Source organism: Panicum hallii, chromosome 5 (genome assembly GCF_002211085.1).
Source record: "Panicum hallii strain FIL2 chromosome 5, PHallii_v3.1, whole genome shotgun sequence".
NCBI classification, from domain to species: domain Eukaryota; kingdom Viridiplantae; phylum Streptophyta; class Magnoliopsida; order Poales; family Poaceae; genus Panicum; species Panicum hallii.
In genome coordinates, this window is record NC_038046.1 from 40,109,873 (window position 1) to 40,181,961 (window position 72,089).

General features: G+C 46.6%; 2 protein-coding genes and 1 pseudogene across 3 annotated transcripts; 1 reads left to right on the plus strand and 2 right to left on the minus strand.

Annotated features, from left to right (window-relative positions):
• Window positions 1-7,311: 7,311 nt before the first annotated feature.
• Window positions 7,312-7,851, plus strand: LOC112892650. Its single transcript, XM_025959785.1, has one exon. It carries the CDS (start codon window positions 7,312-7,314, stop codon window positions 7,849-7,851), a length of 540 nt encoding a protein of 179 aa, XP_025815570.1.
• Window positions 7,852-27,031: 19,180 nt separating this feature from the next.
• LOC112895665 (dephospho-CoA kinase) lies at window positions 27,032-29,907 on the minus strand. 2 transcript variants are annotated; one of them, XM_025963646.1, is made up of 4 exons: window positions 29,627-29,907; window positions 29,380-29,509; window positions 28,272-28,417; window positions 27,032-27,772 (listed from the first exon to the last, which is right to left on the minus strand). In XM_025963646.1, the coding sequence occupies exons 2-4, from the start codon at window positions 29,485-29,487 to the stop codon at window positions 27,334-27,336; spliced, it is 693 nt and encodes a 230-aa protein (XP_025819431.1). In that variant the 5' UTR covers window positions 29,488-29,509; window positions 29,627-29,907; the 3' UTR covers window positions 27,032-27,333. The 2 variants fall into 2 exon arrangements, with proteins under 2 accessions (XP_025819431.1, XP_025819430.1); XM_025963645.1 differs by having other exon boundaries at window positions 29,380-29,907.
• Window positions 29,908-45,216: 15,309 nt separating this feature from the next.
• On the minus strand, window positions 45,217-47,743 carry LOC112892651 (annotated as a pseudogene).
• Window positions 47,744-72,089: the final 24,346 nt, after the last annotated feature.

Below are 72,089 nucleotides of genomic sequence, written 5' to 3' on the forward strand. Positions count from 1 at the left end.
AACCTTGCAATGTCCGCCTTCATTCCACTCCACCAATACTTTTGTCTTATATGCACATACATCTTGGTGGATTCTGGGTGGATGGAATATGCCGAGTTGTGGGCCTCATCCATAATAGTCTGTCGGAAGTCTCCTTCCTTAGGTACGCAAATTCTATCTTTGTACCATAAGGTTCCTTTGTCATCCACTCTAAAATCCGGTGCCTTGTTTTCTCCAGTATGCATGCAGATTTTCATCAAGTCCTTATCTGAACCTTGGGCCTTTCTGATCTTATCCTCCAAAGTGGGTTGAACACTCAACTTGCGACTGGAACCATGGGGGGCGATGTGCACATTTTAATCATGCCATTTCTTCTTGTAGGTGGGCATCCTTAGGTCCATAAGGTTTCCGGCTTAAGGCATCTGCTACCACGTTTGCTTTACCAGGATGGTAATGAATTACCACATTATAATCCTTTACTAGTTCTAACCACCTTCTTTGCCTTAAGTTCAAATCTGGCTAGGTGAAGATGTACTTCAAGCTCTTATGGTCTGTGTAGATCTCACACTTATTCCCAATCAGATAGTGTCTCCAAATCTTGAGGGCATGTACTATGGCTGCAAACTCCAAATCATGGGTTGGGTAATTCTGCTCATGAGGCTTGAGTTGTCGGGAAGCATATGCCACTACTTTCCCATCTTGCATAAGGACACATCCGAATCCTTGACGGGATGCATCACAATAAATGACAAAGTCCCGTTGAATATCTGGCAAGGTTAGTACCGGGGCGGTTGTCAGTCTTCTCTTTAACTCCTGGAAGCTTCTCTCACATGACTCGGTCCAGGTGAACTTCTTCTCTTTCTTGAGTAGCTCTGTCATGGGTCGGGCTATCTTGGAGAATCCTTCAATAAATCTCCGGTAATATCCGGCTAAACCGAGAAAGCTCCTGATTTCACTAACATTGGTTGGTTGCTGCCAATTGGAGACTGCTTCGACTTTTTCGGGGTCCACTGCTACTCCTTCCGCGGTCAAGATATGACCAAAAAATGCTACTTTCTCAAGCCAAAATTCACACTTGCTGAATTTGGCATAGAGCTTGTGCGCTCTCAACTTTTCCAAAACCACTCGTAGGTGCTGCTCATGTTCTTCGACACTCTTAGAGTAAATAAGTATGTCGTCAATGAAAACTATGACAAACTTATCTAATTCTTCCATAAACACCTTATTCATGAGGTTCATGAAATAAGCAGGTGCATTGGTGAGTCCAAAGGACATCACCGTAAACTCATATTGCCCATAGCGGGTGACGAAGGCCGTCTTCGGAATATCACTTTCCTTAATCTTGAGCTGATGATATCCTGACCTTAAGTCTATCTTGGAGAAATACTTGGCTCCCTTCAGCTGATGAAAGAGGTCATCAATTCTGGGAAGGGGGTATTTGTTCTTGATGGTGACTTCATTTAGTGCACGGTAATCCATGCACATCCTCATGCTTCCGTCCTTCTTCTTGACGAACAAGACCGGAGCTCCCCATGGTGATGAGCTTGGTCTAATGAAACCACTTTGTTGTAACTCTTCCGGTTGTCTCTTTAGTTCTGCCAATTCAGAGGCTGCCATCCTATAAGGTCTTTTAGCTATAGGGGAGGTTCTATGGACAAGGTCAATGACAAACTCTATATCCCTATCTGGCGGCATTCCCGGGAGTTCTTCCAGGAAAATATCTAGATATTCATTTACTACTGGAACTTCTTCCAAGAATTTAGCTTCCATACTAAAAACCATTGGGTCCGGTCCACTTCCCCGAGTATGGCAGGTTACTTGTACTCCTTCAGGGTTGGTTAGGTGTACCACCTTGTCAGCACAACTTATAAGGCCATTGTGCAGGCTTAGCCAATCCATTCCAAGGATCACATCTATACCTTTAGACTTAAGTACTACTAGGTCTGCTAGGAACTCTACCCCACTTAAAATGATCCTTACCCGAGAATAACCCAATCGGCACTTAATGTCACCTCCAGGCGTTCGGGTTAATAGGGGTGTTTTTAGTAGTACTGTAGGTATATTGTGCTTTTCCATAAAACTTGAGGATACGAATGAATGTGATGCTCCAGAATCAAATAATATTGTTGCCAAAACTGAGCTGACTAGAAACTCACCGAGCACTACGCCCTGAGCGTCCTGAGCTTCTTGCGCGTTGATGTGGTTGATGCGGGCTCGTCCGAAGGATTGCTGGGGTGGCCCCATCTGCTGGTTGTTGTTGCCGGTATTGTTACTGCGGATGGGTACACGATTGGCTCCTGATAGAGCTGGCCTTGGTCCATTCACCGAGTTGGAGAGGGCTGATGCTGCCGGCTTGTTATTGGGCAATTGGCAATGAAGTGGCCTGTCTCACGGCAGTTGAAGCATGCTCTGGCTTGTTGCTGGCAGTAACTTGGCTTGCATTGCTCTGTGCGGCCTTCATGGTGTTCTGGCTCTTGAATTGTCTAAACTGGGTGCTGGGGGCTTGAGAGCCAGTAGCTCGTGACTGGGTCCTATACTGCATAGGGGCTTGGGACCTAGTCACTGGAGGGCCAAAGTGCCTCGGCTTCTGGAAACGGTCCTGCTGGTGAGCCTTGGTTTCCAGGAACTTACGCTTATTGTCTCTCTTTTCCTCTACCATGGCTCTCTCGGTGATGATAGCCATGTTCATCAGTGTGTTGAAGTCTGGGTAGATGCATGGGGAAAGCAGCTTCTTAAGTTCTGCATTTAAACCCTTTCTGAACATATCCTGCTTCTTTTCATCCTTGTCTATTTCCTCCGGTGCATAGCAAGCTAGTTCTATGAACTGGTATGTGTACTCCTCAACGGACTTGTTGCCTTGTTGCAGCTCACGGAACTCATCTGCTTTGCGCTTCATGGTGGCTGCTGGGATGTGATAGCGACGAAACTCATCCACAAATTCCTTCCAAGTGATAGTGGAGGCATCCTGAGCAGCTGCACAGTAGTTCTCCCACCAAGCCAAAGCAGTTCTAGTGAGCTGGTGAGCAGCCAAACGGACCTTGTCACGGTCTCCATGCTCAAATGGTTCGAGTTTTCTCTTGATAATACGCAGCCAGTCATCTGCATCCAAGGGGTTGTAGGATCCTGCAAAGGTGGGTGGCTTGGTCCTCAGAAAAGCTGTCAATTTGTCATTTGTACTCTGCTCACTGGGCCTTGGGTTGGTGATGACATTGGTCAAAGCTTCCAGTAGGATGTTCTGGTTGTTCAACACTTGCACCAGGTCAATGGCCGGTGGGGGTGGGGCCTGACGTGCTCCTACTTGGCTTTCTCCTCCCTGCTGGCTTACTTCCTGATCTTCCTGATCTTCATGGTCGGGGGCTTGTCCTTGCACACCCTGTTGCCTCTCCGCACTTGGAGTGGTATGTGCCTGACTTTGGAAGGTCCTGGTGTTACGCCTGGGGGCCATCTTTGGATTGGGTAAAACCTTTATAAGACTTAGATTTGGAATTAAGTGATGTTTTATTTTTGTATTTTTGAGAAGGCAGACTCCACCTACTGCGGACAATCACACAGACTAACAAGCATCAAGCACAAATAGTTTTATTTATTAAGCTGGAGGTACAACACTTGGGAGGGTACAGCCAAAACACGCACTACACGGTCGGGTACAAAGGGCACAACAGATGGGAGGTTCACAACTCTAAGCTTGGGGCCGGGACGGCTTCATCCCTGGGGGCATCTCTAAGGCATGCTACTCACGGGGCGAGTCGTCTTCCGAGGCGGAGTGCACTTCCAGTGGAATGAGTAGCTCTTCCTCGTCGTCCTCGAGGATCCCATTTTCTCGGGGCTGTTCGACAGCTCCTTCTTCTGTAGCTGCAGCTGACCTTTCGGCACCTTCGGGTGGAGCTTGTGGGGTCCCAAAAGGTCCTCCCCATTCTATGATGGGTGTTCCAATTAGGAATTGGGTCTCCTCGATTGCCGGGACGGGCGTTCCACTACTGGTCCATTCTTGCATGCGCCGATCCTGGATCTGCCTGAGGTTTTCATGAGTGATGGCTTCGCTACTTATAGCAGCCGCGGTCCTTGCTTCGGCTTGAGCCACCCGGATTTGGTGCATCCTCACTGCAAGCTCAGCTTGCTCGGCCCGGTGGGTTTGCTCCCTTAGGAATTGGGCTTGCTCGTCGAAGAGCTTATCCAAGGAGACGAGGTAGGCGACCACATGGTACAAAAGGTCTTCTTGATGGCGGCGCCATTCCAAGTTCCTCATGCGGGTCTGCCAGACTTGCGTCCTGATGGCCGGAGGAAAAAGCCTCATCGGTGTGGGAATGAGGTGTTCCTCGAAGATCCGGCACAGGTAGCGGAGAGCCTTTCTGATGGCCAAGGGATAGGCATCCCGATGTTGAAATCCTGTGGCAGTCACTCGCCACGGCTCGATGTCGGGGTGGCGGGTGCTTCTGGCGATGGAAAGAACCACCCTACAGCGAAGAGTGCCGAGGTGTTCATATTCTCTGCTGTAGTACCTTGGGCGCTCAGTAACACCGAGGCGCTCCAGGGAGTTGATCAAAAGGTGGGGGAAACCAGGCTCTTCTTGGCAAACGCGCTGGGTCCAACCATTCTCGGCCATCTAAAAATAAAGGTAGAGTGAACAAGCCTTGCACACATGGTAGGGTACAAGAAGGATAGATGGTCTTTATTTTTCATTAGGGTCGGGTACATCTCCCAAGGATACATTATTATTAGGGTGATAGCTCTAGCTTAGGTACTGTATTTTTCCCAAGGGGATTCTTCCCCGATCCGGTTAGGTCGCTTCTTTGGCGGAAGACATTGCTCCAATACCTCATCTTCGGTCTGAGTGCCCTTATCCCAATGGGTTTCCTCGGGTTCTCCTTCCAGTAATCCAGCTTCTCTTCTGCGTGCCTTGATACGTTCCCTTTCTTGAGTGTTGCTTCGCCATATGTCTTGGAGAGAGGCTAGGGAACTCTCAGCTTGAGCCTCAGCTTCTATTGCTCTCCTGCATTGTATTTCCAACTCTTGTTCTGCCTTTTCTGCCCTGCGGATTTGGTGCTTCAGTTATTTTGTCTGTTCGATGTAAAGTCGGTCTAGGCCGGTGAGGTAAATGGATAGGTGGGAAACCGTATCTTCTAGTTCTTCTTCTTCCCTTCCCAATCCTCTCATCCGGGCAATCCGTGAGCATCCTCTCCCTCTAGCAGGTGGGAAAAATCCCATAGGAGTTCGCTGAAGATGATGCCTATAGACCACGCGTAGGCGTCGCAGGGCTTTTCGGGCAGCCTTTCGGTAGGTGTCTGGGAACCCAAAGCCAGTGGTGGAGATGAACCAGGGATCCACGTCGGGGTAAAGTATGCTTTTTCCCACGAAGATCATCAGGTCACACCGAAGGGTCCCTCTGAAGTTGTACTCCCGGTAGGTGTACTCCGGTGGGTCCACAACTCCGACGCGTTCTAGGCTGAGTAGCAATAACTTCGGGAGGCCAGGCTCTACGGGGCAGATTCCGTCACTCCATCCATTGTCAGCCATCTGGAATCAGACAAGGGCCAAAGGTAAGTGCCGTGTGGAAAGGTGAGTTAAGTGGAGAAAGATCTAGTGGGAAATAGCTTAGAAAATATCCTCGGTCTTAAGGGTCGCGTCCTACGGCCAACCTACGGCTCTGATACCACCTGAAGCGTCCCCTCAATAGAGGTGACTAAATGTGATACAAATATCAGTCCCAGGAGGCTGATAACATATTTATTACATCAGATGGTTCATTACCGTACAAACCATTGAGGTAGCGGGCATTGAAGCGCCACTATCAAGAGGGATAACATAAGGACTACAAACCAAACCAAAATGCCAACAAAATCTAAGATAATATCAAAGTCTTGCGCCATGGTAAGCTTCCTGTGGAGACCCTGAACCACAGGCAAGGTTGGGTGCAGGACGGCGACCTACTCGACGTCTTCAAGGATGAAGTTCGGTTCCTCCTCTGTAAAAACTAGGCAAGAGTGAGCACATACGTACTCAACAAGTCCAACCACACCCGCGGAGGGGAATAATAAAGATCATGCATGGATATATCAAGGAGGAGTCTAGGGTTCATTTGCGATAAAGCGAGGTTTTACACATGCAAGGGTTCATTTAATAAAAGAATTTTCTCAAGATATTTCTATAGTAATCGAATAATAAGTGGGGTTGATCCTACACAAAGGATCCAAGTTTTAATACTACCGGACTCCTCATCCACAGTAGCTCACTGCACAGCTGCCGGGCACTTTCAAAACAACTCACGCCACAAAACCAATCATCCCAAAATATCTATTGAAGTGACCATGCCGTAACTCGTCCAATACCGTGGACATGGCTATTCGAATAGATTTTACACTCTGCAGAGGTTGTACACTTTACCCACAAGTAGGGTACCGCACTGCGAACACCTTAATGTCGCGGCAGATCCTAACAAAGCCATTACCCACCTTAGTTGAATCTAACTAGCCAACACGGAAGCAACCATGGGGTTAATGACCTATCAACAAAGTCATAAGCGGGACATAACTCACACAGATCGTATCCCTTCTCCATGATCTCCCGTTGCTCACCCGCTCTCCTTTTGGCTAGCAAGACAACTAGTGAGGTTTATGCTAAGCCGTTGCCCACACAACGGTCGAGTGGTTGTACGATAAGTGGGTTAGGCAAGATGACACCTCAGTTCATTCTTACATTGACGAGACGGACATCTCCCAACCATGCTCAACCACAAAGGTACAAGCACACCAGTGGCATTTCACACAGAAAACACCGTCCATCTCATCGGGTTATATCTTTCTTTGATTTTCCCAAAATCCCATTTTATCTTTTAAAACACTCACACCCTTATTTTCGGTAAAGCGCTTTGTGGTCACCGCGACACGATGGTGATGTAACGGGACGGCAGGGTTGGTGCAAAAGGAAAAGGGGCGGGCGGCTCCGCGGAAAAAGAGGAAGAGACTGCGCGATGTCGGAACGGCAAAAAATTGGGAGGTGGGCTTCAGGAGCTCAAGCGGCGGAAAAGGTTTAAAAGATTTTTAAGCGAGTGATTGGTAATGTAATTTAAATAAGATAAAAACGCGGGCGTTACACTAAGCGTGCGCAGAAGCTGACCCTGCGCGAAATCCTCTCTGTCGAGCCCGCCGTACAAAAGCCTCTGAAATACAGTGAGGTCCCAATCTCCTTTCTAGGGATGATCAGTGGACCAGCTTCTCTGAGCAGGGAAAATTCCCACTCATCCTAGATCCTGTCTTGGCGGGCTCATAGTTGACTCGAGTACTCATCAACGATGGGAGCAGCCTCAACCTGCTCTTCGTAAGTACTTTAAAGAAGATGGGGCTGGACATTTCCAAGATGCTCACCCCTAGCAGAGCTCATTTCTACGGCATCGTCTCAGGGAACGTGGCTACACCACTCGGTTCAATGGTCCTGCCAGTCACATTTGGGATGAAAGACAACTACCCCACGGAGTACATAAAGTTCAAGGTGGCCAATTTTGAGTGGTCATACCATGCCATGCTCGGCAGACTAGCATTAGCCAAATTCATGCCCGTGCCTCACTACGTCTACTTAATACTAAAGATGCCAGGCAAGACAGGCATACTCACGTTCCATGGCAACTTGAAGAAGTTATACAACTGCGACCAAGAGGAGATCGAGTACGCCGCGACATCACGCGTGCCAGAACCTTCTGCGGAAGTCTTCACGGCTGCGCAAAAGCTCACTGACTCAGAGATGGAGATCTCCAGCCAGAGGCCCAGCCAGTCGAGGGTAAAACCCAGCCCTAGTGACGTTGGCATCAAGGCCATCCAGCTGCAAGAAGGTGACTTGTCCAAGACTACTTTGATCGGAGGTGGCTTGTGCGACAAATAGGAAAGCGCTCTCGTCAGCTTATGTCACACCCGATTTATAAAGAACATAAATCGAGCAATCATATATGTGCCAGGATCAAGTCACGCATATATACAACAGAATCATCAAGATATGACAACACGTATCTCGAAACAAAAGCGTATAAATTTTAAATGAATATCTTTATTACAACTGAATCAAGAATCAGTTCAAGGAATGCGGAAGCGTAAAAGAAATACATGAAAGGTAGGGCACCACAGGGACGTCAACTGGGAGACAACGCCTAGAAATCGTCGAGTCCGCTGATGTAGTTCTCCACGTCGCCGGGTACTGCGCAGCAGTCGAAGACATCCCAAAGAGAACAGAAGAGTAGAGAAGGCAAGTGTGAGTACACAACTTGTACTCAATAAGTATAACACGAATTATGAGGCTTTAGGGTTAGCTGACTCAACTGCATTAGCTTTTAATCTTGGCAAATTTTATTAAAGCAAATTACTACAAGTGAATGAATTACCACAACCCAAGTTACATAATAATTAATCAAGATTAACCATGAATCTACTGAGAACCAAACCAAACCACAAAGATAAACCCCACTAATCAGACGGAGGATCTGGGCCGCTCATGACTGTGAGCACAGCTGATATATCAGTTTTACACTCTCGAGAGGTTGCACAACTTTACCCACAAGTCGTGAGCTACGCAGCTGATATATCAGTTTTACACTCTCAAGAGGTTGCACAACTTTACCCACAAGTCGTGAGCTATGCTAGTTGTTCATCACACTTCCTTAGGTGAGATGGCTGGCAAGCACACTACGAGACCGTTACAAAGGATCACGTTGGTAAGGTGTAACCGCTAAGGTTTCTGGATCAGCTACGATGGGGCCCACCTCACGGGGGTACAAGCACACAGCACAGACCAAGCCGGAGGAGCAGGGGCCATTGAAGCTTACCACCCCTCTTGCCCACGCAGGTAAGTTACTCCCGAACCAAAATGACCTAATTAGTAAGTCAAGACCGTCCCATTCTAGTCTTGTGGTTGCGCGGTTGTCCCAGGTTATCGCTCTATGAACCGGTCCTTATGGAGAGTGGCCAACCAAGCACTAAGCACCGTGCTAGCCCCCTAAACCATGTTTCTAATAAAACATCTTTTAACGAGACGTGAGCCGCTCAAGCACACAGCACAGAAGGCCACGCTCAGAATTAAGTTGCATATAACCATTAATCCAATTAATTAAAAAGGACCAACATAGGTGAGAGCGCAGCACCTAGCAAAACTAACCACAATGCAACCCAAGGATATATATAAGGATAAAGATGGCTAGGAAATCCTTATAGGCATACAGAATTAAAATGCAGTATGAAATTGTATTTAAAAGTGATAGGATGTTCATGTTATACTTGCCTTCCTCAAAGTTCTCCTGCTGCTGCTCAAACTGCTCAGAAGATGGGGGCTCCTGGTACTCGTCCAAAGGCTCAGCGTCTACTCACGATCGCAATGCCAAAACATGGTCCAGCACATACACAAACATGCAAGCAAGGACAAAAGATAAGAAACAGTACAACATTACATAAAAACAGCACACAAAACTATGCTAGAACTATTCTACACGTTACAACGATCGCGTGAGCGCAAGAATCACCTAAAACAGAGCTAAGACGCGAATTCTAGGGCTAAAACAAGGTCCAGGGGCCTTTCTGTAAGAAAACAGGAAAACCAGGGGGTTCTGCACAAAAACCAGGGGCCTAAACGTAATTAAAGGTTAGATCTGAGGTCTAACCGGGAAAACACAGGGCTTGGATGGCGGGCACGAAAACCAGAAAACTTAGGGGTCTAAAAGAATAAAACAGGACCTATCTGCGAATAGTTTTGAACTAAGGATGTACTGCGGGTTGATTCCCCAAAAGGGCAGGGGCTCTTTAGCAAGAATACCAAGCTGAAGCGGTATCTTCTAATCAGAACCGCTGGATCTCGATCGGGTGGCTCTGATCAAAGGGGATGGGGGTAGGGGCCTAGGCGGCGGCGGTGGCTCGCCGGCGACCGCTCCCGTGGCGGCGCTCGGCCGGAGCTGGGCAATCTCAGGCTCCAGGGGTCAAAACAACCCGGGCTTGGGTCGGGTGTGATCCGCGTGACACGCGCGATCTATCTAGGGCCAAAGCAAGGCACGGGAGGGGCTCTAGCGACGAGCACGACGGCGAGGGGCGGCTCGGGGTGGCGGACTCGCCGGCGAGCGGTGTTCCAGGCGCTACGGCCTGACCACGGTGAGGCTGAGGTGACCGGAGCGGAGGAAGAAAGGAGGCGGCGGTGCTGGAGGTTTTCGGGGCGACGCAGGGCTAGGGTTAGGGGCCTGGGGCTCCGGAGTCCCTTTTTGTAGGAAGGCGGGCTACCTTGGCGTGCGGGCCTGGGAGTGAGTAGTTCGCCGGGGATCTCAGGACCGGTTGAAGCTCGGGGAGGAAGAATAGGAAAGGGGGGAGGAAGGTGCTGACGCGTGGGGCCGTTGAGTCAGAGAGAGAAAGGAGGGAGAGTGCGGCGCTCGGGCGGGGGGCTGGGCTGACCGCTGGCCGAGGCGGCCCACGCGGGAAAGGAGAGAAAGGGGAGAGCTGGGCCGCGTGGAGAGGAGAGGGGAGGGGAAAGAGGGCCGGGCTGGGAGGAGTTTTGGGCTGCCCTTTCCCTTTTCTTTCCTTTTCTTCTTTCCTTTTTCTTTCCTACACTCAAACTATTCAAATAATTCTATTTGAATTCAAATAATTTCGAATTCAAACCCTATAAACTCAACACAAGGAAAACAATGCTCCAGCATGAATGCACAAACAAGTTGATCCTATAATAAATTTTATTTTCCTGTGTTATAAAATTACTTTAAATGCAGGATGAATTAGAGAAAGCCCTGAAAATTTTATTTGAGCCAAGATAAATTCATTAAAAATTTGGAAAAATTACATTAGGGTGTTACAGCTTCCTTAGGGCTAACCGTAACATATTAGCGTGGAAACCAGCGGATATACTAGGTGTGCCCAAGGAGTTGATCGGGCATTGCATAAAAGTCGACCCCAAAGTCACTCCAAATAAGCAACGACTACGACTCTTCACTCCCGACAAGAGAGAAGCCATCAAGAAGGAGCTAGCAAAACTACTCATGGCTGGCTTAATTAAAGAAGTCTACCACGCCGAGTGGTTAGCCAACCCTGTACCAGTCTTGAAAAAGAATAATAATGAATGGAGGATGTGCGTGGATTGCAATGATCTCAACAAACACTGCCCGAAGGATCCCTTCGCGCTCCCACGCATCAACCAAGTTATCGACTATACGGCTGGCTGCGTCTTGCTCTCTTTCCTCGACTGCTACTCGGGTTACCACCAGATCGCTCTCAAGGAAGAAGACCAGATCAAGACATCATTTATCACCCATTTTGGAGCATATGTCTACACAACCATGTCCTTCGGGTTGAAGAATGCAGGAGTTACCTATCAGCGGGCTATCCAATTATGCCTTGCTGATCAGCTATATTGCAACGTTGAAGCCTACGTGGATGACGTGGTCATCAAGACCAGATCCCACGACGAGTTCATCCCTGATCTCGAGGAAACTTTCAACAGCTTACGCAAGTGTCGATGGAAGCTTAACCCAACCAAGTGCATCTTCGGTGTGCCACAAGGAAAACTACTCGGTGACATCGTTAGTCACCGAGGAATTGAAGCAAACTGGGAGAAGATTACTGTAATCACAAATATGGATGCTCCACGGACCATCAAGGATGTCCAGAAGATCACAGGCTATATGGCAGCCCTGAACAGATTTATATCGCGACTTGGAGAACAGGGATTACCCTTCTTCAAATTGCACAAGTGCCATGACAAGTTCTAGTGGACCGAGGAGGCGAAGTAGGTGCTGGAAGATCTCAAGCATCATTTGCAGTCGCCCCCCATCCTAACGGCTCCACAACCAAGCAAGAAATTGATACTCTACATCAACGCAACTACTCATATCGTCAGCACGGCAATCGTGGTGGAACGCTAAGAGGAAGGCCATGCCTTCGGTATGCAGCGGCCAGTTTACTTCATCAGCGAAGTTTTTTCTGAATCCAAGGTTCATTACCCGACAATTCAGAAACTACTCTACGGTATACTCATCACCTCCAGGAAGCTTCGCTACTACTTCGACGCATACAATATCTCGGTGGTCACTGATTTCCCATTGGCGGATATCCTCCACAACTGGGATGCCTCCGTGCGCATCTTCAAGTGGGCAGTGGAATTGTGGGCTCTCACCCTCAACTTCAAGCCCCGGACAGCCATCAAATTGCAGGCACTAGTCGATTTCATGGCGGAATGGTGAGAAAATCAAGTGGAAGCTCCAGCTAACCAGCCAGAGCATTGGGTCATGTACTTCGACGGCTCACTCACACTTGGAGAAGGTGGCGCGGGAGTACTCTTCATCAGTCCATAAGGAGAATAACTCAAGTATGTGTTCCAAATACTATTTGAGGTCTCCAACAACAAAGCTGAGTACGAGGCGTTATTGCACGGGCTACACCTGGCAGTCTCTATGGGCATCAAGTGACTACTTGTCTACGATGACTCCTTGCTGGTGGTCCAACAAGCCAACAAAGAGTGGAACATCAACAAGAACACTATGGATGCTTACATCATGAAAATACGCAAGTTCGAGAACAAGTTCTCGGGGCTGGAAATTCATCATGTGATTCGCAACAATAATGTGGGAGCGGATGTGCTTTCGAACTGTGTTCATCGAGCCAACGTCCCACCGAGAGTTTTCGTTCACAAGTTGCATCACCCATCCATCAAGCTACTAGATCCAAGCACCATTGCTCAGGGTCCTACAGAACCTGACCGAGAGGTCTTGATGATTGAGGCCGACTGGCGGGTGATGTTTCTCCACTATATCAAGGAGCACAAACTACCCCAGGCGTCGACCCAAAAAGCGCTGAGGCCACACGCATCCTAAGGCACAGCAAAGGGTACATTCTAGTCGGGGACAACTTGTACAAGCGTTGATCAGCATCAGGCATACTCATGAAGTTTTTTCGTACGGAGGAAGGCAGTGAAATACTATTGGAGATTCACAAAGACGTGTGCGGGAACCATGCTGCTTCTCGCACACTAGTTGGTAAGGCTTTTAGATCCGATTTCTACTGGCTGACTACTTTGGCAGATGCCCAAGCACTCATTCACCTGTGCACAAACTGCCAGTTGTTCAGCAAACAGCCCCATGTCCCGGCTCACAACCTTATCACCATACCACCTTTATGGCCATTTGCATGCTGGGGCCTGGACATGATAGAGCATTTAACAACTGCGCCAAGTGGTTTTACTCACGTGTTGGTGGCCATCGACAAATTTATGAAGTGGATCGAGTACAAGACAATCACAAAGCTCTCTGCAGATCTGGTGCTTAGCTTCATCTGCGACATCTTACACCGATTCAGCTTTTCCAACACTATCATCATGGACCTGGGATCCAATTTCCACTCATATCAGTTCTGGGATTTTTGTGAACGCAGTGCCATTGAGGTCAAGTAGGTTTTAGTGGCTCACCTGCGGGTCAACAGCTAGGTTCAGCATGCCAACGACTTGATTCTTGATGGCTTGAAGAAAAGACTCTACGACGAGAACAGCACAAAGGACGGCAAGTGGATCAACGAGGTCTTGTCAGCAATCTGGGGGCTTCGCACGCAACCAAGCAAAGCCACAGAACAGTCACCTTTCTTCCCCATATACAGGTCTGAAGCTATATTACCGGCTGACGTCTTGTGGAAATCTTCTCAACTGGAGATGTATGAAGAAGGCAAGGCTGATAACGCAAGACATCTCAAACTTGACTCGGCAGAGGAAATTAGATGCAATGTCTTGCTCCAGTTGGCCCGCTACTTACAAGGAGTCCGTCGTTACCATGACCAGAACGTTCAACAACATTCTTTCAACATTGGAGACATGGTCCTTCGTTGCATCCAGGATGAAACTGGGTTGCACAAGCTTAATTCACGATGGGAGGGACCCTTCCTCATGCACAAGGTTGCAGGACCAGGGTCGTATCGCCTACAGTATCCTGATGGCCAGGATGTCCCAATCTCCTAGAATATCGAGCACCTATGCCGTTTTCACCCTTAGCTAATGTGTATCCCAAGTTGTCAGCTGCGGCGTAGCATGGTCTGCTGGGTGGGCATCGTTCCCACACTTCTAGTACTACTCCGTTTACTAGTTTGCGACTAGTAATACGTGCAGTTTACTGAAGGGACCTCATCCCAATACTTCCAGTACTACTCTCTCTACTGGTTTATGACTGGTACTATATGGAGTTTACTGCATAGGCCTCGCTATCATACTTCCGGTACTACTCCATCTACTGGTTCACAACTGGTACTACAAGGAGTTTACTGCATGGGCATCGCTCCGACACTTCTAGTACTACTCCTTTAACTAGTTTTCGACTAGTACTACGTGCAGTTTACTGAAGGGGCCTTGTCCCAATACTTCCAGTACTACTCTGTCTACTGGTTTACGACTGGTACTATGTGAAGTTTACTGAACGGGCATCGCTCCCACACTTCTAGTACTACTCCGTTTACTAGTTCCTGACTAGTACTACGTGCAGTTTACTGAAGGGGCATCGTTCCCATACTGCCAGTACTACTCCGTTTACTGGGTGGGCATCGCTCTCACACTTGTAGTATTACTCCGTTTACTAGTTCCCGACTAGTACTACATGCAGTTTACTAAAGGGGTCTCACCCCAATACTTCCAGTACTACTCCGTCTACTGGTTTATGACTGGTACTACGTGGAGTTTACTGCATGGGCCTCGCTCCCATACTTCCAGTACTACTCTGTCTATTGGTCCACTACTAGTACTACGTGGAGTTTACTGCATGGGCCTCGCTCCCATACTTCTAGTACTACTCCGTCTACTAGTTCACGACTAGTACTACGTGGAGTATACTGAAGGGCCTCGCTCCCATACTGCCAGCACTACTCCGTTTACTGGTTCACGACTGGTACTACATGCAGTTTACTACAAGGGTACCGTTCCCATACTGCCAGTACTACTCCGTTTACTGATTCATGATTGGTACTACTTGCAGTTTACTGCAAGGGCATCATTCCTTTACTGCCAATACTACTCAATTTACTGGTTCACGACTGGTACTACATGTAGCTTACTACAAGGGCATCATTCCCATACTGCTAGTACTACTCCGTTTACTGGTTCACGACTGGTACTACGTGAAGTCTACTGAAGAGGCCTCGCTCCCATGATACTGCATTTACTAGTTTCCGACTAGTTTTACGTGTTTTCGACTACTTCGACTACTCATCTAACCTACAAAACTAGTCGGAATCGACTCCGACTAGTCGACTTCATCGACTGTTCAAGATCCAGTGGCAAATTGGCCAATGCCTAGACTCGGGGGCTGGCACCACCGACTACTAGGTGTATCTTGTGCTACTCATCTAGCTCCCAGGCTTGGGGGCTGGATACGACACGGCTCTCAGCGAACAGGGCTTGATTTGAGCGGTAACTTAGGGCGCTTTTTGGTGAAGTTACTTTTTTAACCATTTTTTCAGGGAATTCATCTCGAAAAAGCGGTTTTCGAAGATCTAAACCAATTTTCCCATCTTAGCCATGAAATCTTTATCATCATATACTGCATGCCATGATTCTTTGGATCCTTTATTCAGAATTGTCACACCCGATTTATAAAGAACATAAATCGAGCAATCATATATGCGCCAGGATCAAGTCACGCATATATACAACAGATTATCAAGATATCACAACACATGTCACGAATAAAAGCGTATAAATTATAAAAGGAATGTCTTTATTACAACTAAATCAAGAATCAGTTCAATGAATGCGGAAGCGTAAAATAAATACATGAAGAGTAGGGCGCCACAGGGACGTCAACTGGGAGACAACGCCTAGAAATCATCGAGTCCGCCGATGTAGTCCTCCACGTCGCCTGGTACTGAGCAGCAGTCGAAGATATCCCAAAGAGAACAGAAGAGAGGAAGAGGCAAGTGTGAGTACACAACTTGTACTCAACAAGTATAACACGAGTATGAGGCTCTAGGGTTAGCTGACTCCACTGCATTAGTTTTTAATCTTGGCAAATTTTATTAAAACTATTTACTATAAGTGGATGAATTACCATAAACCCATATTGCATAAGAAATTAATCAATATTAATTAAGAACTACTGAGAACCAACCAAACCAAAACCACCCTGGGAAATCTCCCTAATCAAAGGTTGATAACCCCACTAATCAAAAGGAGGATCTGGGCTGCTCATGACTGTGAGCACAGCTGATATATCAGTTTTACACTCTCGAAAGGTTGCACAACTTTACCCACAAGTCGTGAGCTACGCTAGTTGTTCATCACACTTCCTTAGGTGAGATGGCTAGCAAGCACACTACGAGACCGTTACAAATGACCACGTTGGTAAGGTGTAACCGCTAAGAATTCTGGATCAGCGACGATGGGGCCCACCTCCGGGGGTACAAGACACACAGCACAGACCAAGCCGGAGGAGCAGGGACCATTGAAGCTTACCACCCCTCTTGCCCACGCAGGTAAGTTACTCCCGAACCAACACGACCTAATTAGTAAGTCAAGACCGCCCCATTCCAGTCTTGTGGTTGCGCGGTTGTCCCAGGTTGTCGCTCTATGAATCGGTCCTTATGGAGAGTGGCCAACCAAGCACTAAGCACCGTGCTGGCCCCCTAAACCAAGTTTCTAGCAAAACATCTTTTACGGAAACGTTAGCCACTCAAGCACACAGCACAGAGGGCCACGCTCAGGATTAAGTTGCATAAGACCATTAATCAAATTTAATTAAAAAGGACCAAGTTTGTTATAGCGCAGCAACCTAGCACAACTAACCATAATGCAACCCAAAGGATATATATATATAGGATATAAAGTGGCTAGGAAAGTCCTTATAGGCATACAATATTAAAATGCAGTATGAAATTATATTTAAAAGTGGTAGGATGTTCATGTTATACTTGCCTTCCTCAAAGTTCTCCTGCTGCTGCTCAAAAGCTTCAGAAGATGGTGGCTCCTGGTACTCGTCCAAAGGCTCCGCGTCTACTCACGATCATCAAGCATAGTCCACACAAACACACATGCACAAACAATAGCAAACTATAAGAAAACAATACACCAATACAATAGAACAGCATACAAAACTGGCCTAGAACTATTCTACGCGTTACCATGATCGTGTGGACATAAAGAACACCTAAAACGGAGCTAAGACGCGAAAGCTACGCTTGAAACAAGATCCAGGGACCTATCCGCGAGAAAAACTGGACTACAGGGGGGTTCTGGACAAAAACTAGGGACCTAAACGTAAATAAAGGGTAGACACAGGGGCTAACACACGAAAACCCGGGCTTGGATGGCGGACACTAAAACTGGAAAGCTCAGGGGTCTAAACGAGTAAAACAGAACTAAAACATAAATACTTTTGAACTAAAGAGTACTGCGGGTTGGTTTCCCTAAAAGACAGGGGCTCTTTAGCAAGAACGCCAGGCCGAAGCGGTATCCTTGATTCTGGATCGTCAGATCTAATACCAACGGCTCGGATTAGATCCATCTCGCGAAGGGGTACGCGCTCACCACGGCCGCCCGATCTAAATCGAACGGTCCGGACCTATACTTAAACGGATCTAATCCGGATCGCCCATTCTACATCTGACGGCCCTGCCTCTCACTCAACTCGAACCGGTACGCGCGAACTCAGATGCTCGGATCTCGATCACACGGTCCAGATCAACGAGCTCCCAATCTAATCCTAGGCGTTAGCAGCGGATCCGACGGCCCGGGACAAAGGGACGCGGGGTGGCGGCGCTGGGTCGTCGGAGCTCGGCTCCCGTGGCGGCGCTTCGCCGGCGCTGGGCAAACGTGACCGTCCGGGCTCCATCTGAGGTGAGGTCAAGCCCTGGAGGATGCTGGCGGCATGTGTAATCCATCTGGGCAGTTGTGGTGGAGGATTTGGGCACGACTAGGGCAGAACGACGGTGAGGGCGGCTCGGGGCGACGGCGTAACGACGGCGCGCGCGTTCTGGGCGCTACGGGTGGCTAAGGGCTACGACATCCGGTGCAACATGACCAGGGAGAGGGGGTGAAGCTCACCGAGGGGCTGTGGAGGTCGGGGCTGCGGCGGGAGGAGGAAGACGACGACGACCGGCGGCGGAGAGGATCGGGCTCTCGCGGGAAGTGGTGATGCAGGGGCGATCCAAGCGGCTGATCGCCTTGGACCGGCTCAAGGGGGTCCCTGCAGAGGTGTACAAGGAGTCAGCGGCACCGGAGCGGCACCGGCGGCGAGCAATTGCGGCGGCGGATAGACTTACCCGCGAAGGTTCCTTCGGGAAATTCCGTCATCACCGAGGCGTAGAGCTCTAATGCTGAGCTCGAGGGGCTTTAGGACGGCGAGGTGGAGCTCTGGCGGGGAATGTGGTGGTCTGGGGCGAGGAGAAGCGGCCTGACCACGGTGAGGCCGAGGTGACCGGAGCGGGGAAGGAAGGGGCGGCGGCACTGGAGATCTTTGGGCAATGCAGGGCTAGGGCTAGGGTTCAGATGGGTTGGGGCTGCTCTTTGTAGGGCGGCAGAGCCACACTGGCGTGCGGGCCCGGGGAGAGAGGGTCGCCGGCGATCTCGCGGGGGCCGTTGCGACCGGGGAAGAAGAGAGAAAGGGGAAAAGAGCGCTGACGCGCGGGGCCGCGTTGCTAGAGAGAGAAAGGAGGGAGAGCGGGCCGTGGGCGGGGAGAGAGGTGGCGCCGACATGCGGGCCCGGGGTGGCAGCGAGGGAGAGAGGAGAGCGCGCGGGTGGCCGGGCTGAGGGGAAAAGTGGGCCGGGGCGTGGCCCATGCGGAAGGAAGACGGGAGAGGGGGAGAGAAAGCTGGGCCGGGCCAAGGAGGAGGTTTGGGCTGCCTTCTTTTATTCCTTCTCCTTTCCTTTTCTTTTTCTATACTCTAACCATTCAAACAAATCTAGTTGAATTCCAATAAATTTGAATTCAAACCTTATAAACTCAACACAATTAAAACAATGCTCCAGCATGAATGCACAAGCAAGTTGATCCTATCATTAATTTTATTTTCTTGTGTTATAAATTGCTTTAAATGCCACAAAAATTAGAGAAAAACCTGGAAATTTCATTTGAGCCAAAATAAATTCATTAAAATTTAAGGAATTTACCTTAGGGTGTTACAAGAATCTTGCGGATTTAGATGCAAGGCTCGTGGGCTGCAGGGATACGTGTCATCAGCGACTTATTTTTCAAATCTTTTGGAAGATAAGGACAGAAAACTCAAGACTAAATTGACCCTTAGCCTGATTCTACGAGTCAACCTAAGGCTCGGGGGCTATTCTATATGGAGTGCGAGTTCAATTGCACCCTATATAAAAGAAGACTTGATAACTACACGAGGTATGAGAATCTCACAGCCTCGATGTAGCTAAGGAAGTACTTGGAAGACACCTTCAAGATGGAGTTCAAGAGAACTCGAAGATGCCTTCAGAAGTACTTAGAAGCCTGCAGTACTCGACTACGAAAAGCTCGGGATCTTATCAAACCCGAGCCCACGGGATTGCGCACATGGCCTACATCTTATAGGATAAGGGGTAGGATATGGCCCATGCCCTATACCAGTTGTAACTAACAGTAGTAAAACTAGTCGGAACAAAAGGAAACTACCCGAAAAGTACTCGGGTAGGACTCCTTGGCTCGTATCTGACTAGGATTTCCATATAACCCTGTCCCCCCAAACTATTTAAGGGCGGACAGGGATCCCTTGAAACATTAGTTTACCCAATCACCACCTAAGGCAATACAAATCACACAGTACGTAGAGTATTACGCTCTCGGCAGCCCGAATCTGTCTAAACTCTGTGTTCCTTGCACCTTCGAGTTCCTGATCTCGGCGACATCCTACCTACAAACTCACCACCTCGAAGGTATCCCTCAGTGGACGTGGTGGTAAAACACCGACAGGAGGAGAAGGGGGCGCGGTGCGAGGAGGCTAGCAAGGAGGGAGGCACTGGCGGGAGGGCCGCGGCCGCCGGATCCGCGCGGGAAGAGCACCGCGAAGGAGGCCACCGCGGAACGGAGGGACAGCGGGGAGGAGCGACGTGGGGCTGGAGGTCTGCCAGGGAGGAGGGCACGCGGCGGTGGGGAGGAGCTCAAAATTTTAGCAGCCTAACGGCATAGTGAGCGCAAATCAGAAATATTGCTAAGTCCCGAGCGCCGGCTTGTATATATAAGAAGTGATTTGTAGGCGCGGGTGACGCCCCCATCTGCCCCTGGAAATCTTTTTGTAGGGACAGGTGCCGCCACCCGCCCTACAAATGATTTCCAAAGGCGGGTGACACCTCCACCCGCTCCTACAAATAATTTTTAAAATTTTTCTATAAATTCATTTAATTCAAAAAAAGTAACAAAACACATTAAAAAAAGTAAAATTTGTACCCTAAATATATTGTGACCTATCAAATTAGAATAAAATTTGACAACCATATTTCAGCGTATATAATCGTTAAGAGTATGGAAACCATAATGTATGACTCACCCACACCAGTATCTCATACAACTCAAGTCATACTTTAAGATTTGCACACCCTTAAGTATTAAATATACTGAAATATATGCTTTTGCATATTTTTTTCTTATTCTATGGGTCACAAAAATCATAGGGTAAAAATTTCACATTTTTTATGTGTTTTGTTAATTTTTTATGATTTAATTTTTTCAGATTAAATTTAAAATAATTTTTAGGATGATATTTTTAGAAGCGGGTGACGCAATCACCCGTCCCTAAAAATAGGGTTTATTTTCAGGGGCGGGTGATGATGTCACCCGCCCCTACAAATGCATTTTCACAATTGCTACAGTAAATCAAGTTACATTTGATCCACTTCCGGAAAATGGGGTGTCGCTACAAACCGTTTTGTAGCAGTGTAATTTACTGACATGACATCGGTGCAAACTTGCTCTTGTATATTGGAAAAGTGCAAGCACTCTATATGATGATGACGACGACGAAGAACGTGTGGTAATAAATTACTAAAGAGAAATGTTTATTTTTTGGGACACGGAAATAGAGCTCCGGTGCTGTTCACTACTACACATACCCTCTTCACCGCCGGTTGAGAAGTGGCATCACCGCCGGTTCGTGATGGGTTGCCTCATCACCGCCGGCTCTAGAACCGGCGGTGATGCCTTTTTCACAAAACAAAAAATAGAAAAAAAAACACGTCGCGCTGCTGTTCCTTGCCGTGTATCCGCGCCGCTCGCCGTGGCGCAGCCCCGCCGCCGCCGCCGCGGCTCCGAGTTGCTGCCTTGCTCGCTGCGCTGCCATCGCCCCGCTCGCGGCGCCACGACCCCTCGCGCGGGCGTGGCTTCGCCTGGCCGCCGCCCAGCCCCTCGCGCAGTCCCTGGCGCGAGCGTGGCTCTGCCGTGGTCCCTCTCCTCGCACGGGTGCGGCTCCGCCGAGTCACCGCCGTGGCCCCTCACGCAGGCGTCGCTCCGCCGCTCCCCCTCGCGCGGCTTGGCCCGGCCGCCGCCGCAGCCCATTGTGCGGCTCGTCGCACGGGCGCAGCTTCATCCGGCCCTCGCGCGGCCGCGACTCCGCCCGACCCCTCGCGCGGAGGAGGGCAAGGGAAGGGCGACCAAGGCCCTGCTCGCCGCTCGCGTGGTTCAGCTGCCCCACGCCTGCCCGCCCGAGCCGCGCCGCCGAGAGGAGGAGAGGGTGAGGAGAGGAGGGATGGGGTGGCCGAGGGAGGGGGACATGGAGGCGCCCGGGGAGGAGCTGGGGGGGGGGGTGAGGGGAGGGGCGGTGGCTGGGGGGAGGAGGGGTTGTTATTGGAATAATGGGAGGGATAGAAGGATGACGGAGGGGATAAATTTTGGTTGATGGGCATCATCGCCGGATCATGATACGCACTGGCGGTGACGGTGGATATCACTGCCGCTTCGTAATACGACCCCTGATTTCTTTTGAACGCATCACCGCCGGGTTCAAAGGGAGCTGACGGTGATACCTTACCACTGTCAGTTCGGTTTGAACCGGTGGTGATGGGGCGTTTGGAAAGCCATGTTGTTCTAGCTTCCGGGGAAAATCTAACGCTACATATAACATAACATATAGGGAAGGTTGGTTAGGTGGCGGTCTCATCTTCGATCCTATCCGCGTTCGCAAGAACCCAAGTACAATTTCAGTTGTTCCTTTTCTGGGACCAGCAGAAATGGAGCAGTATAATGGAACCGGTTTGGTAACCTTAAACAACTGCCACTGATCCAACTTTGAGCATGACAAAATTTAGCGGAGTTTGTTTTTGTTTATCTGCCTGTCAGCTTGTCGCTTCTGCCGTTGCGAGCGAGTCCGCCACATCGACAATAATAGACGCACGCCGCCCATCATGTTGACTGCGAAGGTCTTTGGTATGGATATCTTTGTGTTTGGCGAGTCGATCACATGTATGTGCTGGAATATCTGGGCTAGGTCCACTTATTTGAATAATAAATTAAAAATTAAAAGGCAAACAAATTAATTCTGAGAAGTTATGAAGTGGTTAATGCCATATGGATAATTGAGGAGAGTAATGCTGGATGTAATTGGTGATTAAAAGGAAGGATTGTTGACTGGTTAATGGTGCGGATTGATGGTCATGATGCAACCAGATTGTTTCCTTCCTCTGCAATCACCTATATAGGAGACAACTTTCTCTCATTCATATACACAATACACAATCCCTTTGTTCTTTTGATGTTGCTGCACACCCATCCTCAACGCAAAGTTCTGCGCGCATGGAGGTTTGCGTGAGCAGACCTCGGGAACCTCCTTGTCTACATGTGATCCTACTTGGGATAGACGGGCCAATGCGACTGCTCGACGAACGAACAAGTACTTCCTGCTTCGTCCAAATAACTGAAGGACTATTTCCTACTACGCCACGACTACTTCCTGCTTCGTCCATAAGGCTGAACGATTACTTCCTACTCCGCCACGACTACTTTCTAATTCGTGAAACTACACTCCGTACAGCTTCCTGCAACAACTAAGTTCGACTACTTCAAGCAAGATCAATCGAGTAGCATATATGCTCCAGTTAGTGACGGCGCATCTAATGCCTCCTGCCAAGGACCACCTCAGGTTACATTCTGAACCTCTTGTGGTTCATATTTTGCTTTGAGTTCTGGTTTAATAAAATAATAAACTTGAACACTAGTGCATAGCATGTTGTCACAAACCACTGAAATTTGTCATGATTAAAATGTTAATTCTCAGAATTAAAATCTACTGTAAAATGCCAATTTCTCTAAGGGGTCGTTTGTATCATCTCATTTTGGAGGAATTGAAATCTACTTAATAAACTAGGCTATTTGCCTTAGAATTTGATATCCCACCACTTTTTAAAGTTTAGATATAAGCCTATCCTAAATTCATAGGATAGGAGATGAGAATTGATTCTATACACTACTAAGCTATGTTTCTATTCCATAACTTATAGCACGTGCTTTGACCCACTCCTCTATAGTAGAAATATAGCACATAAGTATCTTCCTCGTATGATCAACAATAGTATATAAATATATTCCATATATAATCATATTAGCTTACACTGCACCAAAACCGCTTAATTTCGTCGGCCAGATATAATTTCGTCGTCCAAAATCAAGCCGACGAAAATAAATCGTTTATTTCGTCGGCCAACGCAGGCTGACGAAATTAAATCTTGTTTTCGTCGGCCCAACACAGGCCGACGAAATTAGACCTTGTTTTCGTCGGCCCAAAAAAGGCCCACAAAAACGGGTCCATATTTCCGTCGGCCAGGGCCTGACTGACGGAAATACGAGTACCCTAATAGCGTCGTTTGGATCTCGTTCTAGGCCCCCCCACACACACTCTCTTCTCTCCCCCGCGCCCGAGCCCCCCATCCCCCCTCCCCCGCCGCCACCGCCACCAGGCCCACCGCCACCGCCCCCGCTGCGGCCCCGCCGTCACCGCCGCGGCCCCCGCCGCCGCCCCGCGCAGCCGCCTGTGGCCGCCGCCGCTGCCCCGCGCCCCTCTGTCGCTGCCCCGCGCCTCTGCCCTGTGCCCCCGGTATAAGAAATAGTAGCATGTTTTAACACAAAGAATGTAGCATGTTTTAACACAAAGAATTTCTGATGTAAGCATGTTTTAGTTTTAAAATTTAACAAATAGTTCTTGTGCAAGCAGCTGCTCTACTCACTATAAGAAGATGATATGATATGCATGTGCTTCTTTGTGTTGCCTTACTTACAGGGAATTTAGAGTCAATTCTATCCTGATATACATATGTTAACAAGTAGCTATACACTTCCTAATTAGTTAGGAGTCAGGAACAACAAAATGCTTCTTGGAACAATGTTTATCACTGAGGAACTTGATTAGCACTATCTCCTGTTAAAGATGAGAAAAGGGTATATTGTTTTGGAGGTCATATATATTGAAGCTAAGCCTCCCTTTTAATCGATCACAACACATGATGTGGAAATAAAAAGATCATTTTCATTGTTTCTACTGTAATTGTTCAGAGTTAATCATGCTGTGCCGCCCTGTAGGCCCCCGCCGCCGCCCCTGAGGCTCCACGCCGTGCCCCCGCGGCCCGCCACCGCCCCCGAGGCCCCACGCCATGCCTTGTACTCAAGCGGGGGAGGGAAGAAACATGGCGGGTTCAGCATGTTGAATGGCGTTATTGATACAAGTGGTGCTTTGAGTGAGGCAAGGTGTTCCCAGTCCACTCAGAATTCTCGGGGCTACCAACGGGAAAGTGAAAGGGAAAGTCGACTACAGGAGGAGATAAGGCAGCATAGAGAGGCGATGCAGAGATAAGAGGAGTGGGCAAGGCAACAGCACAAGTACATACTAGGTTTTTTCGCTCAGCAACAATAGATTCAGATACTATGCAAGTTTGATATTTTTTCAATTTCTTGTGCACTTTTCATTGCTATAAGATATTTGATATACTATCGGTTTTTAGGAAATGCTAGCGGTTACCCTTGGCTCATAATTTAATTTGCCACCTCTTCCTTCGCCTCCTCCTCCACCGCTGACTTTTGTACCATATGTGCGTCTACCATCTCCACAAGTGGTAATTATATCGTATAACTAGCAATGCTCAAATTTTCTTATATATGCATACTAAATAGATTTAACTTTTTCTATAATCAGGGTTCGACGAGTACTCGTCCTCGAGGAGTTTCTGCCAGCCCGTCCATGCCACCATCAATAGCGCGTAATATTTCTAGAGGTGACTGCGGCAGCGGATATAATATTAGCCCTCCTTAATTTGTGTTTTCGCGTTGTAGGCTCTTGCACTTGCCATGTAGGCCTAGCAGGGGAACGTGTCGAAAGTCTCGGCATTGCGGTACCTTTGGTGGATAACTACCTTTTTCTTTATGTTAGCTGCTGACTGCTGCATCGTTGGCTGGCTCATTGGATATTGAGAATGGGCTTTTGGAGGTTAAACTGGACCATCGACCAATGGAATCGGCTGTATGCCTTGTGTTCGGCATCATGTGGCATCGTTATTGTTCTTTAATTGTACTTATTGGATATATTTGGTGCTTGTGTGATGATGTATTTCATAATTCTGCTTATGGATATGTTAAGTAACTGCTTTATGGATGATTGCGTTTCATAGCTGCTATTATATGCAGCTGTTTTTTTAAGCAGCATCCTAGTATTTTTGTCAGCCAGGTGGAGTATTTTCGTCGGCCATAAAAGCCGACAAAAATACGACAATTATTTTCGTCGGTCAACTGGCCGATGAAAATACTTGTCGTATTTTCGTCGGCCAACTGGGCCGACGAAAATAGGACCATATTTTCGTCGGCCGTATTGGCCGACGAAAATAGCATTATTTTCATCAGCAGCCGACGAAAAAGCGTCTATTTTCGTCTATTTTATTCCGTCGGCCTAATTTCGTCGGTCGGCCGATGAAAATAGCTATTTTCGACGGCTTTAGGCCTATTTTCGTCGGTTTCTAGACGATGAAATTACACTATTTTCCTGTAGTGTTAATAGATTTATATCTAAATTATAATTGTTAGAATGAAATTCAATTCCAAGATTTCAAATAAGACCTAACAGTATGTTGGCTGCATTGCTTGCCAACTGTGCTGTGCACAGGTACGTGGGCAGCTACTTGTTGTACCGTCCTGTTCGGCAGTTGTGATCCCAGTTTGACCCAAACACATGCGATGCAAATGCAATCAACCATCTAACGCCAACAACTGCTTATTAGTTTCCAACGTCGCGATTGGCCATTACCGGAATCCCGGACCGGAACCTGTGTCGGCTAGCTCGCGATCGCTCCTTTTGTTCGCTGTCAAGGTCAGGAACGGCATTGTTTACATACAGTAGCCATGACAAATTAACATAGACAACTGGAGAAGAGTAGGTGTGACCGCCAGAAGCAAATCGATCGGTACATGTGTTAGCTCGCAACTGCAACACAGCGATGCAAAGGCAGCGTATCCAACTGAAACCCCAATGATACAGTCAAGCAGCCGAGGCTCTAGATTATGTGACGACGCCAAGTCTGAATCCCCGTGTCAGGCCCGCCGAGATCAGCGAGAAGATTTCTGGAACTGCCAACCGCCGCGAGCAGGGCTTGATGCCCGTGTGGATGCTGTGGCACCAAACCAGACGACGGGCAGGGGGAGGGTTTCCGCCGCGTCCGGCCGGTGACGGCGACGTTGCAACCACCGGCGGCACATGCATGTGTGCGCGGCCGGTCCGGGACATGCCTCTCCTAGCTTGCCCATGCTTAACGTAAGAAAAAGCACGAGTCCTAGGGTTGAAGGCTCGACAGCGATAGACGCTGATTACGGTCGTGACTGGCGGTACCTTCTGCCAGTTATATCATAGAACCACCTCCTTTTTTTTCTTGTTTCCGAATGTGCCCTTGTTAACGATCTCACCCGCTAGCTTATGTCTATTAATTTTTAACGAAAATTATTCTTCATTTCACGCTCCTCCATATTCAACTTGCTCTCCACGAGGGAACTGGAAAAAAAAACAAATGCGCATGAACAAATTGGCGTCGAAGGCTTCATTTGCCTGACGCACGCAATGTATATCCACACGGATGGGCCGAACTGAGTTCTAATTCTTGGCCCATCCTGCCATCCATAACATATGGTTTGAAGCAATATTTGGCCCAGCAAAACAAACCAAGCAGAGTTCCATGACTCGAACCATTACCCAGTAAAAGCAACTGAGAAAACAGACGGACAGCTGCTTTCTCCACTCAGGCATGCTATATGCCACCGACATCGAGTTGTTTCAACGGTAATACAGTAAATCATATGAAATTTTATTTTATGACCAAGTGTTCCAAATGCAGCCATCCAATTTCCAGTCTTATGAGACCACACAAGCTTATTCGTGCTGGTCTCCAGAAACAACACATCACTGGTTTTAACCTCCTCAAACTTATCAGGATCATAGCAGGTTCTTCTGGGCAAGTAATAACCCCACTGCTGTACACATGACAACAGAGATTAGACCATCTCGAGATCGCAAGCGCTCCTTCCATGTCAAGGGCTCAGAGACTTTCCTCAACACCTCCTGAAACTGTTGTTTGGTGTCATCCAGTGACCCAGAATTGTCGATCACTATGTCTGCTTCCGACTTCTTCCAGTCCAGAGCAAGCTGTGCGTTGATCCTGTTCTGAGCCTGTTCTTCAGAGCAACCATCTCTTGACATGAGCCTCTCGATCTGGGTTTCTGGATTAACCCAGACAACAATGACTGGATTTGTCCATCTATCCATCTTTGTCTCAAACAACAGTGGGATGTCGAGGATGATAACCTTGCATCCCTTCATCCACAGTTTTGCCATCTCCCAGAATATGCCAGAAGAAATATGTGGCGCCAGAAGACTGAAATTGAACAATAAGTTATACATGAAATGGCGCCAATCATGACAGAATATATTTACCAAAAGATACTAGCGCGAAGGAATCATTATGCACTTAAGAACTAGTCATGAGATTATTGAAGAGCAAACAACTGCGAAGACCTGTCTCAAAGTTAATTATGGCACCTTTTTTTGAAACAATAGTTATGACACCTTTCAATGCAGTGAACATTAGTTTCTCCAGCATTCAAGGATTACTCGTGTAAACCTTGTCACATTTTATTGTTATATGAAACAAAGATCAGTATTAATGCAGCACATAGTTGGTATGAATAAAAGCATACAGCAAAACAATGTCATTTTTCATGCCAACCAAAAAGATATTCAAGTACATGATACAGAAATAAGTGATGTTGCTCTTCCTGATAATTATTTTATAGTAATAACTATATAAGCAAATTCATTCATAAATCTGCATTCTTAGAAAAAATGCAAAATATTTAACTTAGTGAAAGCTGTACCGGTTAAGAAGTTGCCGCTTTGATGGGTCAGAAAACACAATTTGTCCCAAGCGAGCTCTGTCAATTTCTCCATTGTCTAACAAAATTTCATCCCCAAAGGCTTTTACAATCTTCTTCCAACCTCCAGTTCCTTTCTGCACTACATTCTATATATGCATTGCTACGAAATTAGTACAACAAATATTTGTCACCTCTCACAGGCTTATGCTCACGGCATCAAGTGAAAAAATAGAACTCTAAAAGTACTATTAATATCTAACAGACATGCTTTGCAGTGCAAGTTATGTATCTAAGCCATGCTTGCCAACAACTACCGTTGTTGTTTGCGAGTACAATTGTTGCTAGACCACATATCAAAATGACAGAAAAATATTGCTCCATGCATTATGGTGGCACTGATTCTGTTCTAGTTGCCAATTTGTTATCCAAACTATTATTATTCATTGATTAAAGGAACAATTGTATGATTTTACAACCTCCAACCAACACAAGACTACGTTTGAGAGGTTGCCAATCCCTGTTATCATGTTATTATTGGTACAAGATCTGTTCCAAACAGTTCTCATTGGAAGAAGAGAATGATAAGATCTGCAAATAAGTTCAGGAATCTTTTTTATTCTGAGTCTGAAGTGAATGTACATATCTGTAACGAGTGAGATGAATGCCACAGCTCTATGTGAAAATTAACAGGATTCTCTCTTGGAACATAAGTACATAGGGGAGATAGCCGGTGGACTCCAATTATCAACACTAACTTATCTCCCCCCATACAGACCAGGCTCTACCTCCTCTTGATTTGGCCAAAAGTATAATTGGCACGACCATATGTGACTTTTTGAACAAAAGCATGCAAAGGCTGAAATTTTGGAGTCCAGTTATTCATACTAAATGCGCAAGGACCTGGTTGTCCCTCTTGGTTCTAGCCAAAAGCACTGCTGAGCGTAATTGACAAGAGTCTAAGCTTTACAGTGAGACCTAAAGTGTACCAAATTTACTAAGATCATACAAAAGCTGGCAGCTTAAATATACAAACTTTGAGGGTAAAACTAAGTAGGCTTTGCATGGAAGCGTCAGATAAGTCAAGGACTGGGCAGCTCGCTTAGCCTACCCGAGCAACGACGTCGGCGTCGACGACAGGGACTCCGGCGTCCTTGAAGAGGTTGGACACGGTGCTCTTCCCTGACGCGATCCCGCCCGTTAACCCCACCAGCTTCATCTCCTCGGTTTCCCCCCTCTCGCTTCAAACGAAAACAGCGTACAGTGTGGCGGAACCAGCATTCAAACCTGGGGTAGTCCTGGCTAACTTTTTGGCTGAAACCACTGAATGAGATGAGAGATGAATACGGCGAACCGACCGGCTCCCTGGCCGCAGCGAATTTTGGCCGAAACCCTAGCTCCCTGGCGGCTGCTTGGCACTCCGAGGCGAGGCCGCGAGGGAGAGCAAGGAGCAGGGCAGCAGCGGCCGGCGCGAGTGGAGGAGGTGCAGCCGTCCAGCAGGAAGGGGCAGCGGAGGTGCGGAGGCCGGAGAGCGGTCGTGGTGCGGCGGCGCCGGCCGCTGGGTGCGGGCGGCGGCGCTTCAGTGCCTGTGAAGAAGGAGGCGCGATGGACAGGTCGCGAACTCGCGATGCGCCTCTCTGTCAGGTCAAGGGGAGCAGATGTATTTTGGGCTATTGGTGGGCTATTTACTCATTTCTTGAGTTTGGGCCATACTATTAATTTTTTTAGCCCAAATCCAGGGACTACCCACTGGATCCGCCTACAGTACATCGTCAGTAGCCCGATCTCTTACTTCCAGGAACAATCTTAAGGATTACGCGCGAGTGCGATGGATTTAGTCGCAGAAGCATTTTTGGGCTGGAGGCTCACTTGCTTCTTTGCGCTGTTGCGAGGTGCAATATGTGTCTGGCCCATTTATTTTGCTTCGAACCTGCTGCTATTAGATAGCTGCTTGTGCGCGTCCTCAGGCTTCGTGAGACTCGTGAGCGCTGTAGTGCCTGTACATGCTAGTTCTTGTATATTTCTGGTTTGCCTTTTTCTCTTTCTAATGTTCCTTTTATTTTGTTTCTTTTTCTTTTTTCTAAAGTAAATTTTATTCTTACTTACTTTTTCTTGCACTCCTGGTTGCTTCTATATTAAAATTTACTGTCACATCCAGTTTTTAAAAGAAAACTGAATGCAACTATATACATATGCTAAGATGTATACGTTAGAATCAAGTTTCATACATATAGCGATGTTATAATGGAATAATAAGTAACAATGTCATGAAAAAAATTTATAAAGACTAAAAACTAGATGTTACGTACGTCTAGAACTTAGCAACATCTTCAGAGAGAGATTACAGCTTCTTCTGGAAACGAAAGCTCCATACTTCACAGACAATCGACCGGGAGTTACCTACGTCTAAACTCAGCAACATCTTCAACAAACTTCACAACAACTTTCTCTTCTGAGCAACAGTTTTAGTAAGGGTGAGTACACTTATGGTTGGTACTCAACAACTATATCAAGAAATAGATGACATGCAAGATTTAAACAAGGATAAAAGCTGGCTGAATAAAGGGTAAGCATTTTAAATGAATAATTAAATGTTAATAACTTATTTACTAAGCCGTGAATGAATATTGCCCACATTTATGAAATAAAGGGATAATTGAGTATAAATAAGCTTAAAAACAACAAATAATTGAATTAGATACAAATTCCATTTAATTAACTCATGTGAGGGCCCGAGCCACTCTCGACCGTGAGTACGACTGATATATCAGTTTTACGATCTGCAGAGGTGGCACACTTTACCCACAAGTCGTGTCTCCCTTGATGCCTGGGTTTGCAAGACCCTTAAACACTTCCGAGGTGAGTGGCAGAGATTCACTGCGAAACCTTTCTAAAAACTCCCTAACAAGTCAGGAGCCCACTAAGATTTCAGCAGCTGCATGAGTGAATCTTTTCCAAGGTGTGATAAAAAATCAAAATAAAGAGTACACCTTTGGCAGGCAGCAAACCTCTCATCACAGCCCCCTTCGCCTCCACTAAGCTACTAACAAGCTAGAGACATCAATTACTTAGCTAAGACCAGAGCCATATAGTCCTTGTGGCTGCACTGTTTTCCGGATGGTCACTCCATAATTTTAAATTAATCATTAACATCCATTCATCTCAGTGGTTCCAAAAGATTTGAAATATGTATCAAGTATAGCTTTTATAAATCACCCGTAACCATATTTAGCAACTAAGCAAGCTACCCATCATTTAAATTCAGTAACCCAGCTTCAAGGATATGGATAAACAATATGGATAATTACCTGTCAAATTAATGAAAGCAAGCGTATAAATAAATTAAGTTTTTTAGGACAAAATATGATCAAAAAATATACTTGCCTTCCTCAGTCTCTTGCTGCTGCTCAGTCTCTTCAAATTCTTGCTCTCGGAAGTTCGCAAACAGCTCATCGTCTACTCGTCACGTTCAAACAATAGCAACACAAGTACATACAAGCAAGTAAATAGAAACAAATTAAAACATTACACCAATCATTGAGAAACAGAGACGAAAGGCTTAGAAACTAATTCTACGCGTTACAACAATCAAAACGGTACCAAGAATGTTTAAAACAGATTTAAAACGCTAAAGATATGCTAAAAGCGCAGAACAGAAAGAAACCGAGGGCAAAAACATAATTTTATAAAAAATACGAGGGCTAACATGCTAAAAACTCAATTATGGATGACGGGTTCTATTTCTAAGAAGCGCAGGGTGTTTTATGCAAGAAAAGGGACTAAGTTTGAAACACTTTTGAATAAGATAGGATCGCAGGTTTATTTTCAGAAAAGCTAAGGGGTTTTGTGTAAAAGGGCCATAGCTGCGGAGTCATCTAGGTTTGACCATGGGGGGACCTAATCTACGTAGTCGGATCACGATCCGATGGCCCGGGTGGCTCAGGTGGCACCGGCGGCGGCGGTCCGCCGAAGGGCGCTACGACACCGGCGCGGCGAGGGGATGCGAACACAGGGGCCTGCGGGCGGCTGTTATGCACCAGCGGCGGCCGTCGGCGAGGGGAGGCACAGGGGGCATGGTGGCGTAGAGGGCGAGCAACAGGAAGGCAGGGGCGGCGCTGTGCAGGGGTGCGGGTTCCGCGCGGCCTCACGCGGTTTAGATGATGCAGGGGCACAAGGCTATGGCTCGATTGGGAGTGGCGCTCGGGTGAAAACAGCCCGGCCCACCTGGGCGTCCGTGCCCAACACGAGTGCGGCCAAGGCTCGACTTGGTCGGCCACCGAGCCGGGGGAGACGAGCCTAACAAGCGGGGCCTGCCCGTCGGTGGCATGCGATGGGTTGTGCAGGCCACGGCTCAAGAGCAGCACGTGCTGTGCCGATGGAGTGGCCACAAAGAGAAAGAAAAAGAAAGAAGAGAGAAAAAGAAGAAGAAGAGAGAGAGAGAAAAATAGGTGGAAAAGGAAAAATAAATAACGTTAGAAAAAGAATTTTAATCCCAAAAGTTATGAAAAAAATTTACAATGAATGTTTAGGACACGAGGAGCTCGAACAAAATATTTTAGGGCTTTGTTGGCAATCGATTTCCATAATTTTTACCGCCAACATTTCTGTGTATTTCATGCTTATAAGGCCAAGATCATGCCAAAATTATTTAACCAAATGAGTTCTACAAGTTTTGTTGCATATTTGATCTCAGGAGCTCACTGTGCGAAATTTGGCCGATTTGGGAGAAATCCCAAGCAGGCTAGGCCGGCCGGCTGGGCACTGTATCCTTTTAGGTTCAAACTTGACCTGCACGTTTACAAATACAAGTCCAAAAAATCCTGACCAGCACATCATCAAGCAAAACATCCGACGGTCGAACGGCTCGAGCCATGGATTGATGGGCCCACATGCAGCGTCTATCCTGGTCTTCATGCTCCAAACCGCCTCCCTGAGTAACATACACGTGTTGATCAACAAGGCGGTGCAACGGAGGGCTGAGAGAAGCCAGAGCCAGGCCGGTCGGCCTCTAACCGTCGAGCCTCAAACCGATGCAACCACTAGCGACCTTAGGAGAAGATCAGGAGCGTCCACGAGAAGGGCGGTGACAGGCGGCAACATTCCTAGGCCTAGCCAGCCTAGGAGAAGCCGGCCGGCCTGGCCCTGCAGCGCCACGTTGACTCCCCTTCGTGTGGAAGTTACACAACCGTCGTACCTTCGTGTGGAAGCTAAGCATATGTCCAAGTACTGACCTTGAAGAGCTATAAATAGCTGCCCATACCTCCACTCTCAACACACCATCCTTAGAGGGAAGTTGAGTTCTTGGTTTAGTCACTCTAACTTAGTGTAGAATAGGGAGAGAGTGAGGTGAGAGCTTGGGTGAGAGCCAAGTTAGGAGAGGAGCCGGGTTCCCTCGGTCCTACTCCGACTCTGTAGTCATCTTAGAGGAATAAAGCTTATTCAAGTAAGTTCCTCGTTTATCTTCAGTGTCTCGCCAGTTCTTCTCGTACTTTCAGTAATTTGTTTATTTACTTTTGTTGATCTACGGGATCCCTTCTCTGCGTGGTTAGCAAGTTCTATCCATTTGGGATTTCTTCTAGCCTTAACGTGAGGCGAAAGTCAGTAACTCGATAGTTTAGGCGTGGTGCTTAGACTTGGTTAGTTTCCGTGGGTTGTGTTCCAACCCACGAAATAGTGTGGTAGGCGGCAGGTGGTGACAACCTTATCCTTCCCTCGTAGTCCACCACGTTCGGGTGTTTTCATAATAGTAGTAGCAGGTTGCCGTTGGACTCCCCTCTCACCCCTTTCTAAAGTCCTTCTTGTTCCAGCCGCCAAAGCAGATCAAGCTAGTGGATAGCAAGTTATCTGGGTAACGAGTTGGCTAATTGAAGTTAAGCTCTCTACCCTCTTACCTCTTCTTCCTTGATGGGTCCGGTTGAATAGTTCTAGATCTGATTGCGTTTATCATTCCTTGGATTCGATATCCCAGGTGAACTCTCTGGTGAAAGCTACATCAGTATCCATACACTTGCGCATTAGTTTTTATAGGCTAAGGAGTGCCAATAGGCTTGCGAAAAGTAATCTTGATGCTTCCGAAAAATGGATTTCGCTCTAGAAAATTGAGAATAAAAGTCAACAAAATCTGTAAAATTCTCATAAAGTCTAGAAAAAGATAAATTTATTTGAAAAGATATTCACAACCCAAAATTGAAATTTTGGGATGTGACATTTACCATAGTCATGCTCTAAAATTTTTCTTTTCTAATATTTTTCAAGTATGTTAACGCAAAGTAGTTTCTATTGTTGCAAAATGCATGCTTACCTTCTTCCAAATACATATGGTTTACGACTTACGAGCCACTGTAGTTGATTCTATTTATGAAGGAAAAATAATCCTCACAAACATGGTATATTACTAGTCTGAGCTTCTATCAAGGGTATATATTAGGTTCTGAGGTAGTGTAGACTACATAAGCAGCGACACATCACACACGTCATATTTCCGTTGGTTTAAGTGGCCTCCTTCTTATCAAATCTTTTTCAAATTATTCTAATCTTTGCATACGAGTGTGTAGTGTGTTATACCTGGATGCACGAGACAGTAGCTAGAAGCCGATAAAAAATGACAAATAATTAGATCTCATATATATAATTCTTTCAAAATATATGGATGTACGAGACATTAGAGAGATTACATGAATCGAATAAAATTTACTAGCTACATATTTAAGCGGTAAGAATTCTCGATTCTCCATCCTTGCGTGCCCATGGCTTGTTTTCTTTTCTAATGCTTGCTTCTATAATTCTCATCTTCTGTAGTAGGTCTGTGAAGATGTTTATGTTGATTATATTCTTCCACATCGTCGATACCATCAACTCCAATGATATCTTATTTTTCAGGGACGACAACGTGCTTTGACTTCTTTGCAGGATCAGCTACGTATAGTACATGTGCGACTTGTGAAGCAAGTACCCATAGGTCGTTTTTGTAACCAACACTGCCATAGCCGTCCACCTGAACACCTCTTGGGTGTTTTAACCAACGACACCGAAACACTGGAATTTGTATATTGGAACCATAGTGCACTTCCCTCTATATCATATATGACGCCATAGTATGTGGTACTTTGGCATGTTCTCTCTTCTAAGGCCTTAATGGGAATACCACTATTCTAAGACACGGTATTCTTATCCTTTGCTGCAGTATAAAATAAATATCTATTAATATCATACCCTTGCCATGATGTGACCTGGCTAGATGGGCCAGCTGCCAATCTTATGATCATTTGTTTTTCCGCGGTCTCCCCATCTGGTAGATACAGGTCCTTCAGCCATGCAGTCAATCGATGCTTGTGCTCTCTCATGATCCAATCATCAGAGCAGCCATTGCTTTTTGCACGAATCATGCTCAAGTGCTCGTTGACGCACGAATCATGCTCAAGTGCTCGTTGACTAAATGTGTCATTATTGTGAGATGCTGCAAGATGCTATAATGTGCTTGTTGCACACCTTTGAAATTCTTGTCGATGAAAGTTTTCCTCCCAACTCTGCCAACCCCTTCCAACCTCCCCAAAAAACATGGAACGGGCAAACCAATGCCTATTTTATCCTTTAGGTAACCTAGCAACACTCGATGATTTTTGATGGGAGGATGAGTCCCGATCTTCCGAGAGGTACGGTAAGCTTGATTGGTGGAGACTCGACGTTGATGAACCAAGGCTCTGAACGAATAGATCTTCACAATCACTACACCACTGCTCCGTTGGTTATCACCTGTGCCACATGGATGACCTTGTCACGAAGGCTTATCCCTGCAAGCGCAATCAAGAACACAAGCAAGAACAGGAGATGCAATCAAACAAACTTGATTACGAGATGGGGTCTCACAAACCGATGAACGGCGACACTGTTTGATGACAGATTGAATCTAAGCAAAATCCAAACCCTAAAGTGGTGATGGCTACTGAATAAAAAGGAGTTAGGGGCATGCAAGTCCCCTGAACGCATCCCTAACAGGCTCCAACATGATACATGGGCCAGCGACCCAAAGATGGTGATGCAGCACCGTGACAGATTCTGGACGTCCATTTATTTCGACGATTCCCGTCGACTCAGAAGAAATTTTGAGGTGGGACCAGCCCCATTGGAAGCCTTATGAAATTCTAGTTCCAACCATACATAGAATGTCCAAATCTGACTCTGTATGTGGCCAGGGCGTCAATTTTGGTGAAGTCAGGTTCTAGAATCCGAGGTGGAGTCGAAGTCGAGTTGGACCTGGACTCCTCCTTGGTGTGGACGTCCTAGCTCCTCCTCCTTGACTCCTTAGCCTTCTCCAAGTCCTTGCTGGTCCTCTCCATTATTCCTAATCAATAAAACATGCATGGAACCAAGCGTAAGTTCTGAAAAACAATTGACAAAGTTAGAACGTACCCGGAGATCCAACTGTCGCGCACGTGCTCTAGTGATCGGTCCTTGCATTGTATGCAAAGGAGAGATGTCCTCATCATCCTCCCCCTCTTGAATTGAAGTCTGCCTTTGACTCAAGCTCATCTTCCTCACCCAAGTATGGCTTCAAATCTGAAATGTTAAATATGGGACTAACCCCAAATTCGGGAGGCAACTCAAGTTTATATGCATTGTCATTTATCTTCTCAAGAACCTTAAAAGGTCCAGTGGCACATGGCATGAGTTTGGACTTTCTCAAATCTGGAAACCTATCTTTTCTCAAATGAACCCATACCAAATCATCAGGTTCTAATTTTACCTCCTTCCTACCTTTACTAGCAGCAATTCAATACCTTTCATTCATTTTTTCAATTTGCAACTTAGTAGTTTCATGCAACTTAAGAATAAATTCAGAACATTGTGTAGCATCTAAGTTCACAATTTCAGAAGGTGGTAAAAGTAGCAAATCAATTGGAGCACGAGGATTGAAACCATATACTACCATAAACGGACTTAACTTGGTTGTGGAATGAATAGATCTGTTATAAGCAAACTTAATATGTGGCAAACACTCCTCCCACAAACTCAAATTATCTTTCAAAATAGCCCGCAACATAGTAGACAAGGTACGGTTAACTACCTCCGTTTGCCCATCAGTTTGTGGATGACAAGTAGTAGAAAATAACAACTTTATTCCCAATTTATACCATAAATTTTTTCAAAAATGGCTCAAAAACTTAGCATCCCTATCAGAAACAATAGTATTTGGTACACCATGCAAACGCACAACCTCATTAAAGAACAAATCAGCAATATGTGAAGCATTGTCGGTCTTGTGACAGGGTATAAAATGCGCCATTTTAAAGAAACGATTAACAACCACAAAGACACTATCCCTCCTCCTCTTTGTTCTAGGCAATCCTAAAACAAAGTCCATAGAAATATCCTCCGAAGGTGTACAAGGAACAGGAAGAGGCATATAAAGACCATGTGGATTAAGTCGAGACTTAGCTTTGGTGCATGTGGTGCAACGCGAGACGTAGCGCTCCACATCACGCCGCATCCATGGCCAAAAGAAGTGAGCGGCCAGCACGTCCGCTGTCTTTTTAACACCAAAATATCCCATCAAACCACCGCCATGCGCTTCCTGCAATAGCAAAAGACAAATGGAGTTAGGTGGAACACACAGCTTGTTAGCATGGTAGAGAAGGCCTTCACACAGCAGAAATTTTTGCCACATTCTTCCCTCTCTACAATTTTCAAAAGCATCTACCATAGTGAATAGCATCAGTATCAAACTCCCAAGGACGTCCCAACAAAAGAGAGCAAACATCCATAGGCACCACATCAAAATCAACAAAGTCATGGTAAGACCCAATTGAAAAATATATCCTTGCTGTTTTTGTTACCTTTACCTTACCATTGTTGTTAAACCATTGAATATGATAAGAATGTGGATGCTCCCGCGTGGTCGAACCAAGCTTCTTGACCACCTCAACATTCACCAAATTGTTGTAGCTACCTCCGTCAATGATTGTATGCACACGTCAGTCCTTGACGATAAGAAACATGTTGGAAAGGTTGTGACGTTGGCGTTTGTCATCCTCTCCCACTGTGGCGCTCAAAGCTTGGTGCACAATTAAGGTCCTGTAGTTGTTGGTCGCAGATGTACCAAGAACCTCCTTAGCACTGTCATCAGAACCTGACATGTTAGCTGCAATAATATTTTCATCTTCAATATCCGAAGCACTAACATACCCACCATCAGCAGTAGCAATGATCGCCCGTTTGCTAGAGCAAGCTCGCTGCATATGGCCAAATCCCTGGCAACAATGGCACTTGATATCGGAGGTGCGACCAGTGGAAGTGTTGGGCACCATAGCCTTTACTGCAATACCAGGAGGTGTCTGGGACTTGCTGTTGTCTTGTCCCTTTGATGTTGAAGGTGCGGTGCTGCGTACAACACCAGTGGAGGGAAGTGTTGCCGCACGTACGCTTGAGGAGGGCGCTGCTTTGGCTGGCGCCGGAAGCTGCCGTGGCGTGAAAATGTTGTTCTGCCATTCCTGTTGGTGACCCTGTAGTTCTTTTTCTGCCAACATAGCAAGTTGAAACAAATGTTGTATAGAATGATATTCCTTATAATCAACTATGTCCTGGACCTCACGCCACAAGCTCCCATAAAAATCTAACAATCTGTTCTTCCTGATCCTCAACTACCCTATAATGAAGCATACGTTTCTGCAACTCTTGGTAGTACTCTTGGATAGACATGTCACCCTGATCAAAGTGTTGTAAGTTCTTATGAAGATCACGTCTATATGATGGAAGAACATACCTAGCATGCATCTCTTCTTTTAACGCAGTCCATGTATGTGGGGCATTACGTGCATTGACAAGTTCATTCCCAATCCAAGTAAGTCTCAGCATCATGAGATCTATAAAACGGTGGAATAGAAAACTTAATCTTAGCATAAGGATCATTATCTTGCTCAGGAGCATGAGGATGACGTCTACCATTACCTCCCATACCGTGACAATTATGTAGAAGGCGACGGCGCTGCTGTGCATCAACCTCGTCGTCGTCGAACTCGTCCTCTATGTCATTGTGAGCAAGGCCGCCGGCAGCAGGGACGATTGGGGGTAGAGCATGGTGGGGAAAACGAGCCTTCACTGCGTCCAGCCATGCGGCAAGACTATCAACACTTGTATAAATCCTCTAAAAGGTGGCTATTGTAGTGGTCTGGTACTTGTTGAAAGTGTCAGTCATCGCCTGCATCATGTCTTTTAGTTCCATATGGGACACGCACTCATTATCGTCCGGAGGTGTAGAAGGAGAGGTCTCATCCATCGGCTCCTTTCCTGTCATGGTTAGAACAAAACAGAAACGAAGGCAAAAGGTTATGAACCCTACGACTACACTCCCCGAAGTGGAAGTGGAAGTGGAAAACAAGCAATAAGATGCGTCTTACCCCGCTCTTACAAGTGTCTTACCAGCACTGCAGGTGGTAAACGGTGACTGGTATGATAACACGAAGAGAGTGGGTGTGATTGCAAAGGTACGTGTTCTGCTTGGGAGAAGGTGGAGCTTGGGAAGGCTCAAATGTAGTATATGTATGTGGCACACAAGTTAGTAACAGATAGCAATGCTAAATAAGTGTCCAAAGAACTTGACCTAGTTGCTAGCCTAAAAATATATTAGAATAGGTGTGGCAGCAAGCAAGGAACAAGGATGAAAGATAATGAACAACAAAGGCAATATGAGCAAGTATCCAGCAGCTCACATAGAAAAACAGCAAATTTGCCCCCTGTTTTGTCTTTTAGCACTAGTAGGAATTAAATTTTTTTGCTTCTATCTTTTTGATATTTTTTTCTCAACCAGGGGCACAAGAATAGGAACAACACCAAATATCAGCTCAAATCAATGAAAGATGTGATTGGTACAAATTCAGGAGCGTTTGGAAAAACTGGTGCTGAAACTTCGGAGCTCGAATCAAGTGCCTTCCTAATTTTTTTAAATTTTTTTGAGATCACCGCACCCGGCATAGCCAGAGAATTGTATGTGAAATTTTTGAGAGCTTTCTAGGAAAAACATTCACCTCAATCGGAGTTCCGAGCAAAAAGTTATGCCTATTTTAAGGAGGACCCTCTGAATTAGGTTTTTGTGGCAGTGGAAACTGAATCGGATGTGAATCGGTGGATCGGTGGATGAATTTTTTTTGTAGATTGAATTTATTTAGATGGCAGCGGATGGAAGAAACAAAACTCAACTAAAATAAATCTAAACCAGCAGGCAAACTCAAGCTAGGACACGAACTTAGAACTATGGACTTCGAAACCAAATTATGCAAAAGGCTGAGTGAGGGTTGTAGGTCGGAAAGAGTAAAAATTTTTGTGGCTTTTTGTGGACTATAGGATGGAAGCAAAATGAATCTAAAGGCACACGAATATACCTCACGGGCAACCTGATAACTGATACCACTTGATAGGAGGACGAGTCCCGATCTTCCGAGAGGTACGGTAAACTTGATTGGTGGAGAACTCGACATTGATGAACCAAGGCTCTGAACGAATAGATCCTCATAATCACTACACTACTGCTCCATTGGTTATCACCCGTACCACACGGATGACCTTGTCATGAAGGCTTATCCCTGCAAGCGCAATCAAGAACACAAGCAAGAACAGGAGATGCAATCAAACAAACTTGATTACGATATGGGGTCTCACAAACTGATGAACGGCGACATTGTTTGATGAAAGATTAAATCTAAGAAAAACCTAAACCCTAAAGTGGTGATGGCTACTGAATAAAAAGGAGTTAGGGGCATGCAAGTCCCCTGAACGCATCCCTAACGGGCTCCAACACGATACACGGGCCAGCGGCCCAAAAGATGGTGATGCAGCACCGTGACAGATTCTGGCATCCACTTGTTTTGACGATTCCCATCGACTCAGAAGAAATTTTGAGGTGGGACCAGTGCCATTGGAAGCCTTATGAAATTCTAGTTCTAACCATATATAGAACGTCCAAATCTGACTCCGTATGTGGCCAGAGCGTTAATTTTAGTGAAGTCAGGTTCTGCAATCCGAGGTGGAGTCGAAGTCGAGTTGGTCCTCCTCCTCCTCCTTGACTCCTTGTCTTTCTCCAAGTCCTTACTGGTCCTCTCCATTATTCCTAATCAATAAAATATGTATGGAACCAAGCGTAAGTTCTGAAAAATAATTGACAAGGTTAGAACGTACCTGGAGATCCAACTGTTGCGCACGTGCTCTAGTGATCGGTCCTTGCATTGTATGCAAAGCAGAGATGTCCTCATCAATTTTCTCAGTACTATATCTCTCTATCATGGACCCCTCAGGGTATGCATGATTCAGTATGTACTGGTTTAGAATGGACATGAAATGCTCATACGTCCATATTTCGTGTAGGTAAAGTGGACCAAGTGCACGTATGTGGTCGACATGTGAATCATTAGGTGCTCTGTTATATCAAAAAATTCTGGAGGGAAGCACATCTTGAGCTGCGCCATAGTCTCCCTAAAAAATTCTTGGAGATCCTTCAATTTATCTCCATCAATCACCTTTTGAGAAATCTTGTTGAAGAAGTAACACAACCGAGTGATTACCATCTTCACGTATACTAGATTGATCGCTTTGATTGCAATAGGGAGGAACACCATTAGCAACACATGACAATCATGACAGTTATAGCCACATAGCAAGAGGTGTTTCATCGAGACTTGTGTCCTTATGTTGGATGAGAAACGACTTGGGACTCTGATCCCCCATAAGCTCTTGCACATTGCCTTCTTGTCATCATGTGTCAAGTTGTAGCTAGCCGGCGGAAGTTCATATCTTCCATTCCCTTTATCTATAGGTGAAGATCTTCTCTTATCTTCATGGCTACCAGGTCTTGATGTGACTTCAAGGTATCCTTTATCTTTGCTGATGTCTCCAGAAGGAGCTCAATTGTGTTACCAAACACATTCTTCTTCAGGTGCATACCATCGATTGCATTGTGGACCTCAAGATCTGCCCAATATGGCAAGTACTTGTAGAAGATGGTCTATTTCTTGAATGGTACGCCTTCGATAGGTGCCTTATATCTATTTCACTTCTTCCCATCTTTCGTCATCTTCCCATAGGTGACCTGGATGGACCTGACCATTTCAAAAATATAGTGCTCGTCTCGTTTTACTAAAGCAGAATGTAACTCAGGCTTGCCATCAAATAAGTTGTAGAACTTCTTACTTCGGTACCGATGTCCTTCCACCAAGAAGCGTCTGCACCCAAGGTAAACTACCTTTCTAGAACCTTCCAGGAAAGATGATACGGTGTCATCCACGCAGACAGTGCATCCTGTCCTACCTTTGACCTATCCTGAAAGGACAAACAAAGCTTGGTAATCATGGATGGTGACAAAGATAATGGCTCTTAGATTAAAGGGCTGCCGTGTAAAACCATCAATGATATTGATACCCTCCTTCCATAGAGTTTCCATCTCTTGCATCAGAAGCTCAAGAAAAATATCTATATCAATGCCAGGATGCTTGGGGCCTTGTATAAGGATTGATAGCAAAAGATACTTTCTCTTCTGGCACAACCATGTAGGCAGGTTGTACATCGTCATGATTATTGGCCATGTGCTTTGATTGCTAGTTCTATCACCAAATGGATTCATTTCATCCGTACTCAACCCAAACTGAACATTCCTCGGGTCCTCTCCAAATTCTAGATAATACTGCTCATCGAACTTCTTCCATTGACGAGCATCAGTTGGATGTCGGAGCTTTTTGTCGTCCTTCTTCTACTTATCTGAATCCCACCACCGCATCAGTTCAGCATCCTTTGGGTTGGAGAAGAAACGCCTCAGGCGATCAGCAACTGGGAGGTACCACATAACCAAAGCAGGAATTCTGCTTTGCTTCTCAGAAATGCCTAAAGTAGTGTCTGCTAGCTCATTAGAGGCAATCATTATTCCTTGCACCCTTCCTCTTCCTTTTATTCCCATCACCTGGACCTTGAATGTCGCCACCACAATAACTGGAATTGTTTTTGCAACTACTTGCAGAACAAATAGGGCACTTGTCCAAGTCTTTGAATGTATCCCCACGATACAAAATACAATGATTCGGACATGCATGAATTCTTTCCACATCCATCGTAAACGGACTGACAAGCTTCTTTGCTCGATAGGTGTTGGCGGGTACTTTATTTGGCTTTGGAAGCAACAAGCCAACATATGCAGGAGATCATTGAAACTACTACCTGACCAGCTGTGCTTAGCTTTTAGAGACAACATCTCCAGTATGAAACGAAGCACGGTCCAGTATTTCAGACATCCCTTTGATCGCTTGTATGTATTTTTCTCTGATGATTTTTTTACAGTCTCGAAGTTTGCTAACCCCTTTGCACTATCTACCAATAGCTCTGCTTTGGTGTGGCGCAACAACTGGCTAAGGAAATCACCGTTATCAAGTTCGTTGTCACTACCATCATCACTACCAACATCGATAGGCCCCTCGCTGACAACATCACCATCATCATTGCCGACAATCGCACAAAAATTATCATATTAAGCATCAGACAATCTATCAAACTCAACGTCTTCTATCATTTCATTGAGTGGATTCTCCGTCGGAGGGGGTGCTTTCTCACCATGTTCCGTACAGATCATGTAATTCTCAACAAAACCACCCACCACCAACACATGCGATCTGATTGTAGTTGTGTCGCAGAATACTCTCATATTCTTGCAGATTTTGCATGGGCAAGGTATACTCTGTGTCTTCTTATTTTTTGCATGGTTTTCAGCAGCTTGAATGAATTATTGAGTGTTCCAAGGAAATAGTCATCTATCCTTTGTGCTTCGTATATCCATGTCCTATCCATATCTAAACATCAACAAATAATTTAAACGAATTAAAATAAGCTCTTCAATAATTTTATAAATAAATGGTAAATAAGTATATACTCTTATATATGTGTAGATGTTGGAAAAAGTCAATTTAACATGTACTAACTAAAAAAAATCAAAGCCCAACCTATTATTGAACAACAATTTTGGGGGAAAAACTATCATGCATGTGTGTAAATATAGAAAAAAATAAAGTTTCTTCTCTTTCCTCCATGGATCTAGAAAATTGGTTACTTAGAAATGAGACTAAAACATAAAGATTGGATCCAAATAATTACATAATCCTTTTCTCCTACTAAAATAACATAACTTCATCAAAAAGTTTGAGGCAAAGAGAGCCCCAAATGGCCATATATATATATATACTTTTATGTATGCGTAGATATTGGAAAAATCAATTTAACATGTAAAAACTAAAAAAAAATCAAAACCCAACCTATTATTGAACAACTAAATTTTGTTGAGAAAAAACTATTATGCATGTGTGTAAATATGAAGAAAACTAAGTTTCTTCTCTCTGCACCATAGATCTAGGAATTTGTTTACTTAGAAACGAGGCTAAAACATAAAGATTAGGCCCAAATGATTACATAATCTTGTTTACCTACTAAAATAACCTAACTTCATCCAAAAGTTTGAGACACATGGAGCCCCAAATGACAAATCCACACCATGGAGATCTAGATCTAGCTAGAAGTAAAAGAGCTCCATTTGAGCCTTAAAACTATCCAAAAACCTAAAAAAAAATATGAGATTAGCATCAACTTACCTTCTAGAGCCCCCAACTCAAGGAAATCAAGTTTAAAATCTCACCTCTTTTTTTTTTGGATTTTCAAGCAACACCTCCCCCGAGCAAGCAATGGGCTGTCGAGAGTAGGAAGAATGGTTGTGCCCAGAATTTTATGTGTACTTTTATGGGCAGGTGTTGGCCCCACCTGCCCCTAAAAATACATTTTCAGGGGTGGGTGGCGCCATGACCCGCACCTGAAAATGGGGTATTTTTAGGAGCGGTGATGGTGCCACCTGCCACTAGAAATGCCATCTTTAGGGGCGGGTGGCGCCATCACCCGCCCCATTTTCGGGGGCGGGTGATGGCGCCACCCGCCCCTAAAGATGCATTTCCAGGAGCGGGTCAACTGCTACAGTTACCCCACTCCTTTTGTAGGAACGGCTTATATTTTGATCCACCCCTGGAAAAAATGGAGCATTGCTGTAAATCATTTTTGTAGTAGTGGCTTCCTCAATAACATGAGGATCCAATATTTCTGCTGTATTTTTTATCTCGCAGACTTTGAAGGAAGCAATGAGACAAATTCTGTTTTTCACCCAAGCAATTGAGAAAAATTGGTTTCATCCTTGTTAGTAGCTCAAGTAGTATCACACCAAAGTTATAAACATCGCTTTTCTTATTTAACTGTCCTGTATGGTAATATTCAGGATCTAAGTACCCAAATGTCCCCTGCACAATGGTGTCAACATGAGTCTCATCAATAGAAATGGATCTTGGAGCACCAAAATCTGAAACCCTTGCGGTGAAACTGTCATTTAACAGTATGTTGGCAGATTTCACGTCTCCTGTTAGATTGGGATTGAAGCAGCCGAATGGAGATAAGCAAGAGCAGTTGCAGCCTCAAGAGCAATCCTTGTACGGTTATCCCATGTTATTAACAAACATCTGGTACTCAAATCACCATGAAGAAGATCATAAAGTGTGCCATTCGAGATGAATTCGTACACAAGCAAAGGCACATCAGATTCAAGGCAGCAGCCAAAAAGCTTCACCACATTGCGATGAATAATTTGAGACAAAATGGCAACCTCATTTATAAATTGATCGATCTCACTCTGCTCCACGATTTTTGACTTTTTGATGGCTACCACACGTTGATCTGATAAAATTCCCTTGTAAACCGTACCAAGACCACCACAGCCAACAATTCGTGTCGAGTCAAAGCTATTTGTTGCCATCTCCAGTTCTTCCAAGGAAAATATTCTTGTGCTCTGGGTAGCACTTTCCTCAGACGAGATTAGCTGCTCCAGGAGTAGGCCTTTGTTTCTCCGGAAGTATGCCCTTCGACTTGTCCTTCGGATAGGTCTCCTCCACTGTTGGATTAATATGGTTGTACCTAACGTGAGAGCCAAGACTCCAAAGCCAGAGCCAAGTCCAATAGCAACAGCCGCACAAGTAATTATATGTTGTGGGGTCAGAGTTACAACTTGGTTAATTTTTTGTTTCTCAAAAAAATTCACACAATATGCAACGTAATGAGGTACAGTGAAAATCTTATTTACATACCAAAAACAAGGCTGTGATGTTTACTGGAAGTGCATTGCCTTTCTACAGGATCGAAAGATGTGCCTTGAGGGCAGCTGGTGCAATTGTAGCTTCCTTCGAGGTTATGGCATGTTTCATTACATAAGTAGGGTATCTTCACACACTCGTTGATATCTGCAAGTGGCGTTCCAGAAAGTGAGCTGAATTAATTAACTGGATAATGTATCTCGCTCACATGAGTACATGACTGTATTCAATTGTTTTCTTATGGAGGCGGACCACTTTATCACCTATTATCACTCATACTCTATGCTAAAGTTTTTGAGGATCTGTTTGGGGAGCTAAAATTGAGTGTTAAAGTTTAGCATATATTAGCATTCATGCACATGCTAAAATTTTTGAGCCTTGGCTGAAGTTTAGCCGACCCCATTAGCACTCCTGTTTGGATGAGCTAGTGCTAAAATTTAGCACTTTTACCCATTAGCATTTGGATCCAAATAGGGCGTAGTCTTGTTTGAAGGAGCTAGTGCTAAAGTTTAGCACTTTTTAGTTTGATCATTAGCACTTCGATCCAAACACCCGCTTAGTTCTATGCCACTAGATAATTAAGTCATGGGACCGCGTGGTGGGCATACAACGTTTCAGACTCGCAAACAGTGGCTTATAAAAGAATGAGTATAAAGGAATATAACTTTTTAGTGTCATATTGTGTATTGTCTTTTTTGTATTAAGTTACGTACCACATATTCTTATTTTGGCTACCTAAGCATACATCTATCCTTAGATATATGACATTTAATACTAAATGCGTTCAAAAAAATAAATATATAACAAAAAATGATTATAGATGAAGAGTATGCGTACCATGGCAACCATTAATTCCTGCTGGTGTAAGGGTTTCCTTCATAGCCAGGTGAACACTTGCAACGATAGCCAATGTAGGCATCTCCGTGGGTGACATTCGTGCACTCACTGTTTGCACTGATGCATGCATAGCTTGTGTGGTTCTGGTTCTTTGCCATTTCACAAGTTGTGTTGCTGATAGCCCATTTCCAAATACTGTATTGCTCAGAATCGTCCATTAAATCATTAATAAGTGACATGTATTTAGGATCATAGGTTTTGTTCACAAATAGGAGTCCTTCATCTAAAGAAATATTTATCACCTGATACTGCTGCGAATAAGATCATCTTTGGATCAGGGGTTGATTTGATGTGCAATTCAGTTGAAATTTGGCAGTAGCTGAACAGTCTAGTTCAAGCCCAAAGGGGAATGGAATACTTTGTATTGCCACATGTCCTTGAACAATTCAACTTGTTGTGACTACTGTCATACTCTGTTGCATTAAACGAGTTCATAAGTACAAGGCGACTTGCAAAAAATACGAAAATAAGAAGGGAATAATAAATTATTTGACTGCTATCCATTCTTATATATACACCGAATACATAATGATTTGTTCTTGTAATCTTGTTCGACCAATTTGTATGTGAGTATGTGAATGCATGCATGCCAAATTAACCCATGGAAAAAGATACCTTTATGTGGAATGAAAAAAATAAGTCAAAGTATATGCTGTAAGGTGCTCCAATCCCTCCGTTCATTTTTTTAATAGGTGTATTAATATGTAAAAAAGTCTTTAGGTGTATACTTTGGCAAGTCCCAAACAATAACCAACGAATCTGGAAATTAAAAGTCCTACTAAAGATAAAAATGTTCCTTTGGTTTCTTCGCAGGGGAGTAATTATAACTAAAGATAATTTAGATAAGAGAAACGGGCAAAGAAGTAAACTTTGTTGTTTCTCTGTCACCACGACGAGACGATTGTTGGGGATTTTACTCCACCACACAGCCGAGAGAGGGGGGTATGAAGGGTGACAATCAAGAGATACGAAGGCCTGAATCAAGAAGGCAAGTGTGAAGTGCTCCAAGGAATCCCCCTTTGCCCCCATGCTCCAAGTGGGAGGTTTTCACAAGCCCATTGGGCCTCTTGAAAGGGGAGTTGGCCCATATTCCATATGGGTTCCCCCAACAGTAACCCCTCAGCTACCCTCAGCTACTAGGTTATGGCCGTGACCTAGTAGATGCTCGTACAAGAAGAGGCACAATACAACTTCAAATCTTTGCGAGGATTGCCCTTCGCAACCTGTATGTGGATGTCTCACTAAAAACTCCATCCAAAAACCCTGTGGGGGAAAAATGGTATGGAGAAAAGAGAGAGCACGCGCATGACTATAGCCTATACATGTTCTAATTCCCAAGCTTCTAGCTCCAAGTGTCTTGATCTTCTAGATGTCTTCTTCTTTGGGCTTTAGCTCCTTTCTCTGCTTCTATGACGATGTTCATTGGTTTTGCTCGGTGCATAGGTCTTCGTCTCCGAGGCCTTCTCGAAGCAGGTTCTTTTCACGAGCGACGAGCAAAAGACTTCACATACTGGAGTTGCTGGTCCTCCGGTATGCTCCCCTAGCCCCTTTTGGCCGGTGCTCGTGATTGAAAACCTCAGTCGCCTCGTGCCAAAGGCCGGAGAAGTCACATAAAAATGCACCAAGGCCACTTACTGATGAAGGCCAATGGCTAATGAAGGCAGCTGACTAATGATAACCAGTGATAGATGAAGGCCCCTAACTGACTTAGGCCAATGGATGACGAAGGCCAATGGCTGATGAAGGCTGCTGACTGATGATAATCAATGATAGATGAAGGCCTATGGCTAATGAAGGCCCGTTATGGACGAAGGCTGATGACTGACGAAGGACACTGACTGACGAAGGCCGCTGACATTCCGAAGTTGATAGTTGACATATCTGCAAGACCTAGGCTTGTTTCCGTGCTGGAGGAGCCCGTGCTGGAGGAGGACGAGCCCGTGCTGGAGGAGCCCGTGCGGATTAGTCATCGCTGAGCCCCTCGAGCTGAACTGCGTCAACGAGGATGAAGGCAAAGTAGTCATTGCCGGCGTAGACGGCGAGCCCCTCGAGTTGAATTTTGTTGACCAGGATGAAGGCCGAAGTTGATGGTTCACCCCTTGGGCACCTTCATCGGTTCTAGAGACTTTCTATAGGCTACAAGAATATAACTTCATTTTTCCATCTGGTGATATGAATTAAATAGAAATAAAGTAGGCCTTTCTGTGTAATCGCACTTAGCATTATGATTTACCTTCAGCCTTTCACTTGAGAGGTTATCTTTTTTCATTTCTACGAATACCTTCGGCCTTTCGCTCAAGAGGGTTTCATTTTCATTGGTATGAATACCTTTGGCCTTTCGCTTGGGAGGATTTCATTTTGCCTTTTGGCAGTTTTTGCAATTTTGTACGCACTTGGCGTTGGCATGCAATGCAATGCAACGTGATTGCAATGATTGCATGTATGAAATGAACGAATGAATGGATGGATGTTTGCTATTGTAATGAGAGTAAAGACGAAGGGTTAGCAAGACAAACAAGGCACAACCTTCGGTTGGATCTCACTTATGTGATGAAAGCCCCATGAGTTAACTAGAATCAAGCAGTACCGAAGCCCAAATAGAATTCCAGGAGAACAATTTGATGAAATGTGATAGATAGGGAAAACTGATCGATATGGCATAGCCATTTCTGAGTCAATGACGAAATAAGATTACCGAGGTTCTATATAGAACCCTTACTTCAGGGAGAAAACCAATACCCCGAAGGTGGAAATTCTTGGTGAGGGGAGTGATCAGATTCATTTCACAATTAAGCAGCGAATGGGCGTCGTTACTCTAAAAGTAAGGATGGACCATGACCGCTTGTTGGTGGAGAGTACCCTTCGAAGTGAAGAAGCACCACAATAGCCCCACAAAAAGACACCAAGATGCAATCAGACACTGAAGACTCTTCGGAGTAGAAAACAATATTCTATTCACTCGGGATCAACTGTCCCATCAATTATAGTTATAGGGGTATTTATAGGGAGCGGTTCACCTACCCTTCACCGTTATTACATCTTTTTACCACTCAACTACTATATTCCTTGAATATTCCATGGGTATACAATAATTTCCTATCTAATCCCCCTTTACAAGTCACTACGCCCTTCGGGTCCACCTCAACGCGATGGTCCTTCTCGTCGTAGACCTTTGGTATTCCAACTTCATATCATTATAAAACCTCAGTAAGGATCAACTTCACCTTGACTGCCCTTCAGGAAAAGCTTCATCTTCGCACCCTTCGGTGCGAACTGAAGACCTCGACCCGCTTGTGCGACCGCCGAGGAAATTGGTTCATCCCTTTGGTCTTCGATCCTTCGGTGCAATCCGAAGGTGGCGCCCCCCAACAGTAGCCCCTCGAGGATGAGGGACTTCCTTGGAAGCCCTGAGGCCTCGACCGTTCTGTCGCGTGCAACGCGGCACGAAGCGCCACCCCTCGGATCGTCGATGCTGTGTGGAGAGATTCGTTATGTTCCCGTGACAACAGCGAAAATATAGAAAAAAATGGTGGAAAATGAGACTAGTGAAAGAAAAATAAGAAAATTATGGTGAAGGGACAACTAAGCCCCTCAATTGATAGCGAACATCCATTGGTAATATTAAGATTTGAAAGGGCAAGGATGTCTTTTTGCAATGTTGCCACCCCGGCTTGCCATATATAAGCGGCGCCTCCTGTCGCTTTCCTCACGCTCTTATTATGCTTTGCTTTCTTTGCGCTTCGGTTCACACCTTCGCATTTGATCCTTTTTTTACTGTTGCTTGTCCAAACCTGCATTTGCTTTGCCCTTTGAGACCCTCGCTTGTACATGCATCGCTTTCGACTGTCATGGCGCCAAAAGCTAACCGCGCACAGCCGCAGATTCAGTCCCTTAGGGTGAGTGGCGTGACCGAAGCTGTGCTCGCCGATATGTTCCGCCGAGGGCAGATTGCTGCTGATAAAGCTCATTCCCCCAAGGATGGCGAGACATCGGCCCATCCAGAGAAAGATGAGGTTGTTGTCTTTCACGACATATTCACTGTGGGGCTTCACTTTCCATTGGACATCGTGTTTGTGGAGACTCTTCGGCTGCACAACATGTTCGTACACCAACTGACGCCCAACTCTATTGCGCGTGTGTTAACACAAGAACTTGCTGGTATGATAATTAAGCATGTATGCGCCCATCGGCCGTTGAATAGAGTCAACAAATTGAGCGATCGCCGAACTAATAAATCATCATAAATAGGACCAGCAAGCTGATGATAATTAATCTAGCGTCACCACTACTCGGATCAGACCTAACCGAGATAGCGCTGGCAGCAGGGCGTTATACTTAAAAGCCACTAGCCGATGAATCTAAATGCGGCGATATAAGAGTTCGGAAAAAGCTTAGTAAAGGACAAGAATAAGAAACTATCAGCTAATAAAGCGCACTCTGCTGAATTCTTTATAATATAGCAATTGAAGCAACGTAATTGATGTATAAGATAAGCTAGCCGATAGATCTTATTCAAGGTAAGATAATTTGATTCTACCACATATAGCAAGAGATCATGTTGATGCAGCCTTACAAGACAGGCTAAAATCGATAATTAGATAGACCAGACAAAATTAGAGTGATGCGCCCATGATTAAAGCCTAGAGCTCCTGATGGGCGAAGACCGTGGCGAATTTGAGGTTGAGACGATGCAGCCCTGTTCACTGAAGAAGACGTCAGGTAGCTACATTACTACTACGTACTCCTAGGGTTTGGCATTGAGCCATGAAGAAAATAGAGTTGATTTATTGATCGAGGGATCAACTATAATGACCCCAGGTGTACATATTTGTATCCTGAAGATCTGCTTAGCTCCAGTGCAGGTCCTTAGCTTCTTGAGGTTCGTGGCGTACCAGTCAGTTTGACCATTCAATTGACAAGGTGCGTAATGACATCATATCGGCCAGTTAATAGAATCACAATACTGAGCCGATACGACAGTTGGATAAATAGCATATATGAAGATCTGTCGGCTATATGATAAGATTGAAGTACACAGAGCCAACGACCAATGGCCTATGCAATAATTAATCATGTATGCACCCATCGGCCATTGAATAGAGTTAACAAATTGAGCGATCGCTGAACAAATAAATCATCGTAAATAGGACCAGCAAGCTGATGATAATTAATCTAGCGTCACCACCAGTCGGATCGGACCTAACCGCGACAACACTGGCAGCAGAGTGTTAGACTTAAAAGCCATTAGCCGATGAATCAAAATGAGACGATATAAGAGTTCGGCAAAATAGAGTTGATGTATTGATTGAGGGATCGACTATAATGACCCCGGGTGTACATATTTATACCCTGGACTAATTTTCCTTATGTAGAGTCCTTGCGAATGAAGCTTCGTCCGACCCGTCCATGATGAGATTATCTGTATGCCTGATTAACGTGGACTTCTCTCTTTATTCTAATCACCTTTGCATGCACGTGCTGGTCCTGCCCTCTCTACATATTCTTTCTTTATTCTGCTTATCTCTTCTTTATGGGATTTTATCAGACAAAATCCAGTGTCAACAGCATCTCAACCTATACTTCTAGTTGGCGAAGACATGCCATTTCCACCCTTAGGCCAAAAACTTCACCTTTGTTCACTGGGTGCATAATCAGCCGAAGATAATCGCCGTGATAATTGCTGATGGCACCGAAGGCAAAGCTGAAGCTTAGTACGGCTGGTACAACTTTACCTTCCGGGAGATGGTTTCTAACCTAGTGACTGCTTATAAGAACAAGTGGCCTTCGGATAGGACTTTGTTCTGGTTTTACCACAAGGTCCCATTTGATGACGCCTCTCAGAGCCACCCCCTCATCACCAACAGGATTCGGAACTTGGGTGAGACTCCACGGGTTGATGTCGAAGATACAGAAGATCGCTTGGCCTTCATAGCCATGGTTCAGGAGGTGTCGAAGGTGTACGACACTCACAACATCACCAAAGAATATGTTGCTTGTCGCTGCTGGCCGTTGAAGGCTGGTTGGTCTATTAAGGCCTGGTTGCCGGAGGTGCAATGGACCGGAGGGATTCCCATGCCGGACTTGGCTGCCTTCTTTAACCTCAAGAAACATCATGAGTGTTCTTCCTAGTGTTTCACTTTGGCTTCTCTACTTCATTTTGTATTTTGACACCAGTTCCTTTGCATAGAGATCAAAGCAAACTCTATGGAGAGTTGGGCCGATGACATCTTGGGGTACGAGTCCATAGGCGAATACAAGGCTATCTTCCAGAAGTTGGGTGGGACTCACACAAACCGTGTGTTCCAGGCCTTCGGAATCAAGGCCCCGCGGTGTATTTCTGCCAATAGGCACTAGGCAGCCAAGGAGAAGTGAAAGAAGAAGAAGGAGAAGTCCCAAGAGATGAAAGCTGCCGGTGGTACCTCAGCCACCGTGCACCTTGAAAAAAAGAAGAGGAAACTTGGCACGAAGGTGAGCGGTTCATCAAAATGGCCCCACATCATGGAAATCTTGTTGGGGTCCTATTATCGCCATAATTTGGCTGGGCCAGAAGCTGGGATGCGAGCAAGATGGGCTCAAAGAATAATTGTAATGGGCTTGCGAATTGGCTCCTGCGTGGGCGGTTCGAGGCCAGATTGGCCATGTATCTAGTTAAGTTAGTCTAGATATAGATAGTCAGGATTCATGTCGTAGTCGGTTAGGATTTGTTAGGAGAGGCAAGTCTCCAGACTATAAATATGTACCCTAGACTACGAATGAAACAACAGAAACAACAAGCATTCGCAAACAACTCTCGACGCATCGCCACCCCTGTTTCAGGGTTTCTCTAAGGTAAGTGCTATGCAGCCTCGATCTCGCTTCGCGCGATCGGGGCAGCATCGTTCCTACCTATTATCTTTGTGTTCCTCGTACTGAAGCATTATTGATGGCATGTAACACTAGTTATCTTAACGTTTATAGGGATGCATCAGCTTTTCATACCGTATCCGTGCATTGTTCATCACCTGTAAACGTTTAGCTGCCCTCGTGCCCGATCCCGGGTGTAAGGGTAACATCTTGCTCTGTTTCGATTAGTAGATCCAATCTATTATGGTTAATCTTTATTCATTAAAGATTTGGTTTAAGATCTACATGATTAGGTCCTCCAAACGAGTTAAATGATCCGGCAATATGTTTGATGCTTTATATTGATCTAAAGAGGGATTGTTCCGGGAATTGGCTTTCTGTTGGTTATTAGGCCTCTGTTTAGGTTGCTATTCTGTTATCTTTCGTATTTGTTAGGCTTAACTACGCGTAGGATGTTTCGATTATGTGGTGAAAGCTTTAACCGTCGTAGATTGGATTAGCTTATTGATTACAAAGCAAGTTTATATTGGTATCAGTTATATGTACCTTGTTTATCTATATAGATCCGATCTGATACTGGGAGACAATCGGTTCTTTACAGCCAATATTGGGGATCACCCGATGAGCCGATCACGGCTCAGACTAATGTTTGAACATGTCTGTGCATGCAGGAAACTAATTGAAATCACATTTACACCTTCCTGATGAGGTATAAAGTCAGGTGGCATGCCTAGCAAACCCAAACGCCAGGTCGTGTGCCGGATCCTAGGCCGTTGACCGAGGGACCAGGGCCCACCAGCAGTCCCGAGAGCCTCCCGGCTCCTCGTGTTGCCTATTGCTGTCAGTGTTTTACCGGCTACCCACCGAGGGATATGCCCAAGGTGGTAAGTTTTGGGTGAGGAGATGCCGAGATCAGGAACTTGAAGGTGCAAGAAACACAAAGCTTAGATAGGTTCAGGCCGCTAGGTGCGTAATACCCTACGTCCTGTATGGTGATTTGTATTGCCTTTGGTGTAGAATGATCTGGAGATCTTGTTTTGAGAGGGGTCCCTGCCCTCCCTTATATATCCGAGAGGCTAGGGTTACGAGGATACTAACCAACACCAGCTAAGGAATCATACCAGAACATGTCTTGGGTAGATTCCTTCTGTATCGGTTAGCTCTATCTCCTACTTAAACGGGATAAATAAAAGATAAACGAGATAAATAAGAGATAAGACGAACTTAATCTCTTAAACCTCTTTAAACTACGTTATGTACATAGTCCCGTGCCCCCGGGTCTAACAAGCCCCCGAGCTCTTCGTAGCTGAGTACTGCAGGCTTATCGAGTACTTTCGAAGTAGTCTTCGGCTTCTTTTAAAGCTTCGTCTTGAAGTCCTTCTTCGAATACTTACTTGGCTGCATCGAAGCTATGAGGTGCTCATGCCCCAAATTTTATTTTTGATATGGTGTGCGATTGAAAAATTGCACTCCATATGGAGTAGCCCTCGAGCCTCAGGTTGAATTTGAGAATCAGGCTGAGGGTCGCATTAGTCTGTAATCCTCCTTACTTTTCAAATAGATTTGAAAAATAAGTAGTCGATGCCACGTATCCCGCAGCCCCCGAGCCTTGAATCCAAATCCCCATATTTGGAGAGAAGGATCCAAAAACTGTGGCATGCAGGTTAAAAATGTCTACACGGTAAATTACCAATATGATGATACAAATGATGGAGACTAGATCATAAATTCGAAAAACCCCTCTTTTCAGGCCAATTAACCCTGAAAAAATGATTAATCGAATATTAAATCTAAACAATCCACCAAATGACCCCTCATCATCGGAATATTTCCAAAAACGACTCTTCAACTTTGGAACAGTAAAATTGTCCCCAACCGCTGGTTATTTAACCCCGCGGCAACAGTGAAAAAGGACTGTGCTTCCAATCTGCAATCTGCCCAAAGCCAGAGAAATCCCCAAACAGAGCCGTGCGCCCGCCGCCATCCTCCCGTCAAAATCCTCCCGCTCAGATCTCCCCGCCCCTCTCCCCGCAGCCCCCGAGCAACTCGTGGCGAGCGGATCCGGAGATGGTGCCCAAGAGATCAGAAATCGAAGGGAAAAAGGAGGCGCAGCCATCAACCGGGGAGTGGACATACAGTAAGTGTTCCCTCAATGATCTTAATAGGCTAGTTTCTGAGGGGTTGCTACAAGACAAGAATCTTGTCAACTGGCGCCTCTCTTTCCGTGAACCTTTCCCCATGGAAAATGTTGACGAAATCATCACATTTTACCATTTTGCCAAACGGGGAATGGCCCTCCCCTCTTGTTCTTTCTTCCGTGGCCTTCTTTATTATTACGGGCTTGAGCTCCATCACCTCAACCCGAACTCCATCTGCCACATTTTGATTTTTATCCATTTCTGCGAAGCTTTCCTCGAAATCGAACCCCACTGGGATCTTTTCCGCTTCCTCTTCCACGTCAAACCACAGCCCACCTCGAAAAATCTTTCCGTTGTAGGGGGCGCCGGCGACAAATATCTATCATACAAATTCCCCTCCAACCTTCCCGGGTGGAAGAATCACTGGTTCTATATCGAGAACCATGCCCCCCAACTCCTAGCAAAATCAAACAATCCACCTGTAGTGAGGCCGGAGTGGAATCTTGAACTTTCCAGGGGAGACATGGATCAAGTCGAGGAATTACTAGAAATCATAGAAGCTAATAAGCTGATGGGAGTGACCGGCGCATCCGTTATGTTCTCTTTCTTCAAGCGCCGAGTCCAGCCGATCCAACAGCGCCACAAACTTGGCTTCGAGTACACGGGGTCTGAAGATCCGTCTCGCACATGCACAGAGGAGCTGTCAGACGACGCCGCACTCCTCCAAGTCAAGTGGGTGCTGCTAGATGTGGACGCCGTCCCCTACGTCCCAGAATTGTTTTCCGCGCGAAATGCTCCAATACCGGTAAGTGTTCGACTACTTTTTGTTGAAGACAAACTCTGTTCTGCCGCCGCTAACTGAAAACCTTCTGCAGGGACACACAGAACTGTACCGCAGCTACCCGCCGCAACCCGACATCCCCCGGCCAGACCACCTCCTCCCCAACGCTGCTGTCGAAGCAAAGAGGGCTCGCATAGCTGCAGCTCAGCGCAGCAGCGAGTCCACGGAGGACGAGAGCCCCCTGGTGGAGAAGGAAGCTAAAGGAGAGGCAAGACAGAACAACTCCTCTGGGCCAGCCATGGAGTTAACTGACGCTCTGCCCTTGGTGCCACAGGGTCGTCGGGTAGTGCGCAAGCGAAAGGTGCAGGAAATCGAATCTTCCGGGTACTGGCTTGCTGCTTTGCTGTATTGTTGTATGTCGATATTGTGACGTGCTGACAGTATCCACTTGTAGTCCTTCCGCCTCTTCCTCCAGGACCGAGCCCGAAGAGGTGGGGGCAGCTCCATCAGCCGCCGCAGCTGTCACCGTCGCCGTGGCGGGGACCACACCACTGGCTGATGAAACCCCACCGCCAGCAACGAAAACGCCACGACAGGCCTTGCGGGTGAAAAGGGCCGTCAAAAAGAAGTCTACACTGTAAGTTTGCATCTGGTTGCACAATAAACATTCTGCTTTTTTCGACTTGTATGATGACTGACTCGACTTCATTAGGGCTGCAAGCGCCGCGAACCTCCAGCTGAAACCGGCCACGACTACCCCAGCCCTCGGGTCATCGACCCGAGAAGGGTCTACAAGCGCGGGGCCTGTCACAGCTGCGCCAGCCCCCGAGCCGTCAGCCCCCGAAGGGTCGACGCCCGTGGAGCCATCCCCCGAAGGGGACGCGACGCTGCCCGACTTGCCACCTCCCGAGCTCCAACAAGTCGAAACCGAAGCTGGTGGCGAAGAGCAAGTCGAGGCACTTGATGCCGCTCCTACGGATCGCACAGGTAAGCATCTGACCGCCCCCAGCTAGCTGCCGAGATCCACGCGCTATATGCTGAAAACATTTGTATTTGCAGGTGCTCAGTAGCCACCGCCTGAAGAAGCCGTGGGAACCTCAAGGAGACCCGGTGAGCTGCTCCTGTCCGGGTCCGGGTATCGGGAAGTCATCGCCACCGACCTGGTGGATGATCCGTTGCTGACAGACAACAACATAGAGAACTTCAAGAAGGCGTGTGACTTTGCCATGGTAAGACCTGAGTACTTTCCTGCTAGTAAACACTATCGAGTTGCTTATCTGAATCTCCCTCCTTGTGCAGAATGTGATCACCCACTCCCAGAAAAAATCAGAGAAGCTGAAAATCGTTGTGAGTGATCACCAAGAGCTCGCCGCCCTGGAAAGGTGCATTACCGACGAAAAAACAAAGAACTGCTCTCTCGAGAAGGCGAACTCCGAACTCCGAGAACAACTCGAGGTGCAAAGGAAAGCGCACCAAGAGCAGCTCAGAGAGCAGGAAAAAGTGCACCAGGAGCAGCTCATAGATTAGAGGAAGGCGCATCAAGGTAAGCCATTGCTTCCCCGAGTACTTGCATTTATCAATTTGTCCTGGATTCTAAAATAACTCTTCACCACAGAACTTAGGAAAATGTTAATATATAAAGAAGAGCCGCTTACTGACGTGAAGAACCTGATGTATTGCCATACAGATGACGTCAAGAGGTTGCAGAAGGTGATCAGCGACACTGAACAACAGTTCATCGACTGCCTTCAGCAAATCAAGACGCTGGGCGAAAAGGACGAGCAGTGACAGAAGGAGCTGGAAGACCTCAGGGGGGCCGCCCGGGAGCTGGTGGACATGGTGGATCCCCTAGAAGAAGGCGAGGCGAGCCCGCGGCCCCTGCTGGAGCAACTCCGTGAAGCCCCGAAGAAAGTGCTCAAATTCCTCTCAGAGGCTCCGGTCGCGTGCGTCAGCAACGCCCTTGCAATTGTGAAGTCCTTTTTGCCGGAGCGCGACTAGAGATATTTGCTCAGGGAATGGCAGCGGATTGCACCGAGGAACAATTTGACGAGTACCTCCGAGAAGCCCAACTTGTAGCAGAACAAATAGTGCAAAGTGTACTGCAAGATTAGGTTGTAAAGAACAAGTACTAATTCCCTTGTGTGTATACTTTATTTGATGTCTCTACTCGTGTGTGCCTGGACTGAATCAGGATCCAGACTTAGAGGCTAAGTAGTAGACACTACCCTGGGTGCACCGACCCTGGAGGTAGCCATAGCTCCAAGCAGGAACTCTTCTAACAAGTTAGCCATAGCCCGATCGGGCGGGTCTAAACTGTTAGGAAAGAACGCGAGCAGCGTTGCGAGATTGCCGTGCTTAAGGCAGAAAAACAAAACTACCCCGAGTGCATCGACTCTGGATGTAGTCAAGGTCGCTCCTCATATGAGCGCGCTCCACGAGTTAGGTAGGAACCAGACAAGCGGACCGAACTCGTTGGGAGCAAACACGGGCATCGCCGCGGGTCTGCCGTGTTTATGGCAAGAACGAAACTACCCTGAGTACAATGACTCAGGATGTAGTCGAGAGGGCAATTCATGCGAGCCCATCCAACAGATTGGGTATAAACCAGTCGAATGGATCGATTTTGTTGGAATAAATGCCATAGCGAGCAACCATCCAAGGTCGCAGTGGAAGTCGATTCGTTGAAGGTAGGGACGGAGCCGAGGTCTCCGTCGAAACGTGAAGTCGATAAGATATAAACGTGGCCGTAGCCTCCGTAAAATTCATGACAAGAAGTTGATTTATATAAATACTGCACGTGGCTGTGGCCTCCACATGTTCATAAAGAAATTTTCAACCCGAATTTTGTGGCGCACAGCCTCCAAATTTATTCGAGAAAAAGTAAATGCCTAAGCCCCCGGAGATTTAGCTATCTTCGGACATCTTCTCATGGGTAAAACTTGCGCAGGTTCTGGATGTTCCAAGAGTTCGGAACATCTTGACCCTCGGGATATTGTAGTCGATATGACCCTGGTCTTGTAACATGCTTGACGACGAACGGACCTTCCCACCTTGAGTTGAGCTTGTGTAGGCCGGGATAGTGTACTTGGTGATGCCGATCGGCTTAAAGCCCTTAGGGTACTTATAGCTGCTAAATCGTGCAGAGAAAGCTGGGAAGCGATCACTGCAATCAGTTCCTTCAGTCTCGACTCCTTCACGTACCTTACCCCTGGAGTCGATCACGGACCGCGCATTGCGGCCTTCGTTGATGTGCTGGCGTAGGTCTTCTGGAGGAGGCCGATGAATGGCCTGTCGCGGGTTGCCCCCTAGAGGTGGCTGCTGCCTCCCGCCAGGGGCCTGGCTCCCGTGAGCGTTGTCGTTGTTGTGGCTGGGCTGAGGTCGAAGGCGTCCGCCGGCCGTTCGGCTGTGAACTTGGCTCCGACTCTAGCCCACGCGCTCCTCCCTGATGGTGGACGCCGGGTTTTGTTGATCCAACTGGATCCAGGCCCGCTTGAATTATTCCGGCTCAAGTGCGCTAATGATCGCTATATAGCTGACATTAACTTAACGCACTTCAAACGGAATAATCCATTGGTCTGTCGGGTCTCCACCCGATACAACCACGGTTCAACAGGATTGAAGTAGGTTTACCTCGCATGAAGGCGAGTTTACAAACACAGAATAGCTCATCAAATTTTAATTTACAGTCACTCAAATATTATTACAAACCGGGTTCAACCATAAGTAAACTTATACAAACAGTCTTCGAACTGACAAGCGGAACAGCTTGTCCAAACTCACAGTGGAAAGAAAAGATTACGCGACTACACTCATCGCGAAGATGGACACCATGCTTAGCCCAAGGCCTGGTGTCACTCCGGAGGGTCACTGCTAGCCGGGGACGGGTCCCATTCCACGGACCAGCCAAATGGAACTGACATTGGCCATGCAGGGTTGTCCGTGGGATTCTCGAAGGTCGTACCTGAAACAGATACTAGCAAGGCTAAGTATTCTAAAACTCAGCAAGGCTTACCCGGGTTTGGGTATATTTAGCCCGTAACTAGACTTATGAAGGTTTTGTAAGGGTTCTGAGCTATTTTTAGCTGAAAAAGCAACTAAGAGTATAACCTACTATCAAGTTTTAGCTTTCAGATTCTAGCTTGATTAGCTATCTAGGTAAGCACCAATACTAAACAAGCAAGATAGATATTATCATCCATCAAGATTATTCCATCAATAATTATACTTTTTACTCTATGTGTTAAAAGGGATAAACAGTCTCAATCTTCGTGAGAGGCGGACAATTCTGAATCGAATTTAACCTTGCAAGGTAGACCTAACTCACACGCTTGGAACATCCAACGATAGTTCCGAAGCAACCGTTTGTCTTTCATTCCGGGTCGTGGACAGGGCCACCACAAGCGACTGCAAGACCATACGCACACCCTATGTGTGCAGGACGTACGTCTGTAGCGCGACTACAAAACCCATACTCCTGGTTGCCCTTGCAACACGTTTTCCCACACGTCAAATCAAGTAACCAAAAGAACCAAATACATGTGGTGGTCAGTATGTCCACTTGCCGGGCCGATTGGTTACTAGGCTTACCGCTTACCATATTTCGCGGTATATGGTTAGTACTTTCAAACGTTTAGCCACCACTACCACATGGTTCGGTCTTAACCACTTTTAACAAAACAGACAGGGTAAACCTTCAGGTCATGATACAACACACGACCCTGTCCATCATCCTTATAGTCGTTGCAGAACTATAAACAAGCAACTCCTATATCGCGCGAGTGATAGGAAATCACTCGACTTTTACCGGTCCTATTTAGCAGCATATCTAGCCGATATGGACTCAGGTTCAAAACATTGGTTACTAGTATCAATGCATCTAGGGTTCCATTTCAAATCCTAGACCTAATGCAGGATATAATATATAAGTATAAGATTGCATAATGTAGTAATTTAATTACTGGGTTATGCACCGGGGCTTGCCTTCTTGAGTGGGGTCGAGGGCAGGAGTGTTAGAGGCTTCCGAACTTTGGTTCGAGGCTTCAGTTAGTTCTTCGACGGCTTGTGTTGGGTCTTCAGAAAACCCTTGGTCTTGTCCTAAGACCAACTCGTAATCTCCGTCGTCAAGTGTCGTTGATTCTATATGAGATGCAATAAAATAAGTAAGACGAGATTTAAATTTAAAAATTTTATATTACAAAAGTTGTAATTCACCAAATCAACATATAAGAGTCCATGAAATAAAAAGGGTTTAGGTGTGAATCACCATCTAGTTTCCAACAAAACTAATTTTGCAATTTTTGGATTTTTCTGTGGTTTTCTACGAATTTTGCATGACAGCAACATCACCCACATAAAATAACAAACATGTTTACACAGAGATCCCTGACTGGCACTGTTCCTCTGAGTCCGGTGGTTTGCAAATAGCCCCCTGGGCTTTTGCACCTTCTAAGCCGGGATCCTTGACCAGAGATGAAAGGGGGCAGAGAGGAGGGGGGGGTGGTCACCTCCGGCGAGGAAGGGCACTGGTGGCGGGGTTTGCGTGGAGGGGGAGTACCACAGGGTCCTTGCGCACCCTTGGCCGCACGGAATCGGGAAGGGGTGGATTGTAGCGGCGGTGCGGCAGAGACGGGCGGCCGGCGGCGGAGGGAATCGGTGGGGGCCGCGTTCCAGTGATCGGGGGCGGTGAGGAGGTGGTCGAAAAGCTTTGTGGAGGAGTGAGGAGGCTCAGTGCGGGATCAATTGAAGGTGGGGAAGACCGGAGAGGGACGTCCCACAGTGAGCCAGAAGCGGCGGCGGCGTTGCTCGGCGGTAGGGGGATTCCGGTCGGGATTGAAGGGCGATTGAGGGTTAGGGAGCACGAGCGAGGGCTGGGGCAACTTGCTAGGGGGTTCACGAGGGCAGAGGGTGTCTGTAAGTGGCTGCCCACGGTGAGCCGTGGTCGTCGGAGTGGGGGAAGAAAGGGCGACGGTGGTGCTCGGGTTCCAGGGTGGTATGAAGCACAAGCGCAGTGGAGAATAGAATGGTGATGCGCTAGGGAAGCTCACGAGCAAAGGATTAAGGGCTCAGAGGGGGCGCTCGGCCCGTGCCACAGCGGCGGCGATGTGTCAACCGGCCGGGAGTTCAAGGGAGCCGTGGCACCTACGGAGGAGAGTGTCAGGGCCAGGAGCAGGCTCGGGGAGGAAGAAAACGACGCGTGGAAGGGGAGAAGCAGGAGGTGGAGCGGTGACGGCGCAGAGCGGTGGCCGAGGCAGCTGTACCGGCGGCGGAGCAGAGGGCACGCGCGCGCGGCAGGAAAAACAGAGGAGCACGGGGGCTCGAGGAGGAAGACAGAGGACCCAGCTGTGAAAAGTAGAAAACTCAGGGGCCGAACTGTAAAGCATGAACAACTTTTACACCACTACTCAAATGAAGATGGACCCAAAAGCAAAAATGTGTAGTTTTTCAAAATACCCAACTTTGCTTTAAGGCTCACCCACAGAAGAGCTAAGGTTTTGCAATCAAATTGAAATTTAGCAAGATCTCTAAACTTTGCATAAATCCTATTTTAAAATTACACCACATTTACATCCAAAAGGTAGTTTCACCTATTTTTGCGTTTTAAACATAAATTTTTAACTCTTACAAAACAATCCTCATACTTTCCAAATCTACCCTTTATGCTCATCCATTTAGCACAAAAGGACCCTGATTTAAATACAATTATACAAACAATCACTTTTGCTTATCATTAACATTTTTAAACACACTTTTGCTACACTTTGTACATAACTACACACTAAAGATCTAGGGTGTGACCATACTATCTACCTGAGTGTCACAGCCTCCTCCCCTAAAAAGAATCTCGTCCCGAGATTCTGGATCAGGAGAAATGGAATGATCAATGTTGGAGATTGGCTTGGAGAAAGTCCGGGAAATTATGCTGAAGATAAGATTCAGTTTCCCATGTTGCTTCTTCTTCTGTGTGATGGTTCCACTGAATCTTGTACATCCTAATGGTTTCCCTTCTATTACTCCTCTCTTTGGTATTTAGTACTCTGATGGGATGTTCCGTATAAGTTAGGTCGGCTTCGATTTCAATAGTCTGAGGATCGATAATGTCAGTAGGAACTTTGGCACACTTTCGAAGTTGAGATACATGAAAGATGTTATGGATGGCTGCTAATTGAGGAGGAAGTTGAAGACGATAAGCTATAGGTCCACAGATTTCAAGGATTTCAAAGGGTCCGATGTATCGAGGAGCAAGTTTCCCTTTTACGCCGAACCTTTGAATACCTCGAGTAGGAGATACTCGAAGATATATGAAGTCTCCGACTTGAAATCATAAGGGTCTTCTTCGTATATCCACGTAGCTTTTCTGTCGAGATTGTGCTGTCTTTAGATTCGCCTGTATAACCCTTACTTTCTCTTCTGCCTCATTGACAAGGTCTGGTCCAAAAATCTTACGTTCGCCGGTTTGTGACCAACTTAGAGGAGTTCTGCAACGGCGACCGTATAATGCTTCAAATGGGGCCATCTTGAGACTGGCCTGATAGCTATTGTTGTGCGAGAATTCTGCCAACGACAAGCATTTATCCCAATTCTTGTTGTATTGGAGGACACAGGCTCTGAGCATATCTTCCAAAATTTGATTTACCCTCTCGGTCTGTCCATCTGTCTGAGGATGATATGCTGAACTTCGAATTAATTTAGTTCCAAGAGCATCATGAAGTTGTTCCCAGAATCGAGCGACGAATTGTGCTCCACGATCAGAAATGATCGTCTTAGGCACTCCATGAAGATGAATAATTTGATCCAAATAGATCTCGGCATACTTTTTAGCAACATACGTAGTATGCACGGGAATGAAATGGGCCATCTTGGTTAATCGATCCACGATTACCCAAATAGAGTCATGTCTCAGAGAAGTATTAGGCAGACCCACAATAAAATCCATACTGATATCTTCCCATTTCCAAGAGGGAATAGTTAGAGGTTGTAGGGCACCAGCAGTCTTCAAATGACTAGCTTTGACCCTTTGACAGATATCACATTCTGAGACATACTTGGCAATTTCTCACCTCATACGAGTCCACCAAAAGTTTTGTTTCAGATCTTGATACATCTTCGTACTGCCAGGGTGTATAGAAAATTTGGATAGGTGAGCTTCATCCATTATCTGTTTACGGATGAAAGGATCGATGGACCAAGAGGGGGGGTGAATTGGGCCTTTTTAAATTTCTAAAACAAGATAAAGCAACCTTAACCTATGCAAAACTAGAAAGGCTCCAATTCACCAACCGGATAACTAAAAGACCTACACAAGCTAGACAAGATAAAAAGAGATAAAGCCTAGTAAGGTAGAGTTAACTAGTGATCCCTAAATCAAGCACATGAGTGAATTGCATGAAAGATAATGCTTGAATAAGTAAAGTGGACAAGGGACAACCGGATTTTTTCCCGTGGTATCGATGTGTTGGCACACACCCCTAATCCACGTTGTGACACTCACAAAGAGTATTGTCACCTCCCAAGTCACCAAGACGAGGGCGCTCACTAAGAGTCTCCGTTCACCATCCCGGTGTGGTGGAGATCAAGCCACGTACAAATCTCTTCTCCGGGCTTCCACAATCCTTGGCAAGCTCCGCGAGAATCACCTCGATCACCAAGATCGCCTAGGTGATGCCAATCACCAAGAGTAACAAGCTAAGGCCTTCACTTGAGCAAGAACCAATCACCAAGAATGGATGCACACAAGCTTCTCTCTACTCAAGTCCTTAATCTTGCTTCTTGAATGATTGAATGAACAAGTGTATGAAATGTTGAAGCTCAAGGTGGCTCTTGACTATAGTATGTGTGTTTGGGTGTTGCCTGGTGTCAAGAGTGGTAGAATGACCCATTGGAGGGGTATATATGGGCAGCTCACACGAATAGAGCCGTTGGAGAAAAAGCTGCCAGAAAAACTGCGTATCGCCGGTTAATCCGACGTCCCTCCAATAGTCATCGTCGGTTTAACCGGTGAATGTAAACTGCCTCTTCTGAAAACTAGCCGTTACAGCTTGGGAAGATCAACCGTCGTTGCATCGGTTTAACCGGTGAGTGTAGTCATCCATTGACCAACTGAAATACCAAGTCACTGGACAACTGCACCGACGTCCAATTGCAAATAGCGTCGGTTTAACCGGTGAGTGTAGTTGTCCACTGATCAACTGAAAACCGAGTCTCTGGACAACTGCACCGACGTCCAATTTCAAATAACGTCGGTTTAACCGGTGTATTGACTTGTTCTGACCTGTAGACCATGTTTAACCGATGTATAGAAAACTTGAGGCGTCGGTTAATCCGGTGATAAGGATTTTTCTGATTTTGCCTTTTCTGACTTGAGTCTTGAATGAAATCCAAATATTTCTTGAGATATAAGTTAAGAACCACTTATTTGAGCTTCTAGAAACCTGAGTGACCATTGTGTGCATCCATTTTCAAATGACCATGTCCATGCTCAAGTTACTAAGCCTAAACCCTTCTTAATAGTGCGATCACTACAAAACTATAAAACCTATACTAACCTAAGTGTCCTGCTCAACCTTATGACACTTAGGACTAGAAAGATCCTTAGTCTTGACATACTATTGATTTGAATGCCGAGATCGCCTTTTTGAATAATGAAAATTAGGGGCCTCTTTTGACATATAACCAAATGAGCGATAATGATCTATAAAGCTGCACAAACTCATTAGTCACAATAATGGTTGTCATTAATCACCGAAACATACCTTGAGGGCCTAGATGCTTACAATCTCCCCCTTTTTGGTGATTGATGACAACATAAACATAGATAACGAGAGAGCGAGAAAGATAAAGCACGAATAAACACAAGCAAACTCGAAAGGAGAGAATCAAGGAACTCAATGGCTCAAACGAAATCCATAGATATGTCTCAAAAGCTCAACATGCTCAAATGACAAATGTACATATCCATGAACTAACACCAAATATAATACAATAAGAAACAATAAAGTCCTGATTACGAGCTCTCTCTAGTGCTATCCTCCCCCTGACTCTCACTCCCTCTCCCGCTTTGGCATCAAAGCACAAAAAGGAGCGAGCTAGGGATCCAGCTGACGTGGTACAGCAAGGAAGCGATCCGGGTCATCGTCGTCGTCGTCGTCAGACGGTGGATCCTCAGTGACTGACGGTAGCTGCTGATCTGAAGGGCCTGCTGGTGCTGAGCTGACCGGAGGTGTAGCTGTCGTCGAGGCTGTCGTCGAGGCTCTGGTGCTAGCACTGCCGGGGAGAGGATCCGTGGAGGTAGTAGCCGGCTCAGCAGAAGATGTGTCAACATCTGAAGTAGTGAGCGCTGATGCTGCCGGCTGTGACGACTGCTGAAGTAAGGACACCTCTCCGCCTCCCCCTGAAGGTAGTGGCTGTGGTACGACGGGGAGGCCAACTGACTGCACAGCTGAGGGTGACTCCTGGAAGAGTGAGGTCGCAGGCAGCGGGGAGAAGAGAGGACGACTCGCAGACCCAAGTAATGCTGACATCGAGAACATGATCTCCGGGGTCGCGGAAGAAGCTGGAGCAGTGGAGGCTGGAGCTGGTGTGACTGCAAGTGGTGGTGCTCCAGCGCCCTGAAGGCCTGACTGTCCTGGCTGCTGTGGGGCCAGTCCGGTGTGAGAGTATAGCTGTGAGATCATCCCGAACATAGCCATCATGCCCTGCTGCATCTGCTGAAACTGAGCGTCTGTCCTCTGAGATACTCTGTCAATGAGGCCGACAAAACGCTCCTCTGTAGCAGCTCGCTCTCGGGCGGCCTCTCTCTGTATCTCTGCAAGCTGGGCCTCATGGGCTCTCCTGGCCTCCTCCTGTGCACGGCGGTCCTCTCTCTGCTGTGTGACTAGCTGCTGCAGAAGTGCTGTGAGCTCAGACGGCTGAGACACCTGAGACTCTGAAACTGTGGTAGCAGCAGCAGCTGACACTGGAGCTGGCTCTCCGGAACCTCCTGCCTCATGATCATGACTCGCTGGAGCAGGTGCAGGGAAGTACTCCTCGTCCTCGGAGGAGTCTGACTCAAGGTCTGACCAATGTATCTCATCATCTCCTCCGGGAAGCTGTGCCTCAGCGGCGAGCAGTGCCTCATCCTCCTGGGCCACTCGGGCCTGTACTTCGGGTGACAATCGTGCCATGGCAGCTCTATCAGCCTGCCTACCTCTCCTCCGGTCCGAAGGTGCTGTAGGACGGTAAACTGGGAACCAGGGAGTCTCGTCCTGGCGGTATACGGCACTGACTGGTGACTCAGCTGGCACAATCATAGAGCAGATAAAACTGATCCAGTGAGCATATGGAAACTGACGAACGACCCCCATCCCATCAGTGATGACATCCTCGATCTCAGCTAGAATAAAGTCAGCAATATCGAACGGCTCGTGAGTGAGAATGTGAAGAAGCAGTAGCTGCTGCAGACCTGTGAACCCCTCTGGGTAGCCACTCCTCGGGAGCAACGTCCTCCGGAGTGCCATGTGAACTGCGTAAGCCTCTGGGGTCAGCAGGCTGGGGACTCTGGTGTAGGAAGCTGGAAAGGGCTGGCGGAAGCACTGAGAAATCGCCTCGTGTGAAGGTGCAATCCCGCCAATCATGGCCCTGCGAGGTGGATCAGCATCACCGTAGACCATCTCGTGCAGAGAGACGTCAACAAGGTCAACTCCAAGGATCCCTGCAAGTGTCGCTCTGGACAAACCAAACACCTGGCCTCCAAACATGAAATGTACTGCTCTGCGCTCTGGGGCAATCCATGCTGTGGCATAAAAGACTCTGACCCAGTCCTCAATATATCTGTTCCGCTCAATCGAAAGTAATCTGGGTAGCCCCCTGAAATGAGCAAAGTGCTCTCTGACATCGGCTCCTCCTGCAGCTGTCCTCAAAGATACCCAATCAAGAACTCTGTGAGGAAAGATCCTGTGGCCCCGCCTCTGATAGGTCTCGTAGAAACTGGCCTGAAGGAGTGTCCAGAATCTGCGATCAACCCTGCTGTCACGTGTCACCGGGAACCACTCCTCCTCCTGTACACTCCACCTGAGCCTCTTGACCTTTGCCGCATTGGCCTTGGTCAAGTTCTGGAGCAGCACACCTGGCTCCAGACGCACGACAGTGTCCATGCGGAACACTGCGCGCTCGGCCGCTAGGGCCTCGGCTCGACGAGCTGCTGCTGCTGCTGCTGCTGTGGACCTGCGAGGCTCCTGTGGCTGGTGACCTCCTCGCGTCCTAGGTCCAGTGCGACGCTCGGTCGCAGGTGAAGTCTGCTCTGCGGGGGACGTCTGCCGGGTGCGGCCAGAACGTCGTAGAGCTGGTGACTGAGTGTCCTGCCCCTGAGACTGCTCGGACTGCGCTGTCTCTGTATCTGAAGCTGTCTCCGACTCTGCCGCTGAAAGTGACTGACCAGACTCAGACTCTGCCGCTGCTGCTGTCACGGCTCTGGTGGCCCTGACACCTCGGACTCTGCCCATGCCTCTGCCTCTGCCTCTGCCTCTGCCCCTGGCTGGCGAATCTCTGATCGTGAACGGACGAGCACGGCCGGATGCCTGCTCCTCGGCGGCCTTAGCCACCATCTCGGCCCTCTCGGCCTCTCTCGCTGCGCGAGTCCGCTTGCGAGCGGGCTCCTCGACCACGATCTCCTTACCCTTCCTCTTGTCACGACCCATCTCGATCACAACTGGAACACAAGACGCGGCGCGGCGAACTAGGGCTAGCGAAAAGGAGCGTGGCGTGCGAGGCGTGGATGCGTGAATGCGGTGCAATGGCGCGTGAGCAGCGGCACGGTGGAGGTGTGAGGCGTGTAGAGCAGGAAGCGCTGGTGCGGGCACGGTGACGCGCGGCCGGCGGATGGTGGCGGCGTGGGGGCGCGCGTGAGGGCGCTGGCGTTGGCGCTGCGTCGCGCGGGCGGACGGCGGCGGCGTGGGCGCGCGCGGGCTACAGACAGCGGCGCGGATGGAGGTGTGAGGCGGCGCAGATGGTGGACGGCGGCGCGTACAGGCGGCGCAAGGCGGCGGACGGCGGCGCGGCTGCAGTGCTGGCGGCGCACGGGTGGGGGAGCGACGGCGATGAGGGCGAAGGTGAGGAGGCGAGCGGGAAACGAGCGCGAGTGAGGAGTCGTGAGCGGTCAAGAGAGAAATATGACATGTGGACCCCGCAGATTTTCTTATCGCCGGTTGATCCGACGCTTAGGTTTTGAACACCGGTTGATTGCGTCGGTGTAGTTTACCAGGGATTCTGCCAAATCTGCATCTGTACGCCGGTTGAACCGATGCTTCCACATATGAACTCGTCGGTTGAACAATGCAAATAACAGTTGATTTTCAGGTCAAACTTGTGATCTGTTCACCGGTTGATCCGATGCTGCAAACTTTGTATACACCGGTTGAACGCCTGAAATGACTGAGCTGAAGCTGACACTTAGTAACGCCGGTTAAACCGATGGGTATAGATCCATTGAACGTCGGTTTAACCGGTGAACCCAAAAACCCTCTCTCAGCTCACTTTTCTATGCTAAGTCCAATGAACTTATAAGATTCAACTAAACTCAAGTTAATGGACTTGCATAGGCGACTTTACCCCTCAAAGTAAATAGGATAGCTTAATAACTTAAATAGTTTTTCTTTTCAAAATCAAGGAAAAGTCGCAAGAGAGACAAAGCGCCAAATTAAAATGTATGAGCTATGTCGTAGGAATATTGAAGAAGGAAAGCTTCATACTCATCACGACATGGCTCACTAGGCAATAACGCACCTAACACTTTACTCTTTTCACTTCTCATGAATTAAGATCTTGCACGTAAAACAAGTCTCATTTTCATCAAGTGATCTCCTTTGTGACCTTTACGCATGCAATGATAATGCAAACTACAATCACATGCGAAAGAAAGGTAAATATGAAGTGCACATCTATATGACAAGAAATGCATAGCGAGAATTTAAATTCTACTTGTCAAGTTTGCACCCACGGGAAGCTTCTTCATGATGAGCCTTTCTACAAGCCTAGAGGAAAACAAGCGGACCACCACCTCTAGCTAAACCCTTGCTCATCACTATCTTATCATGGTTAGACAAGTGTCCTATATGTATGCATTTTTTTATATGACATGGCAACTTACATGACGTTTGCCGCATCTAACACATTAAGCTCATTTCTTAGCCTAACAAAGGTACTCTCGTCTAAAGGTTTTGTGAAAATATCCGCCAATTGCTCCTCGGATCTCACACCTTGAAGGGAAATGTCCCCCTTGGCTTCGTGATCACGCAAGAAGTGATGGCGAATATCAATGTGCTTTGTGCGAGAGTGTTGAACCGGATTCTTGGCAATTTTTACGGCACTTTCATTGTCACAAAGGAGTGGTATTCTTCCTAGTTTCAGACCAAAGTCCAAAAGGGTTTGCTTCATATATAGAATTTGGGCACAACATGCACCGGCTGCTATATATTCCGCTTCCGCGGTGGACAAAGCCACGGAATTTTGCTTCTTACTCGACCAAGAAACTAGAGAACGCCCAAGCAAGTGGCAACCCCCGGAGGTACTCTTGCGATCCACACGGCTTCCGGCAAAATCCGAATCCGAGTATCCCAAGAGATCTAAACTAGCGCCTTTGGGGTACCACAAGCCTATGCTAGGAGTGTGCTTGAGATACCGAAGGATCCTATTCACAGCAGATAGATGTGATTCCTTAGGGTTAGCTTGAAAACGGGCACACAAGCACACACTAAACATTATATCGGGCCTAGATGCGGTAAGGTAAAGCAAAGACCCTATCATAGAGCGATAGAGGGATTGGTCAACCGGTTTACCGTCCACATCCAAGTCGAGATGCCCATTGGTTGCCATGGGTGTCTTGATTGGCTTACATTCATCCATCTTGAACTTCTTCAAGATATCTTTAGTATATTTTTCTTGATAAATGAATGTCCCTTCCTTCATTTGTTTGACTTGAAAACCAAGGAAGAAGGTCAATTCGCCAATCATGGACATCTCGAATTCCCTAGACATCATGGTAGCAAAC

Coding starts and splice junctions, on each gene's coding strand:
- LOC112895665 (XM_025963646.1), bottom strand. CDS start 29,487: ATGAAGCTGGTGGGGTTAACGGGCGGGATCGCGTCAGGGAAGAGCACC. Junction 28,418..29,379: donor ACGCCGACGTCGTTGCTCGG/GTAGGCTAAGCG, acceptor ATGCATATATAG/AATGTAGTGCAGAAAGGAAC. Junction 27,773..28,271: donor AAGCGGCAACTTCTTAACCG/GTACAGCTTTCA, acceptor GTTCAATTTCAG/TCTTCTGGCGCCACATATTT.
- LOC112892650 (XM_025959785.1), top strand. CDS start 7,312: ATGGGGCTGGACATTTCCAAGATGCTCACCCCTAGCAGAGCTCATTTC.